The sequence below is a fragment of the Dysidea avara genome, chromosome 2, assembly GCF_963678975.1.
Source record: "Dysidea avara chromosome 2, odDysAvar1.4, whole genome shotgun sequence".
In the NCBI taxonomy this organism is placed as follows: domain Eukaryota; kingdom Metazoa; phylum Porifera; class Demospongiae; order Dictyoceratida; family Dysideidae; genus Dysidea; species Dysidea avara.
In genome coordinates this window covers 47257498-47329586 of record NC_089273.1, presented here as the reverse complement: position 1 = coordinate 47329586, position 72089 = coordinate 47257498, and the positions used below count along the sequence as shown (strand labels likewise).

Here is a 72089-nt window from a genome sequence, read left to right as displayed (position 1 = left end):
ATATAAAAGATACTGTCATCAGCAGTATTATAATCAAATGTACAAGACTTAAAATCCACACTATAATAATTACCCATTGGTCGTCTGTACTGAACATTCTCATCTATGTAAACAGCAGCCGGGCCACGAACAGATGTGTTATTGAAGAAAGTGCAGTTTTGAAATATTATTCCCACTGGGTTAGTCTTAATATACACTGCTCCACCAGTTTCATAGTGATATGCATTTGACACCACATTCAGTTGATACATTGTCATAGAAACAGAATAACATTCTGATGATAATGATAAAATTGAAGTTTGGCTAGTGTATTTACCAGAAACACTGTTGTTAGCAATATGAACATCGGTAAATGTCAACCTACACCCTAAGGGCTGTGGATATATATACACTAACACAATTCCTTCATGATCCTGGTTATCAGCAAATATAGATTTATAGATCACTACAGTTACATCTTGATCGGTCGATAGCGATGATACAAATGCTCTACCTTTGTTACTACTGAAAAGAGAATATAGAATAGACAAAATCAAATCACCTTTGGTTGACGTAAGGTCCATGCTAAACAAATTATTAGCTTCCCTGAACTGATACTGATTGTTGTAAACAAAAACTTCAGTTATTGTTAACATGACATCATAATATCCTAGAGCGACAATGGAACTTGCTAGAGAGTTGTAAGAAAAGCTTGTGTTTGAAATAGTTATATTCCAATCTTTTGCATTATTGACAGTATCTATTCTGAGACCAGTTGAATCTATATCATACGCTTCCGCAAATTGGCCATTATCATAGAAAGTGCTACTATGAATTAGCAGATTTATGGAAAGATTATATTGATTGCTAACATAAAGGCCACCAACATTATTGTATTGTACAATAGCCTTTCTTTTGTTTGATAAGAAATTGCAACCATCGACTACCACCTTTTCACATGCTCCACATAGGGCAATAGCTATTACTTGACAATGTTGGAATGTACAATTGATGATAGATATATTACTAACACTGCTAAACATTACTCCTGCAGGACCTGGTGGGTATTGTGCTTGGTTAACAATGTTAATAATATGACCACACTTATCCCATGTGATCCCATTAATGACGACATTGCTACACCAGTCACATTCCACTCTACCACTATTGTTACACATGATAGTAGCATCATTACCAGTTACTGTAATGTTTGTAAGGTGGCCTGATCCCATTGTCACTTTACCATGTAGTATAACTGACTCTGATGTGATGTTGATTACAGTGTTACTGGTCATACTGTGTAAAGCAGTGGATAGTGAAGAACATGGACATTCTCCCTTCACACAACATTTATTACTATCACTTCCATCAGTAATGCTGATAGTGATCAATTTACTATGGACATGTTGACTGGTGAGGATTGTCAGGCATATCAATACAGAAACTGCTAACATTATGCTATGTTAATGTTGTGCTGTTCCCAGGCACCTACAGTTGTTTTATAAATTTTATAGTAAATTGACTTTTACATAAACATTTACCATATGTTTTACATAAACAGTTATCATAATTATGTTTTAAACAAAGTTTACATAAAACTATAAAGTCAAAACAGCTGCAGATATACTAATGGACATTTAATCCCTATACTTCAGTCGTGTTGGACTAAAGTATTGCGACTGATTTTAAAAATGTCCCTAGTATATCTGCATGTACATGTAGGTGCTTGTTTCTATGTCTATATAGAATAACAACACTAAATACAAGCGGTGTTAGGATAATCTGGATAACGTTTGCTGGCTCGATAAATGTAGTGGTGGTTTGGTGGCCCATCAATTTGATTATACCTTTAACTTTGATGCAATCTACAAAAATACTCTACTAGGGATGCAACAATACGGGTAAATACCCTATTGCATATTGCCTTAAAAAATATTGCAATAATTATATTGTTGTATTGCAATATTTGGATTAGGGCCTTAAAGTGCTATACTTGTGTAAATAACTCATGGATTTAAGTTTCAGATACAACAGATAGCATTAGTGTCATGTGGTATACACCCACCAGTCAAAAGATGCTTATAATGGCCAACAGTTATTAAATAGGTATAACAGTACAAGTAGGCTGAATTACTACAACCAGCTCTGTTTGTTTAGGATATGTGGCTTCTAAAACATCAACAATTAATTCTGGTGGCTTTGATGCCCGCCCTCTAGGAGGGTGGCAGCTGAATAGGCTAATTATCCACAAGCCACAGCCCATTACAACCCTGCAATATTATGCAATATATTGTAACACAGCAATATATTGATATGTTTCATCACACTATTGTATTGTATCATGATAGAAAATATTGCAATAATAATTATATTGATATATTGTTGCATCCCTATACTCTACTACTAATGTATAGGTTTTGTCAATCGGTTCTGAGTAATATCAACTTATGATTATCAGCCATAGAAAGCATTGTTCAGCAAAATCTTAACTTTTGTAGCTCCATAACATGTTCATCCTTTACCCTATTCACAGTGGACAGCCACGAAACAAAAGAACTATCACTTTAGTTTTGTTATACGTACAGAGAATTGGAACAGCAATTTAATATTATTATTGATTTTTCTTAATTGGCTTCAACACATTATTATGGGCATCCAGAACATCCACTTTTATGTAATACACAATGTGATCGGACGTTACACAATGTGACCGGATTTGCAAATAGGGGACTTCAACACACAACCAATATAATCAACTTTGATGACTTATAACTTCAAATTGGAAAATGCTATTGACTTGGAATTTGGTCAGTAGTAAGTGCCAACAGAGTTGGATGCATAGGCGGATGTGATAGGGGGCCAAGGAGGGCTGTCCCCCCCCCCCCCCTCCTTCTCTTGCCCCCATTGGAATTACAGACCTATATTGGCACCAGAGACAGCAATCATGCATTCACACTGTATTCAGAAGTGCAGAAAACCAACAGGCAAATAGAAGACAACAATTATAAAAGTACTTTACGGTTATAAACTGTACACTGTGGAGAATACGATACAAAATTAATAAGGTTGAATTTTTGTGCTAAAAATCGAGATACTCTAATAGAGCAGTCACTACTCTAATAGAACAGTCACAATCAAATGTCAATTATAAAAACACTGCTGCCTTATTTTGTTTATCATCAAACAGGTTTATCTAACCAATTTAAATGCTTTGCAAACTATGCATTTTGTTAGTTAAATAGCTATCAAAAATGCTCCTAAATTCAAACCTAGGAGGTCTAATTTCAAAAAATTTCTCAGAAGATATCCAACTAGAGTCTTAGAAATTGCATTCTTTGCATTCATCCAACAAATGCATACATATATCTTGTGTACTAGAATTCCATTCTTCTCCTCTTGTTATCCTGTAACTTCCTGCCCCCCTCAGCAGTGCATCCTAGATCTGCCTATAGCTGGGTGGATGGAGCAAATTATATTTTTATCACTAAAATATGGTTTTCCAAGTTCATAGAATTGGACGTGTGTGGAAGACCCCTTTTTGCAAATCTGGTCACAAGTAGCATTTTCGGTTATATAAATGAGCTGGTCTATTGATAACCCTGTGTCTCATTTAAAAGTTGTATCACTATGAAATATTAAGCAGTTATTTACGTTATTATAAAGGCAGCAAGGTTTATGTACATCCAGAAACTAACCCCACTACGTACATGTACCATGAACTGACCCAATACTTATGGAATCGAGACAATCTGTTCCAAGTTAGGTATATGCAACCGGCTGAGCAAAAACTGGCCATTTTCGTACACTCCTTGAATACCATTTTATTGCATCTCTGTAATCTATAGTAACAAAAGAGAGGACAGCCAAAGTTTCAGTCTTTTATGATGAATGATCTTGGGGTTATAGCGCTTGACAGTTGGAACAGTGATCGAACTCTCCATAAACAGGCAAATACATTGGTGTATAAGTTCTATTTATTTGAGCTTAATTTCAGTGCGTACAAACACAATTAAAGTGTGAATAATTTTTTCATGTAGCACACGTATTTTTACCTAGTGTATTATAGAATTTTGCAACAACAGCCAGTTCTTAGCGGGTCACATATGTCTGGTATTGCTATGTAGATATATTGCTTCTCCTAATATTCGATATGTGACCAGATCTGCAAGAACCCCACATGTTCACCCATTTTTCAAATACCAGTTTATTAATGGTCATCCAATGTTTCAACCCTTAGCTTAAAAACCGAGAGCTTTCAAAGATATATGACTACAAAGTGGTATCAATAGGAGGATCAATTTGTACAATTACAATAAGGAACAGACACTTAATTAAACAATCACACTTAATTTATAAATGCAGTTCTTTACAAATATGAAATGTATACCATCGCATTCTCCATGAGAATAAGGATTTCACTCACTGGGTTTTATCCATTCTAAAGTTGGGCTTGCACGAGCATGTGGAATCCTTGTAGATCTGGTCACAGAAGTAAATTAATGACTGACCTAGCTATAATAAATACAACCAAAATGTCTGAGAATCAAATTCAACACTGCAAAGCTCTATCTTGTACGCAGTAGCTTCCAAACAGAGTGAAAGATTTTACAATGAGCACAATGCAGGCACAGTGATAGATTTTTGCATGAAAAGTCATGATTGAAACTTGTTAAGTTTAGTTAGAATCATTTTCATTGTCACAGTTGGTCTGACTAGACGGTTATGCAAGACATAATTGGTCTGTCCGGATCATTAGGCCAACATTTATTAATTCCTTGTTTTCCATCACCCACCTGCATGCTACTTTTCCTACCACATTGGTAATTATTACTGTAATCAAGATATAGAAATATGAATAAATTTTGTTTTAAAGATCGAAATACTCTAATAGAGCAGTCAGCAACTCTAATATAACAATCAGTTGATTGATCTTTTTAGCAGATTTTGTGCTAGCAATGTTTGTGGATGTTCTGCTTTACAAAATAGTCTGTGATACTACATGAAAAATTCTGAATTCTAGTTAATTATTCCTGAAAAGCATTCTATTATTCTGGAATTATTGATTATTCCGTCATAATTACGCAAGTATTTGCACTTCTAATTTTCGTGCATGTATGCTACTGCTGTGGATGCTGCAAAGCCCCTTCTCCCCTGCCCTTGGGTGAAATACAAATTACCAAATCAAAAGCAATTCAATTAGATAGTGTACATAACTGCATGTTACGTCAGATGATTACCCTTCAATTTGAACAATTGCCACAGTGATTTGTGTGAATGTCATTGGCACGCATTAATTGGCTACTGCTGAATCTGAGCGGTAGAAATGATTTAGTATCGGTAATTTCACCAAACCCTTACTTTTGTGAAAGGGTAGGCAGTGTAGTCTACTGATTGTTCTCAAGATGACAGGAAAACAAAGAATCTTGTTAGGCCACTCCAAATAAATTCTCTGTTTTCCGTCCACCGCCCGCATCTAGCTACTGTCAGTTCTAAATATTCCGTTATTCCGTATTCTTCCATTATTTTCTGGTTATTGTTGCACACTGAGAGGCTCAGTAAAAGCCATCTTGAAACCATGTCAGCTCATGTCAGCAGTGCTATCAAGTCGGCACAAACTTCACGTTTCTGCTATTTTTGCAACTTAAAAAGGAAGGAACAAGCTTAAGCATGCGTTTATGCAGTTTTTTAATGGTTGTGCCAGGCAAATAATGGCTTGAAAAACTGCCAATCCGAGCCAATCTTATAATGAAGTAATGGAAATGGACCGCCCGCCCGCATACAAATATGCTTGAGTCCAGGACGGGAAACATAGAATTTATTTGGAGTGGCCTTATGTTGGCCTTACTGCAAACACCTTTACGCGCCTGCACCATAGCTAAGTGTTTTAAGCGCGTCATACAGACTACATTTTCAATCAGAACAGTAATAGTACGTCACGTGATAAAACATGATTCACTCGACTCCGTACCGGATCTCTGTGACACTCTTACACGGAACCAGGACATACTATAGGTGTAGTTTTATACAAACTTACTTGTGTTTTGCAGTCCTTTTCACTTTCTTTATCTTGAGCGGAAGAACTGGTTTCCGCGCAGACTTGACAGTTCGAAGCGTATGCAAAACAGGAAGTAACCCTCGAGTCACGTTACTGGGTGACCTTTCAGAGTTGTGGTGACGTACAGAGGGTAAGTTATAATTACCGGAATAGAAACCGGAAACTAAACGGAACGAAACCTGTCTATAACATCTACCCCACTGAAGTTGCACTTGTAGTAAATATTATGTCTCTGTAAGGGGAGAACGATTGCAGGCTTTGCCTTTGGTGTAACCTTGTGTTTTGACAAAACTAAGGCTAGACAAACTTGATTACTTGTTTTTCATCCATGCACAATTCAAAAAATTGACCTGAATTCCATGCAGGCGGGAGGGAGGTCACTTTTCATTATTCATTATTAAAGAAAATACCCCAATTCAAGCTGTCTGTTACTATAAAGGTTAGCTAAAGCCTTTTAAGAACTACTTACATTTCAGTTACCACTGTTTCTGAGGTGCAAGTGAGTGGAGTTGCTGTGAGCTTTGTTCACTGTGACCCATTATTTGACGGATATTCAAATGTGATGTTTATAGTATCAACAATTCTCAATATGGAGGGGCCATGTACTTTGAGAGATACTCTGGTATTAGATTTGTTGGAAACTCTACAGTGACATTAATAGCAATGTTGCCAGCAAATATGGAGGAGCAGTTAACATTAATGACCATTCTAACATTATATTTAATGGAAAATCAACTGTGAAATTTGACGACAATGAGGCAGCTCTATTTGGAGGAGCACTGGTCTCCAAAATTTATTCTGATGTACTGTTTCAGGGAAGCTCAAATGTGATATTTGAGGACAATAATGTATCGTGAAGCTACAGATGATGAACAACAGAGCTATTTCTGGAGGTGCGGTTCATTTTAGTCATAGTTCTAGTGCATTATCCAATGGAAATGCCTCAGTGACATTTATAGGCAATTATGCTACAGAAAATGGAGGAGCCCTAAATCTGGTTGACTACTTTCAATGCTAGATTTACCAATTATTCAAATGTCAATAACAGGGCTAGAGATGGAAGTGCTGTGCACTGTGAAATGTAATGTGTGAATATTCATGGAAACTCAAACTTAATGTGACATTTAGTAACAACAGAGCTCAGGATACAGGGACTGTGTACACTCACCTTCATTCAAGTATATCATTTGATGGGAAGTGTAAAGTGACATTTACAGCCAACACAGCCTCATTGGCAGTTGCCATAATAGCCAATGCACATTGTGGTGTGATCTTTTATGGTAACACACTTGTGATGTTCAATAACAACAGTGCCACACATGGGGGAGTTTTGTGGTGTGAAGATAACTCTAATATATTATTTTGTGGAAATGCAAAATGTTACATTTAAAGGAAACCATGCTAGTAGCCAAGGAGCAGTTGTTAACTCTTGTCACAGTAGCAGTGTCAAATTTGATGGAAACACATCAGTGACATATGAAGGCAACAGAGCTGGTGGAAGAGGAGGAACTGTTGTTTCTGGAGATAATTGTAGCTTAATATATATTTCATAGAAACTCAAATGTAACTTTCAGAAGCAATGATGCTAAATTTGGTGGAGTGATATCTTCTTTGGGTGACTCTCATATGAGATTTGCTGGCAACACAATGGTGTTATTTGAAGCCAATAATTATAGCCAAAGAAACAGGTGGAAGTGTTGAGTGTGAAACAATTGCAACATGACATTTGATAGAAACTCAACAGTGATGTTTGACAACAATACAGCATCTAATGGAGGTGCCATGTTTATCAATACACACTCACATTTGCTTTTACAGATTCGATGGCACAAACATTCAATTTATAAACAATAAAGCCATTGAAGGTGGAGCCATCAACAGTCAACAATCCAACATGGAATTTGCTAAGAATTCATTGGCAAGATTTTCTTATAATTCAGCAACTAGAAATGACAGAGGAATTTAGCTGAATAATAAATTTGCTATCACATTTGAAAACAAATCTGAAATAACATTTTATCACAACAATGCTAGTCGTTTTGGTGGAGCCATTATGGTGAATTGAAGCAAACTAACCAGAGCAAAATTTATCAAACTCCACAAGTGTTGGTTTTAGTGAAAACACTGCCATTGTAGGGGATGATGTTTATGTGCAACTTGAATCGTCATGCAATGAAACTTATCTGATTAGCATTATAGGTTTAAATGTGACACACAATCATCCTCCTCGTCATAACCCAGCAACCTGCATTAATACTACCAACACAACAGGTAATTGTCAGGATTATATTTTTATATCTAATATAATGCTTGGTCAAAACATTAAAATCAATGCTTGCATGCTAAGTTTGTACTGTACGATCAACCTGCTGGAGGTGTGAACTTTGTGGTAACTGGTGAAAGTCAAAATCACAAACTTGATAGTACAAGATTAGCTTACACCTTATTTGAAGGCACCAGTGTAACAGGCAAGAAGATCTCTAATTTCTCTATGGCCATCACATCAATATTATACAAATAGTGAGGTAGAAATTTCTGTTAAGCTAATAGCAGAACTATCACCATGTCACCCTAGTTTCCACTATGATAATTCTACTAAAAAATGTGTATGCTATGATGACAGTCACATTGTATCTTGTTCTGGTAGTATATAAACTATCAAAAGAGGTTACTGGTTTGGTATTGCTAATGGTAAAACAATAGTAGCAGTTTGTCCTAACAATCACTGCAACTTCACTTGTTGTGAAACAACTAATGGATTTTATTTACCAACTGTTATGCACCAGTGAGACTTGCTCAGTGTAGCTCACACAGATCTGGTACTACTTGCGGTAGTTGTGAGAAAGGTTACGCTCTCTCATTTGATTCTTCAAAATGTGTAAACAACACCAAATGTTCAGCTGGGCAGACAGCACTGGTGATCATTTTGTCAATTATTTATTTGATAGTCTTGGTTGTAGTAGTGTTTGTGGTGACATACCATCATGTTGGGATTGGTTATTTCCATGTTATTACATACTATTAGGCAATGCAAAGTTAATTCTATGTTTCTGGTCCTACTAATTCCTCAAATTGACCAGGTGACCAGGATTTAAAAATAAATTGGCATCTTTTTAATGTAGTTATACTATATTTGATGTAGCTGTACATGGAATTATAGGGGAAAACAAGGTTAACATATAAAGTTAGTGCATCTTTATAAGAAAAAGAGTGTTTACAAGACACGAACATTTCAAATTATAATGTATAGTGATTGTGCAATTCATTCTGCATAAAAATGACCAGCTGGAAAGAACCAGAAACATATAATTAACTTTTCATGGCCTTGCAGTATGTTGAACATTTTACTGGATCAAAATTTGAATATTTCACATGGACTATTTAATACCATTGTTAATATTATGCCTAATGCAACTAAAGTCACCTCACAATTTCTAGGACAATTTTGCTTTGTGAAGAACATGAGTGGAATTGATCAATAAGCTATTCATTATGTACATCCACTAGCTGTCACCATCATTGTTGGAACGATATGTCTATCAGCAAGAATATCATATAGATTCTCTGAGTTTGTAAGTTGGGGAATTATTCATATGATTTGTTTTCTACTACTACTATCGTACACATCTGTGGCCACAACTTCATTACTGCTACTGAGATCACTGAAATTTGACAATTTGGATAAGGTTTACGCTTTTCTGTCACCTGAAATAGAGTATTTGCATGGTCGTCATCTTCCTTATGGCATCATAGCAATAATATTATGTACACTAGTGACTGTGATTGGTCTACCGCTACTACTTCTACTTGAACCATTCCTGAATCGCAAGATCAACTTGTATAGGATAAAGCCATTGCTCGATCACTTTCAAGGATGTTACAAAGACAAGTATCGTTCATTTGCTGCTTGTTATATGATTTGTTGACTGGTGATAATTTCAATCATCATCATCAACTCAACCAACAATACCACTACCCAAGTGTTAATAGCTGTCACCAGTACTCTCATAGTCTTGATACAGCTATTCATCAAACCATACAAACGTAGGATTCTTAATAGTCTTGATGGGTTGATTTCACAAGTAACAATTATTGTTACAGTCACATCATTTATTGACAGTTTTAGTACAGGATTGCTGCTATCCATTATAATTCTTCTGGTGATACTACCCTTGATAGCATTTGTCACAATGGAGCTGATTGTATACAATGAGAACATCAAGAATATTATCACATACTTCAAACCCAAACCTGATACTACAAACCCAAACCTGATACTACAAATGACGACAATGAGTTACCCCCCCCCCCCCCCCCCCCCCATAAGTCATATTGGTCTTGTTATGGATAATAATATTAGAATGCTACCATATATAGTTGATATGTAAATATGTATAAAACTAAAGTTTATGTATAAAATTATATGTACTTGCAAATAATTGCTGTATGGGTGCACACATACAACTGCAAAGGTGATTTCTGTGATTGTACACATTCATACTGTAACATATTTATGTACAACTACCATACCTTATTGCTGAGTGTATAATCAATACTGTAACAACTTAGACGTTCACAACTAATACATAGTGATCCTATAGATCACATCAGTGTTTATTCTAGGGCTGTTAGGGGGGGAACTTTCTCCCCCTAAAATCTCAGACTCACCCCCTAAAATTGTGAGTCACTATTACACCATGTTTAGGTTATAATAAGCTTGGTATTAAATGGCACACAAAACTTATCAAAAATGTTCTCAGATTCAATCTCAGAGTGGTAAATATGTAAAAATTTCCCTGGTTCAACACTGCAAATGCAACCTTAAAATTAATGCTTTCAGATTCAGTTTAATTTTTAAACATCTCCTGTATAAGGTACATATATATATATATACTATTAACAAAAATTCCTACATAATTATAGAAATGGCTTCAAAATCTGAAAGCCCAACATTTATAAATAGCATGCTCAATTAACACTCAAAAAATATTGTATTTAAATTCAACCTCACAAAGTGTAATTTTGTAACAATTCTACGCCAGCTGCAGTTTACTTTCAAAATGGGATGCTATGCACAGCCAGTGAAGCCAGATTTAATCTCAGAAAGCCTAATGATAAAAAAAATTAATGGTCATGAAAATACTCTAGTATTCTGATTAATATTCAATTTCAAGTTTCTTGGAATACATCCACCCATGCAGTTTGCCATTAGTGATTTGTGGTATACAGTGATGCTCGATATAGCTATTACGCTATATTTCACACAGATTGTTTATTCTGGCAACAGATTCAACATACACAGTGTACTGGCTGTATACTAATAGAATATTTGTGTACATGAGGTGCACATGGCTGTCCTAGATATCACATCATTATAATGTCATCACTACTACCAATCACAAAAATCAAAATCATCAACACTCATCACAGCCTTAAATGACTACCTAACCAGTTTCACAACTGTTTCAACTGTTGTGAACTCAAACAGCTATATGTAGACTTACATCTGGTCACCCCTCAAATTCCTGATTCCCCCCAAAGGAGAAATCCTAGAATGAACACTGGATCATATACCTGGTGTGCTCATCATACCAGATATGTATTATACCTCAAAAGCTTGAATGTATTCAGAGTGCTTTTGTAAATCACATCCCATGCATTTAAATGGCTCCTTGCAAAGAATTCCAAAATCAAAATTATGTTTTACATGCTAACACAACAGTCACCTTGTTTTTGCTTGCAATTAACACAATTGTTGCACTCACTTTTGTACATTTTATTTCTATAAATTAATTTTGAGTTGAGGGTTAAACCAAAATGTTTACTTTTTAAACTAAATTAAATGCAGTGAAAATTGCATACTGCAGTTAATGTAGCTACAATGTATCACATTTATTTTTCCCCAAAATAATTCAGTATAAAGTAAAGCTTTGAATTTGCTGTATAAGTTACTAATTCCATGCAAAATAACTTGGCTATATAAAGTGCATCCATAAACTTACATAATTTATAGTGCTGTTAAAATGAGCATGACTAACAATAACATCACAACTAATTAATTTTGTATTTTACTCACACACAGTCTTGCTGTGTGTGAATTAAAAAGATTGAACTATTATTAATAGTTAAATAATTATGGCTGTTTGAGTCTATTGTCGTTGTAAAAATTAAAAGAACTTGAAGCAAAGTTAAATGGCAACTGCCTGCAGGGTAGGCCAAATAAACAAAGTGTTAGTATTGAGTTGGGTCACATTCTACATGTTGTAGATCCTTTCATTGTGTAATGACAGTCAGACATTAAAAAGTTTGGACTTTATTTGTTAATTCATGCTGAAATTTGTTGTCCTTTTAAAGTGTAGCAGTATTTTAGTGTATGATATTAGGCTAAGAGATTGCCTGTAATTAAGTATTGTGTTGCTGGTTTGTCCAAGCTCCAGGTTACTCAGGTGTGGAGGGCAAGAATTTCTATGTGGAAGGAGTAGGGATCAGAAGTACACCCATATGTATGGGCTCAAAACTGGCTGAAATAAAAGAAAACCTATTATTTTCAACACCACAGAAATGGATAGCCACACACAGCCTTCCTCAGGTTTGCCAGAGCTCCACTGAGTTCATAGATTACTTCTACAGATTGCCACTGGGCTTGGGAAGGGAAAGCAGAGAACACTGAAGCCTGGGTGATATTGACAGTGAAATTCGATAGTGTAGTCATACAGTTTTATGTTTGTAGTGAAACATCAAATCTGTAGGTTTTAAAGCTAGTATTGATGATGAGGTTTGCTACCTTGATGTTGAATTGTGATTTCCTTCAGGGGCAGGCTCTTGTTAGACTGTTCGTCCATTAAAAACGTTTCGGGATGTAAAGATGGTTCATTAGCTGAATGCATAAAACTAAAAGTATAGGTTGTTAGTCACAACAGCTTTTATTTTAAAGCAACGTATCTATGAGTAAGTACTGTAGAATTCCAACAGAAAATGCTATAGACAAAAGTTATTCCATACATGTTCAAGGGTGGTCTTTGTAAAGAATGTGATGACAAAGAATAAAGTGAGAATGATTAGTTGTTTTTAAAAGCAATTCAAGTGAGTGAGCGATTCAACACAACAAGTACACCAATTCCCCTAAATTTCCTTTAGTAGATACCCATTAGGCAAATGTCATACTCCAAGGTGGAATCTTTCAGTGATGTTCAAGTGTAAAATATGCTCAAAAAATGCTTTCAGGAATTTCTCAAAATTTTCACCCATTATACTCTTACAGTATTTCTATTATGCATGCATCCTGCTCCTAAGTTAGCAACCATTGTTACAATTATCACGGAACATTTTAATCAATGAAAGCTCCATTATAATGTGACTGTTCTATTAGAGAGTATTGGTCTAAGGAGCTATATACAATGTATCTGAGTGTTCTGTTGCAGTTTCCACTGACTGCTCTATTATTATTATTATTATTTATTATTATTATTATCAAATTGTTTAAAGGGATACACAAAAGGCATGTGCCTGTACAAGGTGATACCCTTACATACAATCTTTACAGTTACAAAATGCAATTACAAAAACAGAACAACATACTCAATACAAGTATAGAATTAACCAATCACATTAAAATAAACTGTTTCAATCTAGATCTGAAATGTTTAACCTGGCTTCAGGCCAAAATTTCCTCAGGAATAGTGTTCCACAAGAATGCCACGGATACAAAAAAACAATAACAGAAAGCATTGATAGTAGAAGAAAACACTTTTAAAGTTAGGGAGTGTGACCTTGTACATAGTGTATTGAACTCAAAGTAATCACTAAAGTTTATTTCAGTACGCCCCTTCCAAATATCATACAAAATTGACAGTGACAAGAATTGCTGTCTAGACTGCAGGGATAGCAGTTGCAATTCACTAATACAGTCATCCAATGATTTGGACCACTGATGTGATTGTGGATTCCAGGTGCTACAGATCCAGTGTGCTGCTCTGCGCTGCACTGATTCAATCAATTTAATGTTAGAAGAAGTAAAGGGAGACCAAACAGGACAGGCATATTCAAGATGGGTCTCACAAGGCACTTGTACGCAATGTTCTTAGCCGAAAATGAATCACCAAACATAATACGACGAAGATGATTGAGACAAACCGTAGCTTTATGCGCACAATATTTGCAATGGTTGGACCAGTTCAATTTTGAAGTTACAAAACACCAAGATACTTCACCTTCTGAACCCAGCTTATCAAATGAGATCCAATATAGTAATTAAAATGTAAAGGACAGCGCTTGTTGGTAATGTTTAAGGCTTCACACTTGAGTGGATTTAGTCGTAACAACCAAGTCAAGGTCCACTCATATATCCTCCTAAGGTCCCATTGCAACAACTCACAATCACTCACACTGGCAATGTTCCGATACAAAGTAAGATCATCAGCGAACATCCTCCCAGTGTGAGATCACAGATTTTATATCAGTAACATATAAAATAAACAACAGTGGGCCCAAGATAGAGCCTTGGAGCACTCCTGAAATAATAGGCAACCAACTAGAATGAGATCCATTGACAACAAATCGCTGAGCTTGAGTAATTAAAAAATCCTTGGTCCAGTTCAACAAATCACCAGTTATTCCAAGACTCTCCAACTTTAATAATAAACATGAATGAGGGAGTATCGATGTATTTTCATGGAAATAAGCTCCATATTTTAAAATATCTACCTAATATGCCAGCATTATGCTGGCATAGCACTCCAGCCTATTATGCTTTTATTATGCTGGCATATTTAACGCAGACCTATGTTCAAGTTTCATAACATTGCATCATTTTTCTATAAACTACAAAGCCATTCCATCATGTAAAAGACACAATCAAACAATCAAAGTGGTCGCATTTTTGTTTGTAGTGTGCACTTTGTGCCTCCTTTGCCTTGTAATTCACTACAGTGGAACCTCAAACCCTTTGGGACCAGGAGTGGTACATAAGTCTGAAAAGTCTATATCTCTGAAACTGCATATAAATTATAACTATAAAGAACACTTTGAAAAGTTTCAGTATTATTAACTACCCTAATACAGCAGTCACTACTCTAATAGAGCAATCATTTTCATAATTCAGTTAACCAGGGATCCAGATAACTGAAGTTCCACTGTATTATGAATCTTCATATGCAAGCATGCATGCTAGCTAGTACTGTTAGAGCTTCTTTTAAAATTTTGTACACAGTGCATTTACACAAAATAATGTGACCGCATTTAGCAAAATCAATCATATGGGTGCAAAATCCAAAAGTGAGATAACACCAACATGAAGTTGCTGTACTATTAGGCTAACAATTTCCATATCAAAGTCACCTTCAACTTTTTGGGTCTGCTTTTGGTGGACTGTTCTCTGGCAGTCTGTATAACCACACTAGACATCTGTACAGGTCTGTGAACAACAAGGAAGTGGTTTGGGGGGGGGGGGGGGTTCATATACTCTGGACAGACAAGCAGGGAGCTAAATGCATGATATATGTCTGTTTTGTGAGATTTCAATCTATTTTCTGCCTCTGACGCGCTGTTTTGTGGTCTGGTGCCTTCAATTACCAGTCCAGTCCATTTTGTAGTCTATCTCTTGCCCACCCCACCACCCCCCACACTACATCCCTTTTTGAGGACTCGTGATCTATCTAAAATGGTGGGAAACTCTACAGAGTTTACCTTGGCCGCGGGATTTGCTCCATCTTTGCTGAAAAATCCATACATGTAGCTGCCAAGACTGAAATTCATGTGTGTAGCTGCCAAGACTGGTGAGTAACAAAGCTTTAAATTATTAAAATATGGTTTATATTAGAGTTTTTGACTGTTTTATTGCATTATCTCAATCTTTAGCACAAATAGGAACCAGCCTATTACGCTAATTTTTTATTTTAACCCATTGTGCTATGCATCACTTCTCAAAAAAATCCACTATTATGCTCTATTTATAATGCTCACTTTATTTCATTGTGCTGATGCATGTTATACAGTAACTTATGAAAGGTTGTCATTATACTTAATAATTGGCTTTAAAACCTGGTAATGGCAGTTACAGTTGCTAGTAGGTTGCAGAATTTCAAAATTGGTTTATGCACTTAAATGACATAAGTCTGTGGAAGGTGCTTGGTAACTTTATTAGGATGAATATTGCAATGGAGTATATTGGGCAATTTATACAATGAAATGCATGAATGTCTGGTCCATAGATTAAGTTTGCTGGAAATTGAGATTATTCAGCCTATTATGCTAGCATTATGCTTGATGCTTTCTGGCACTCATTATATGCTCTACATTATGCTGGAATAATAGTCTGCTTCCTAAACACAAATTATTCATACTTCTCATTAACTTGTCGATGTTAATTACAATAATAATAATTATTATTACCAATGCAGTAAGCAAAGTGGCATGCGGGGGAGCGATGGGAAACAAGGAAGTAATAATAAGTCATAAAATAATATGATTGGATTGTTGAAACTTGTCAATATTGTTTGGGAGATTAATGGTTTTAAGCCATTATACCTTGAAAAATGAAGTAAGCAAGCATATGAAATGTGTACAAGAGATGCATAAAGTTATGGTAAACACTCTAGGCTACAAATGGATACAAGGTGGATACACAAGGTAATAGGTGGATATTACACACATGTAACCCTGTGTGACCCTGTGTATCTACATGTCACATGTGGTCCTATGTATCTACATGCAATCCACATGTGGCCCTGTGTATCTACATGTATCCATGTGTATCTACATGTAACCATGTGTATCCAAATGTAACCCTGGACATGTGGATACACAGAGTTACATGTGGATATACAGGCAGTGGAAGAAGAAGTAGTTGATATGAGGGGGGCTGACTAGAGTATAGAGTCTCTGGCAGCAGGGGGTCTGGGGGCGCGCCCTCTCAGAAGCTCTAGCCATTCTAGCTTTCACAATGTCTCAAAGTTCACCAAAATTAATTTATAACAATATTATAGGTACAATTTAAAGCATTTTAACAAAAACACCAACTTTTAATCAAAACTATTTAAGACAGGCTACTTGCCAGTTAAAAAACTTTTTTTGGCAAAACTTTAGCTGTTGATTACAGGGTTAATGAACATATAGCATCTATAAGCAGTACAAAACAGCCTATAGCCACCTGGAAACGCTTGATAAGACACCAACTCTTAAAGTAAGAGGTACCTGGTTCGATTCCTGCTGTAGGCAACATTTTTTTTTATTTTAAAGGAACACGTTTTATGAAGGCCTTGACTGCTCTATTAGGGTATTTGAGCATTCTATTATAGTACATCGATCTTTATCAGCCCCACTCCAAGAAGGATAATTTTGGCGTGATATCATACTGAGGGGGAGCTAAGCCCCCCTCAGAAGACCAAGGGAGCTTCAGCCTCCTAGCCCCCTCTTTCTGCCATCTATGGACACAGGGTTACATGTAGATACACAAGGTTACTGTACATGTAGATACACAGGGCCACATGTGACATGTGGATAACCTGGACCACATAGGGAACCATGTGGATACACAGGTAAATGCACAGGCCACATGTGGATACACAGTGCCACATGTGGATACACAGTGCCACATGCGGATACACAGGGTTACATGTAGATACACAGAGCTGCAAGTGGATACAAGAATAGGGATTAGGAGACTTTTTAAATAAAGCTCTAGGCACATGCTTCTGTTTTAAAATACCCAGCACCAGATCCAATCCACAGTACAATTTGGATCAGCAGGTCTAGCAGGTCAGCAAGTACAACCCACTTACAACGCTGGCACATAGATATTCCACCAGAACGATTTATGTCAGAACTGTTTGTGGATTAACAGGCCGTAACACTACAATAATAGTTTTCTTTGTTTCTACCAAATCTGGTGCTGACGTAGCTAATTAATTCATGACCAGGTAATCACTTATGTGAATGAGAGCTATACTAGCTGACTTTGTGCTATCACAATAAGTATGTTTTAAAAAAAACCTACTGTTAATGTACAACCTATTCAAACACTGTAAAAATTTAGTAGTGAAATGCTCTGCCACAATACTCACTACTTTTAAGTAGTGACGTTCACTACTTTTTGTAGTGAACGTCACTACTTTTTGCAGTGAACGTCACTACTTGGTGGTCAATGTAGTGACGTTCACTACAAAATTAGTAGTGAACATCACTACACAAAAATAGTGAGTATTGTGGCAGACATTAGTAGTGACGTTCACTACATTTAATAGTGACGTTCACTAGTTTGTTTTTACTGTGAATGAGTGATTAATGTTTATATAAAATTAAATTTTAAATGAAAACAACTGAAGGTGTCTGGGAGCAGCACAGCATTAATGTAATTATGACATTTGCAGTTTCTCCATTGATATGCCTGACAATCCTCACCAGTCAACATGTCCATAAAAAATTGATCACTATCAACATTACTGATGGAAGTGATGGTGATAAAATGTTGCATGGAGGGAGAATGTCCATGTTCTTCACTATCCACTGCTTTACACAGTATGACCAGTAATACTGTAATCATCATTACATCACAATCAGTTATGCTATACAGTAAAGTCACAATGGAGTCAGGTCATCTTACAAACATAACAGTTACTGGTAATGGTGCTACCGTCATGTGTAATAATAGTGGTATAGTGGAATTTGACTGTTGTAGTAATGCAATCGTTGAGGGGATCACATGGGATCAGTGTGGTCATTAACATTATTTACCAAACACAATACCCACCAGGTCCTGTAGGAGTATTGTTTAGCAATGTTAGTAATCTATCACCAATAATATTGTACACTATAATAGTAAAGATCAAAATCAAGACACTCCAATAGAACAGTCACTCTAATATAGCAGTCAGGAAAGATGACTACAAAACTAGCTTCACACTAATATTTAAAATACTCCTAGGTGGTATGTAGTAAAAGACCTATATAGAGATACCCTAATAGAGCTGTCACCCTAATACAACAGTCATCGTGTTAATCAAGACACACGATGGTGTGTCGTGCGGCCCAAGAAGCCGGCGCGCTATGCCGTGGGTATATTGACAGAAAGAAAACATCATTTTTTACACTTTTGTATCTCGGTGATCCCTTATTCAATTGGAACCAAATTTGCTACAGAGTTGCCCGCCAGCCAGGGGAGTCTACATACTAAATTTGAAGGAAATCGCTTCAGCCATTTCCGAGATACGAGCTGCCAAAGTTTCAATTTTTTTTCTTCGTTTTCTTTCTTCTTCGTAAAATTGCTATAAAACGCAAACGCGTACTCCGATCGCCTTGATATTTGGCACACAGAAAGGGAGTACAAAGGCAAAATCCTAGCGTCAAATGTGGTGCAAATCCGATGAATTGTTCGAGAGTTATGACCGATTACTCGCTTAAAACAAGATCGATTTGTTGTCAGGCCTACAAGGTAAACCGCTTCATGGAATGAGTTTAAAATTACTGGCTGTTGCTGATGAGCGCTTACGCTATGATAAACACCTAGACACACTATCTGTCCAATGTAAGCTGAAGGACTCAGTGTCTCTTGAATCTTGTTGTGGTACCTGGAACAGATTGTTACTGGGATGCAATCCAGGCCAGCTTTCCTTTATTCTTCGGGCTGCCTCCGACACTCTCCCCACACCGGTCAATCTGCAATGATGGAACATCCAATGCAGCGCAAAGTGCATACTGTGTGGCGGTACTCAACCAACCACTGCGCATATTTTGGGCGGCTGCCCCAGTGCATTGACACAGGGTCGCTATACATATAGACATAACCAAGTTCTGGACCGTTGTTCACTGAGCTTTCTAAAGTTTTGACTGATCAGTGCATCGTTTATGCTGACCTACCTGGAAGGCGAGCAAGTGATTCCCCTCAGGCAACAATACCTCCCGCTCTTCTCATTATGCCGTATCGCCCTGATATTGTGATTCACAATAAAGAAAGTAATTCAGTAGCCTTATTGGAGCTTACTTGTCCCCTGGACTCTGTCCGTCACCTTGAACTTGCAAGAGACCGTAAACTTAAAAAGGAAGAATATCAACTACTTTTGTCTGAGCTAGATCGCCTTGGCATTGTTAACTTTTATGACACAATTGAGATGAGTGTATTGGGTCACTATCTGCCAAGTTCATTATCTTCTTTTCGGAACTGTGTGAACTTCATTCAAAATAATTTCACTATGTTAAAATCTCAATGTAAGAGAATCTTTGATTTAGCAGCAGCAATTTCAATATCCTCTTCTAGGAGAATATTTATGGCGAAGAGCTGCCAAGAATGGTGTGTGGACTTTTGAACATTATGTTGGCAAGACATTTTTCATTATTAATTGTGTGTGTGTTTTGTTTTTTTTGTTAATTGTACTCCTTGCCATGCCCACCTGTGGGGCTTTTTATGCCCTATTTTTGTGGTAGCATGTGTCCGAGGACATTTGATTGTAATTGTTTGTGTCATCAATAATACTGATGGTTCTTCTTTCTATGTAGATGGAGTAACCATCGTAGGAGTGCCTTTTGGTAGTATGAAAGGAATTGAAGTAAAGACCACGGAGATATGATGTTAAGCGCAATGTGTGAATTTGCGCAGTTTATAAATTACGCTGCACATTTTGTGAATTTATAAAATGCGCAACAATTTATAAATTTTGCAGGTGTCGTACTGACATATGGCAAGGCGAGATGCGACACAGTACAGTTATATCGTGACCCGTTCTGTCGTTCCAAGTGTTTGATCATGAGATTTCCTCGTGGCAGGGTATGCAAGGTGTGAGTTTTACTATGAGTTTAGCGAGGAGTTTAGACTCCGGCGGAGATACGCCAAAAGAGGGTCACAGAGAGCTATTTGAAAGGTTCTGTAGAGGAAGATATCTTGATCCCAATCACACCTCCAAAAGTAAAACAACAGTATTAACGGAGGAGAAGGTGCAGAAGATAACAGACGTTTTGAATAGAGTGGAAAGAAGTGATATTTCTAACCCTTTCATTGCTGAAACAAAGAAGTTTGTTTTGTTAAACTACCCAGAGCTGAAGTTTGAAGATGTTCTATATTTGCCTGCTAAACAAAGGGTAAGAAACTAAACTGGTTTTGTTCGTGCTTGCCATTTACAAAATTCTGTAATTTCACTGAGAATGAGAATTACAAATTGTTTAGTTGCAACAGTTGAGAAATTTTATGACATAGTAGAGCGTGTGCTGAGGGGTCCTTAACTTCCAGAAACATCGTCGATGGTGGCTGGAAATGTAGAAATATATTTCCAAAATGTGAAATTTATTTCAGAAATGTAGAACTAATTTAATCAGAAATTTTGATGGAAATGTAGAAATTTTAACTTGAATTTTCCAACTTCAAACAACAGTTCTACCTATGTAAAGCTGAGCCGTGAATCACTCAAACTAGCTAGGTACGTAATTGTACTCTACTAAATCCTTTGAATTAGTTCAGTTTGTGCGCCATCAGGCTTGTTACAGTATGACACAGTTTGAAACCACACACCCGTTACGACCTGCCGTGCACACTGGATACTATTTGTGGAGTTATCAAAACTATATGAAGCATATCTGCTGGCAAACCATTCAACTCTAGTTCCCTAACCAACAAAACTGCTTTGTTCACCACTTTGACAGGAGTCAAAATGTCAGAAATGCAAGCAGAAATGTACGGAAATGTGGAAATATATTTCAAAATGTGTAGAAATGTGGAAATTTGCATGCTCAGTTGAATTTCAAAATTTTGTTGATGAGATTTAGAGTGAAGGACCCCTCGGCGTGTGCATTCAACTGAAAATAAACATGTAGACTAAAAGAAAATACTTACAGAGGTATGGAAGTATAGCGAATTGTGTATGCTATAATATTCTCAATCATCACAAAAATTTATAGCCACTAGTCATAAGACCTGGACATTGTGGAGATGGTGGTTAATTATATACCAATATTCTATACTGAACAACTAGTCTGGTTCCCAAGTTTGTAATCATGCCAAGCTGTTGTGAAGTACAAGTCAGGCTGGATTTTAGCTGATATTTTTGCAAGAGACCAAACCTTTGTGGTCCCTATAGGCACAGCAACCACCTATCAATTTATGGAGCTCATGCACCTACACTGAATTTTCTGATATATTAGTTAAGACAAAGATTGAGACCCTCTAATAGACAGTCATTTGTTCTAATGGAGCAATCAGTAAGCGATCTCAGAAGAAATCTGGAGGGGCATACCTCCAGACCCCCTAGTAAAACCATGTGTGTATTCTTCACACGGTACTTAGTTTACAATTACCTGGAACAGACCCCCTGCTACAGGCTTGATTTCTTCAACATTGCTTGGTACCTTAATTTGGCATACCGCAGTACTTATAATGTGAACATCATGGACCTACTTGAGTCTTCCTTTATGTATCTTTGCTGACAGCGTAAGGTGTTGATTTGTGGTAGCTAGCACCACACAATGGCTTCCCTACATGTGTAACAGAAGTTATCTGTATTTTCTGTTACTGCATGTAGTGACTGGAATGGTCGCAGAGGAGCTTCCCATGCAATGCTGTGTAACTGGCTTAACATGGCTGAAAGCAAAGTGTAATAGCTTAATATTATTGTTGGGGGCACGTTCAAATGAATACATCACCTGTTTCAGTTAACTATTTGACTTTTCTCTGTTTGTGCAGACTACCCACTGAGAGAAACTCAACTATATAGCTTACATAATCCTTTGTTTAAAACGAAATCTATTGAAATACATTAGACTATGTCACAAAAATTGTTATAATTAAATTGCTTCAGCAATTAGTTCAATATACATCATCACATTATGTGTACTCATTTGTACCATTAAGTAAACATGTACGTAAATAACCTTCTTGGTGAATAGTTGGATTTCTTGGTAAATCAGTGAATTTCTTTTCATAGTCTGTTGTATATACCGATGAGTTATGATATATCACATGCATTAACCGATAATGTTTGTTTATTTAGAATTTAGAATCATTACTGCCATTCTTGTGGAATGATTAGTTTGGATGATGATAAGACTGACATGGTGAGGTCAACAAATTGTGTATTCATGTTTGTGGATTCCATAGGTCAGGTGCAATAGTTGCTCATCAGGGGGTACCATGAACCATGTTTAAGAAGACATGTGGTTACAGCCAGACAAGATGAAAATGGATATAACTTTTCTAGGTCTTAATTGCTGTTCATCAAATGGAGCTGTGCCTTTATAACTCACTCATGTATTGGAGTATACTTAGCTATATGTAACACAGCATACCTGATTATATGTTTGCACTAATAACTGTATCACACAGAGGTGGCATTATGTAACTACGTGTTGTGTTACATCTACATGCATGGGATAATGTGGAAGTGAAAGTATAAGTACGCGTACCATTTAAGCTGGATGTTAAAGATACCATGTTGTACACGAGTTACAGTGCACCAAACCTTTTCAGTGTGCTGATATACATTTCATTACTGGTGCAGTGTTTGTATGTGCTGGACAACTGCTTGAAAAAGTATAACATGCAGGCTTGACTGTGCCCATCAATATCAAATGTTGCACAAAATTATTCATAGCAGCGTGGATGTCTCACTACCTAGCTATATAACACATAGAACAAGGCATACCAGGGGCAGTGACCTTAAATTTATACAGCCAGACACAGCTATTGACGCATACAAGTACAGCTTCTTTCCTACATCAATCTGATTATGGAACAATCTATCTATAGACACTATAAATTGTAACAATTTAGATATTTTTAAGGGACATTTAAATAACACTAGATTGTAAATTATTACACCTATTGTAACATACTCACTCATGTGAGTTCTACAATTATTACCTATAATAATAATAATGTCAGCTGATCGAAACGAGATGATCCTGCTAGCTACCACAAATGCTGCAGTATGCAGAAGGCAACACAGAGAGAAGGACAGTATGCACCTTATCCAGAGTACGCAAAGGAACCTTGGAGGGAGAGATAGTCTGCTATAGCTAGAATGCGTCTTTATCCATGTCCCTTCAGCTAGCAAACATATTAAGGTGGTAAAAGAAGCCTGTTATCCTCCCTGAAAGCAGCTATGATACGCACTTGAATCGGTCAAGAACGTGACGGAGATACGCTGAATGGACAAGCCAGAATCCAGTTCATAAAATGCGCAGCTCTTACGGTAGTTCACAAACTGCTCAGCGCAATTTATAAACTGCGCAAATTCACAGATTGCGCCTAACAATAACACAAAACCCAACCAGTGTCACAATTACGCGATCAACTTTTATGAATAATAAAAGTATTAGTTTTTACGCCTATTAGGCAAACCACTTAGAACAATGAGCTGAAAATCGGTTCCTTGCAGTAGTGCAGAAGAATTGTATTACAAACCACTGAGTTTTGAAAGCCAACTCCGTGTAGTAAATTCAAGATGGAGATACTCTAATAGAACAGTCACCCTTAATAGAGCGTTCAGCTAATTTATTTACTCCATTATAGAATTCTATTACATTTATTCTGTAGGGAGTTCAGCTGCAAACAGTTAATCTTGTAGACAGTTCAGCAAGAAGCAAGTCACCCTATAGAGAGTTCAGCTACAAAAATATTGCTGTAGTGATTCAGAACATTGAAAGTCACACTGAAGAGAATTAAGGTCATGTACCCTGTAGAAAGTTCAGCTACAAGCAATTCATTCTGTAGAAATTCTGCTACAAACAAGTCTTCATGTAGAGAGTTTAACAACCAAAATCCACCATGTAAAGACTTCAGTTTTACTAACAAGTTACTCTGTAGAGAGATCGGCTAGAAATAAGAGAGCTCAGCTAGAAAACGTCACCTTGTAGAGAGTTCAGCTACAAACAAATCACACTGTAGAGAGATCAGATAAAAGAAGCCACCTTGTAGAGGGTCATCACCCTAGAGAGAGTTTAGCTAGAAAAAATCACCCTGTAGAGAGTTCAACTACAAAGAAACCATCCTGTAGAGAGATCAGCTAGAAACAAGTCACCTGTAGCGACATCACCTACAAAGAAACCATCCTGTACAGAGTTTAGTTCCAAACAAATCACCCTGCACAGAGTTTTGCTACAAAACATCACCATAAGAGTATTAAGCTACAAACAAATGACTTTTTAGAGTGTACAACTGGACACAAGTCACCCAGTAAAGAGATCAGCTAGAAGAAGTTACCTTGCAGATAGTTCAGCTACAAAGAAACCATCCTGTAGAGAGGTCAGCTATAAACAAATCATCCTGTAGAGAGTTCAGCTACAACCACATCAGAGTTTGGCTACAAAGGAACCATCATGTAGAGAGTTCAGCTGCAAACAAATCACCCTGTAAGGAATTAAGCTACAAACAAATCGCCCTGTAGAGAGATCAGCTAGAAGAAGTCACCTTGTAGAGAGTTCATCTACAAAAAACCACCCTGTAGATAGTTTAGCTGCAAACATATCACCTTGTAGAGAGTTCAGCTATAAACAAATCACCCTGTAGAGAGATCAGCTACAAAGAAACAATCCTGTAGAGAGTTCACCTACAAACAAGTTACCCTATAGAGAGATCAACTAGAAACAAATCATCTTGTAGAGAGTTCAGCTACAAACAAATCACCCTGTAGAGAGTTCAGCTACAAAAAGATCACTGTGTAGATAGTTCAGCTATAAGAAGTCACCTTGTAGAGAGTTCAGCTACAAAGAAACCATCAAGTTGAAAGTTCAGCTACAAACAAGTTACCCTGTAGAGAGATCAGCTAGAAGAAGTTACCTTGTAGAGAGTTCAGCTACAAAGAAACCATCATGTAGAGAGTTCAGCTACAAACAAATCACCCTGTAGAGAGATCAGCTACAAACAAGTCACCCTGTAGAGATATCAGCTAGATACAAGTTACCTTATAAGGATGAGCTACTAACAAATTATCCTGTAAAAGTATGTGTTGGAAACAAATCACCATGTAGAGGGTTCAGCTAGAAACAAGCCACTCTGAAAAGAGTTCAGCTACAGACAATGAGTGTTTCATACAGTTCAGTTATGTATATAAGAAGTCACCATATTACCTGCAGTATGATTATCTTTCTTTGTTAAAATTTCAATATACAAATATTTTTAATCAGACAAAAACTGTACACAACATTTCTTCCATTGTTCCACAATTCCTGCAGAAAAGAAAGAAAGAAAAAAAAAGTTAGAAGGAAGCACCAAACCCAGTTAATCGCTGGCTTTGTGGCTTGCAATACAAAAAGAAGTGATATCTAAACCAAAACAGCCAAGCTGTAAAAAAAGGGTGCGGCCCCCAAAATGTCCAGAGATGTGAAATCCAAGTATGAGGTGGCGGGCAAGAAATGGCTGTGATGGTAGGCAAAAATTTTAATTACGACAATTCAGGTGGATTTTGGTTGTCTTGTCCACTAAGATTCATCACCAAATTCACCAGAATTGTCATAATTAAAATTTTTGCGATTAACCTACCATCACAGCCATTTCTTGGCCGCCACCTTGGATTTCACTTTTTTTTCATCCTGGCCTTTTTGGGGGCCGCACTCTTTTTTTTACAGCATGGCTGTTTTGGTTTAGATAAATATATAGCTAGGCCATGGCATCACCAAAAACCTGACTACATCCCTAAACATTATTGGTGTAGGCAGTGTTGGGGATAATGTGTTACTTATGTAACATGTTATGTAATAATTATTACTTTTGTGGTAACTAAGTAATATTATGAAATAAGCTATAAAAACAGGTAATATAACTCAAGTTACTTTACTTACAAATGTAATGTATTACCTAAGTAATATAGTTACTGTAATGAGTCTAATACTATGTAATATTATTACTACAAATAACGAAGTCACTAATCTCCTCTGAGTAATGCCTAGCCCCAACGAAGTAATGAAGCCTACTGAATGAAGCTTTTTCACCAGCTTCTTACTTATAACCAAGATTTGCACATTGTCTATAAACACAATCATGTCACATGATAAGGTGGTAGTTACACACGTGACAGCTTACGGCTGTGGACACAAAGTAACATAATATGTAATATTTTTATAATCAGTGTTGGGCAAGTTACTTTAAAAGTAACTAGTTACATAATATTATATACTATTTGCAACTGAACTATTTAGTTACTGTTACATATTACCCATAAAAAGTACCTATAATAATATTACATATTATAATTATTACTTTGTGTCCACAGCCTTAAGCTGTCACATGTGAAACTACCACCTTATCATGTGACATGATTGTGTTTATAGACAATGTGCAAATCTTGGTTATACGCAAGAAGCTGGTGAATAAGCTTCATTCAGTGGGCTCCATTACTTCGTTGAGGCTAGGCGTGACTCAGTGGATTACTAATAAGATTAGTAACTTCATTACTTGCAGTAATAATATACGTAATATTAGATTTGTTACAGTAACTATATTACTTAGGTAACGCGTTACATTTGTAAGTAATGTAACTCGAATTATATTACCTGTTTTTATAGCGTATTTTGTTATATTACTTAGTTACCACAAAAGTAATAATGTATGTAATGCGTTACTCCCAACACCGATTATAGTTACTTTATTTATGGGCAATATGTAACTGTAACTAAATAGTTCAATTGGAAGTAATAAGTAATATGTAACTAGTTGCTTTAAAAAGCAACTTGTCTAACACCACAGGCATATTTAGGATTTCTGGTGACAAACCAAATCCTAATTCAAAATAGACCTGTTAGATCAGTAAGTCAGATAAAGCATTTACAGCTATTTCACGGTCTGCAAATATGACAATTTAAGGAACTGTGTCTATAGATAATGTTACCTTTCAACATCAAAATTTTATGTACTGGCTATTCTATTAGAGTATCTTGATCGCATACTTTCTGTAACAACTTTAAACAGGCTGTAGGACCAGGTGTCCTACAGACCTTCAGCACTTGTGCTGTAAAGCCTTAATAAATATATAATAAATAAATTTTGCACCAAATGCAAAATTCAAGGTGTCATATTATTTTGTCTTCTTTAAAATCTGTGCAAAATTGGGTTGGTGGGCTCGAGCAATAACTTTCAATAGGCATGACATAATTATTGGTTGATAGGCATGCGTACATTATGCTAGAATAATTTTTGGAATAATCGATGGTAAAAAGAATCTGGAATAATAGGGTGATGTTCCGGAATTATTAATTTGAATTCACACATTTTTCGTGTAGTATAGCAGAAAATTTTGTAAAGGAGCATCTACAATCATTGCTAGCACAAAATCGGGCAAAAGATCGAGATACTCTAATAGAGCAGTCATTTACCTTAATAGAACAGCTAGACAAGTTTAGTTGTGACTGTTCTATTAGAGTATCTTGATCTTTGGGTATAGTTTTATGCTTGCAAGTGGTTATATTTTCAGCTGCAGAAGAATATCCATTTGACTTTTACAATTCCAGGAATTACTCCAGGAACATTTGGGAATACTTTTGAGAATAATAGGGGAATAAAAAAAGAATTACCAGAAAGAATAATAGGTAATTTAAGAAGCATAATGTGTTCAAGCCTATTGGTTGACAAGGGTAACAGAAAAACTTAATACTACCAGGAGGGTTGGTGAATGGTGAGCTCATCATAATTATTACTCTTCTTCTGAAATACTTGCACATTCGGTGGTGGATCTAGGATTTTTAAAAGGGGGTTTGTGAAAGTTAGTATGGCTTAATAGCTGAGGCATCTCAGGATATTTCTCTAGACAAGTTTGAGATTTTAGAAGCTCTGAGATAGGTTCTACTTTTAGTTAGCAATTACAATAAATTCAACGCTTTACACTGTAAATACTATAGCTAACTATAAGTCAAAGATAGCTGTAGCTTTGATTGCTCTATTAGAGTAGTAACATGACTGCTCTATTAGAGCATCTCAGTCGTTTTTTAATGCAGTGGGAGATGAAAAGTGAAGTGTTGCTGAGGGTTTAATAGCTATAAATGGTCTCAGTTAAGTGCAGCTGCATGCATGCTACTGAAACACAGTAGTATATAGTTGTTTGATATATCAAATTGTCAGTACAGCAATGTTTATGTATTTAGACACTGAGCTAAATTTAAAGGGGGGTTTCTACAGAAACCCCAGAAACCCATCTAGATCTGCTACATGTTCCCAGTTTTGAAAGCATTCACATCAATTACAGCCAGAGTGTTCATCTACTAATTTAGGCCACACCAAGTCAAACCTTAGTTTCTGGTCACCCGCCCGCATGGTAAACCTGAAACCTTAGTTTATGCGAGTTTATGAGGACTATTATTAATATTACAGGTGCTTAAGTGCACGTGACCCAGCAAGACACTTATTTTTTATTGCAAAAGATCGATATACTCTAATAGAGCAGTCAGGGATTCCAATAGAGCAGTCACACTACTCTTAACTCTAATATTAGGTATATATGCCAAACTAATAAAATGTTTCTAACTATAGCTAGTTTTGTCCTTGATTATATAGCTGTTCAGATTATAACTGTTACTAATGCTTCTGTAACCAAAGTAATTTCAGTAGCATTAACTACTAGTCCATGCAGATGGGCCATAGCTTTAACTTTATAATTCAAATGTAGTCCTCTAATGATTAGTCTAGTAACTTCAAATTCCTTATCACTGAACACTACAGGGGTATGGAAAGCTGGCAACATTCGGTGAGCTTAAACTTAAACTTTTCCGTAACTAAAATTAGATTGGCAAGTAGAAACCCTTATAGTTTAAAATTCCCAGATGATCACTAAAAAACACTAGTCTGGAGCATTCAATGACTCAAAACTTTTACAGTTACTTTTCTCAAGGTTACTGAATTGAAGGCTGGAAACACATAGCTAGTGGGCTAAGACTTCACATTTGAATGAAGAATTTCTGATGTGAAAATAGAAGTTAAATTTCATTTTGGATCATGATCATTTGAACAACTTAGCTATAAGTCATAGTAATACTTTCCTGACATAGCTAATGAGACATTTATTTCACTTGGAAAGCATAACTAGCTACATGAGCAAAACATTTCCTATAGTATATTCTAAATAAATAAATAAATATACTTAAATGCTATACATCAGTGTATAGCTAGCCATGATCCATCAACAACTTTCCTAGTGCATTTTTTGCCGAAGCACAACTACTTATGTTGTTGGTTAAGTTTGACTAAAAACAAAATCAACATGAATTTGCTAAATTGAGCAAATAATAATACCATACAGTATATTGTCACAGTAGAGTCTATAGTCCTGAAGTCCTGATCATCCGCCCGCCCGCATCCATTTGTAGGCTTGGGAGTGACCAGAAACTAAGGTATGACTTGGAGTAGCCTTATTGCACGAAACACATAGAATATGGTACTCACCTTCATCTTTTCCTTTGTTGTCTTAGTTAGTAGGGAATCGCGCTCCGATATTGAGTATCTTAGTCTGCATTACTCACAAGGTTGAATTGATGGTCCACCTTCACGCCATGTACGTGGTCGCTTGTAGAATCCCACGAAAGAGACTTCGCTCTCGAAAAGTATACAGTGCTAAGGTGTATCAGCCGAAGGGAAATTGAGGGGGAAGCAATACAAAATAACAAAATTGTTCAGGATCTTGGTAGCCAAGTCACGTGAGTTTTTAAATTATTTTTATTATACACTGGATTTCAAGTCCGTTGTCCTATTTAAACTCGCGCATGCGTACGGCGCGAGCATTTGAATGACTGTGACGGACAGCCATCTTACACATAAATGAAACGCATGCGCGAGTTTAAATAGGACAACGGACTTGAAATCCAGTGTATAAACAGTATGCAAAACCTAGTTATAAAGATTGCGCAGGCGCAACACAGAGAATATGAGGTGAGTACAATAAACAAAATTGCAGCGTGTGCTACTAAAATACAATCGGTACAATTGATTGCTTGCAAAATTGATAGCTAGCTAGATACTCTTAATGGGTATGTAGCTACAATTATAAAAATTGTAATTATATTAGTGCATGCTCCAGAAAATCTACTGTAAGTTTAATCGTTTGTAATTATAGCTATTGCAATTGTACAAGCTACAAAAATAATAATCATAATGAATACCAATAGTCCAGTTAATATCAAGCAATTGCTCTGTCTTTTAGCGATTTTCTGTGCCTTGCTGTATGGAACATTGTCAAAAACTATCATGCTATATAGTGGTTTATAGCACTTGGGGAAAAAGCAATGCAAATAAGAATCAGCTTGCTTTTTGTACTTCAGTAGGGGATTTTTTACACCAGAACGCATCTCAATGTAATTTTCCTCCGATAAATCAGCAATGGCATCCGTATCTTTGTATCGAAATTGTGAGTAGGTTTCTGCAGCCTTGCAAAAGTCGTTTCCGTGATTGTCCAGTTCCTTAGAAAATAGCATGCAATCTTCAAATCCTGCATTCAATCCCTGGCCATAAAAAGGCAGTATGGCATGTGCTGCATCCCCTAAAAGTACAATTCCATCGCTATCATAATGCTTACGACATCGTACCGTCCGTAATTTCCCAGGCTCGTTGTCAAGGAATTGCTTGTGCAGTGGCTTGCCAGAAGTAACTAAAGCAACAACATCAGGAAAGTAGGTATTGAAAAATCGTTCAGCCTCATTTTTTTCTGGTAACATACTCTCTGGCATAAATAAAGTTAGAGTAAACGATTTGTTTGTATTCGGCAGTGCTAGTAGCATGAACTCTCCTTGTGGCCATATGTGCAGGTGTTCTCCGTCTAAGGGCCACCCTCCATCACTGTTGGCGGGCAACAAAAGCTCTATGTAGCGATGAGCAATGGGGTCTTCACGACAGCCTACTTCAGTCATATTTTTTCTGACCACAGAATTGATACCATCGCAACCGCACACATAATCAACTATGGTATCATATTCACCTTCTTCCATAGCAAAGGACAGAGCGAACCTTTTGCTTCCACTTTCATAGATTTTCTTGATATTCTTGAGCTTTTGAGAAAAGAAAATTTCCACTTTTGCTTTGTTTGCTCCCTGGCTTTCATCTTTTATGATGGTTCTAACTTTTTGAAGTAGAATGCTGTGCAATTTAGACCGTTTGATAGAATAAATAAACTGTTCACCATTTCCATACAGCATTTCTTCTGGGAGAGAATTGGCCTTGTGGATTAACCTTCCTTTAACGGGAACTACGCAGTTCATAGCTTCATTTTCCAGACCATGACGTTTTAGCGCATCTACTCCTCTTCTGGATATGGTCAAGTTTATGCTGCGGCTGCTTTCATCTTTGGATTGCAATTCTGGATCCTTACGACTTTCAAATATCAGTACTCTAAAGTTGTGCTCCAAAAGCACGAGCACTTGCATTAATCCTACTAGCCCAGCTCCAATCACAGCAACGGTTCTCTTCGACTCGTTTTCCATTATTTGTAGGTAGCTATATGGCTAACTATTTGAAATTATGAAACTCCCTATCGGCTAAATGAAACTGAAAGCCTTTTGGCTACTTAAAAATTTCTCAGAAAGGAATTCTCAAATATACAGAAACGTTCGTTATGACATTTACCAACGAATGTAGCTATCGATTTTATACTATCGTGGACTTTGCTAGCTAACTAGCTAGACTACTAACTAGGGGGATTTCGTGGGGAATTAGTAAATATGAGGTTGGTTACATCATCATTACATATTTGATCATCACGCTTAATTGCATCATCAAAATATCAACAAAATGTGCAAAGGACCACCTAAAAAAACTAAGCATCAACATAGCTTTATTAGGCCTTCATATTCATGCCAGTGTATGAGTGGTCACATCACAATTATGTGCAACAATGTGAGTCTATATAAACACTAGTCACTGCAATCTAAGTAAGTTTCACAGTATTACCAAGACAAATACTTACCTCACCATTGTAAGGTCACTATTAGAATATGTAGCCAGTGCTAGGATCCATTATTATTAAAAAGTGAATTGAAATATCATGATGCAAAATGAGCTTTTTCAGACTATATACATAATAATAATGACCAGATATGACAGAATGCAGGTTTCCACACATCCAGATTACTTTGTGACTTTGAAGGACCATATCGTAATGTAGGAGTATACTATCACTTTCAAAATTTTGACCTTTTATTGCATAATGCTGTGAAAGACGTGTGTGAAAATTGTAGGTCAATAGCATACTAAGTGATCAAATTACGAGCAGTTAAAGTCAAAGAATTGGAATTGTGTGGAAGCCTGGTTTTGTCAAATCTGGTCACATAATTTTATAGCTATAACAGCAGTGTTATGTGCAGCTGAAATGCTCATAACCAACTCTTACAAAAGAGAAGTAGTAGTGGTAGAGTTTAAGTTTGCTTTTTTGTGCATTACCAATGAGGTAGACTTACAAGAGAGAACATGTTATTAGCAGACTGAATAAATTGTAGAAACGTGTACACTATCACAGAAAAACTGATCCAGTTTTTACCAACACAGTATCCTGGCAATCAGGCAATTACACCAGCAACATTAATTTCATTTCTACTTTAGTGTATAGCTACCAGAATAATATTATATACACATGAAAGAATGAAAATTAATAATAATTCACGAGCAGCCTATAGTCTATATAGAGTGGAGTCTCTTGAATTAGTTGTAATCTATTGCCAATAGTGAAGTTTGGTTCAAATTGAATCACAGAAAAGGAAGCTAAAGGTTGTTGTGGTTTAGAAAAACAGTAGTGAATTTCACTACTTAAATTTCTGCGACAACACTCAGATATGATGATGATGACATTCAAAGTGACCTTCAGTACATTTAATAAGTAGTGATCTTCACCTGTGTGCTTTTACTGTGTGTTTACTTGTTGGGTGGGCTGTTTATTCTTCTAATAATAACCATCACTTGGTTGCTAGGTGATAACACATTCTGTACCACCCAGGGGTGTTACCATGAAATTACATATTGAGTGTTGCAGTTTGCATGTATGTAATGACAAAACGAACGTGAAATTTGCTGTCATTCTCGCTGTACCAACATTAGTGAATTAGCATATATTTCTTACATATAACATATGGACAGCATAGTGGTAGTATGTATACCATAATTTAATATATTTCCTGCATCTACCGTAGCTATCTAGTAATGTATAACTGTCCCTAACTGAGATATAAACTGTATGTATGTACCCAGCTGGGTCACATATTAGCCTAGAGTCTAAACCAATACTTAATGCAGTCAGCAAATTTACGTAGCATTGGGGATGTTTGCGGTGGAATTTCATGATCACCTACACAATATAATAACTACATAATTGTGGCACATGAATGTGATGTGCACGTGTGGCTATGTACCTTCACTCTCTTCGCATGTGCAATCTATTTGGTAACAGTTTGATAAAGCGTTTAGACCATATGTTCCCGCCACTGTAATCCATGCAGACATAAGGCCTGGCCACTCCAAATAAATTCTCTATTTCCCGTCCTGGACTCAGGCATATTTGCATGCGGGCGTGTGGTCCATTTCCATTATTCATTATAAGATTGGAACTTTTCAAGCCATTTTTTGTCAGGCACAACCATAAAATGCTGCATAAAAGAATCATTCCTTCCCTAAGTTTGTGCCGACTTGATAGCATTGCTGACACTTGAGCTTACACTGATTCAAGATAAGAGAGAAAACCCTCAGTTTTATTGATGAAAAGCACAGTAACAGTAAAGATATGAGCCTGTCAGTATGCAAGAATAACCGGAAAATAATGGAAGAATACGGAATAATGGAATATTTAGAGCTAACAGTAACCAGATGTAGGTGGTGGACGGGAAACAGAGAATTTATTTGGCCTGAGTGGCGTAATGAATGTATGTACATAGCACAGGATCCTCCAGGGGTATAAGCTTAGTGCTGATGTACAATTACAAATTAATGCGCAATGAATTAATGATTGCTGATTTCTATTTAAATACATACTTCTACACTGTCTGACTCGATTATCATATCTGTCTAGCATTCCATTATGTAACGACGGATCCAACTTGGACGGATCTGTATAGCTAATCCAATTGCACATACCCATCTACATCAAGAGTTCATAATATTTGTACAGGTGTTTAACTGGAGTACATTAAGCAAACACACTGCTGCAAGTAACACTTCAAGCGTCTCTTAGAAGAAAGGCTTGACCTTATCAACACCAATTATCACAGTTCTTCGTTATCAGTATAATCAAGCTAGAAGTGTAGCTACATATGATCAAAAGTGAACTTGCAGCAGTGTGTTTGTGTGGCAGTTAGACACTCTCCCCATACTATTACTAATACATTAGTAGTAAAACTGAAGAGGGTATTCATTAAATCACTTCCTACCATTACCGTTTATATAAATAATGCACACTATCATTGCTCTATTAATGACAAAGTGTCTACTTTAACTAGCTACAATATAGTTTGTATAATGAATTATCGTCACTTCTGATCAACATGTTTACTACCTTTTCCAGAACTTTTAGTGCCTAAAGGGATGCGTGTGACTACATATTCTTGACCATTAACTAAGCTAGCAAGTTGCCACTTAAAGGTGCCAGGAATATTTAATAAGGACTAAATATTATGCTTGAATATATGTGACCAGATTTAGCAAAATCAACCATATGGGTGCAAAAGGAAAAGTGAGATAACACAAGCATGAAGTTGCTGCATTATCAGGCTAACAATTTCCATATCAAATTTGCCTTCAACTTGTCGGGTCTGTTTTTGGTGGACCATTCTCTGGCGGTGCTTTGGGGGGCCCATGCACTCTGGACAGATGGGCAGGGAGCTGAAGGTGTGATGTATGTCTGTTTTGTGAGAGTTCAGTCTATTCCCTGCCTCTGACGGGCTGTTTTGTGGTCTAGTGCGTTCATTTACCATTCTCGTCCATTTTGTAATCTATCTCTTGCCCTCCCCCCCCCCCCATTTTGAGGACTCATGATACAGCAACACTAGTGAAAAAACCTATCTAAAATGGCAGGAAACTCTACAGGGATTACCTTGGCCACTAGCTGCTCTTAAGGTTACGGGTTACCCATTAAATAATTTTGTAGGCGCTTTGCTTATAGTTCTGTTTTAACCGTTTTGAACGGAATAACACACTAAAATAACATGGTATATTAACGTACAAGAAATACCAAAAGCGACGATACACTCAACAAGGGATGCGCTTGTACAGAAATGCAGGCACTAAACAGCGAAACTGTTGAGTTGCTATTCATCAAAAACCAGGTTTCATGGGAAGCCAGACCATGATAATCAGCATTAATAAGCTATTACTTAGTGATTTCTAGGTCCTCACAAACGAATTGAGTTGTTATCCGATTGTAACAGCACTGTAGTGCACTCGCGGTATTTCCGTAGCAGAACTAATCGCCATTATCCTTGAAAGATACGATAATTAACCAGCTTCTAGTCAGTTTTCCCACAAAGTCTCTACGACAGGACCTAGATAATATAACCACCCATTGACACTGCCATAAAAAATTAGTGCTAATTGGCTGACAGCTGCTATTTTTGATGAATAATAACCACATTAAGCAGTAACGCTAAACGCTGGTTCAACCAAATTGCGGGGACTTAATTTTACGCTTGACTACCTTCCGCAGTAAATTATTAACACTCACTTTGTATGATTCCTTCGCTATTATCACGTGGCTATACAATGCTTTAAAGTTAACAACCTTCTCACTAACACCTGCTCGAGTTTCGTGCCAGTATTGCACCAACCATTATCGCGCATCGAAAAATAATAACCTATTATTAAGCGCCTAACCCGTAACCTTAAAGGTTGTGAATTTATTATTATTATTTATTACAGGTAATTTATAAGGCTAAACAGCCTGTTACACCTGATCAACAGGTAAAAAAAGTACAAGTAGACTAATTACGTACATTTATACATAGTGTTAGATGAATATTGGTCAATCAATTTCTTAAAATCATCAACTGATGCTGCACATGCTACTTCTTGGGGTAAATTATTCCATGGTTCAACAACTCTTCTTGTAAAAAAATATTTCCTGGCATCTGTTCTTGAAAAATATTTAAATAGCTTAAATGTATGACCCCTGGTATGGGTAATGGGTGAAAAAGTAAAAAAATCAGAATGGTCTATGTCATACTTATCATGTAGCATATTGTAGACAGCAATCATGTCACCTCTATAACGTCTATAATGTAATGATGGCAAGTTAAGTACTTTCAATCGTTCCTCGTAGTCAAGATTTCTTATAGATTTGATCATTCTAGTTGCTTTCCGCAGAATTTTTTCTAATTTTTGGATGTCAGTTTTATAGTAAGGTCCCCAAACCAAGTTACCATATACTAAAATAGGACATACTATTGATTTGTATAAACATGTAAATGAATCTACAGAAATATCCGAAAAGGTCTGTTTAATAAAGCCAAGAAGTCTATTAGCCTTATTAACCACTGCCGAACACTGACTATGAAACTTGAGATTGCAATCAATCAACACCCCCAAATCCTTTTCCTCATTTACCTTAACAATGTCCATCCCATCCATCTTATAACAATATCTTGGATTAAACTGACCTATATGTAGTATTTTACATTTAGAAATGTTGAAAGGCAACTGCCACATTACTGACCATTCAATGCAAGCATTAATATCATCTTGCAGGGAGGATATTGGGTTAGCACGACTAATGCTGGAATATATTTTTGTGTCATCTGCAAATAAAAGAACTTTATTCCTTAATAATGATGGCAGATCATTGATGAAAATTGCAAAGAAGAGAGGACCCAAGACTGAATTGCTCCATCTTTGCTGAAAAATTCAAACGTGTGGCTGCCAAGGCTGGTGAGTAACAAAGCTTTAAATTATTAAAATATGTTTTTCTCAGAATCAACAATGCACCCACCATAGATATTAGAGAGAACTCTAATATCTATGCACCCATAAGGGTGATTTTCCAAAATCCAGTCACATATAGTAAATCTTGCACACAATTTGTGCCCACATGTAAACTTTTCATGGTACCCAACTACAAATACACTTGTACATAATTGGCTATGAAACCTACGCTCAAAGCTTTAAAACAATCAAAACTTAGTATATGTTCCAGTTAGCCCACCATAAAAATTTAATGGTACTTGCCAGCTGCTCAAGTCATTGGCTATCTTATCATTATAAAATGGCTTCAGCTTTTTTTGTATGCACTTGTAAATCTTCTGTGTATTTGCTAACACTTCCAAGAAAAACCATTAATTGCTCTAGTAATCCTGAAATTAAATATTACCCAATAAAATAGAGTATCTCTTTATGTTACATTTTATTTCATCAGACAGTCTTGTTCTAGCATTCTTTACATAAATGTATGTAGCTTACAAGCTGTTATGATGAAAGTATGGTGTGTGTGTGTGTGTGTGTGTGTGTGTGTGTGTGTGTGTGTGTGTGTGTGTGTGCGTGTGTGTGTTTGTATATGATAGATGGATGTGGTGTGAGCATTGTATATTTGTAAACATGAAGGAGTAAAATATTGTGAGGCGAACCCAAGCACTATTTCCTTCCTGTTACAATGTGAGAACTATTAATCCTGAATACCATGGCCATTTGTCCTATTGCAAATTAATCTGACAACTTTAGCAACTGTTACTAGGCAACAGAAATTCAAAAATAACCAATGCAAAAGACCAATTATCACATTTAGTAAATGTTGCCTAGCAACCGTTGCTATGGTCAAATCTATGATAATAATGTCTGAAACTTTCCACACAAATTTTACCTAACGACATTTATTTTATATTAGATTTGACCTTTGGTGATTTTTACAGCCATCTTTGCATTAAAAATTCTTTCTTTTTACCTTTCTCCCTGAGGCATTATTTTACTTGGTTAAAATATGCATGGTTTCAAATTAATGGTCTTGTCCTTAAAGTAACAACTCTTTTACTTAAAATCAGTTGGTGATTTTGTTTCAAAGCTATGACTATTTGTATTAGCCACAAAGGTACCTACTCATTGGTAATTCCCCATGCAAGCGTAAATAACTTCCAAGAATTTGTCACCCATAAAAATGGTCATAACTTTGAAGCAGAATGAGCTGTTCACTTCAAACAAAATCAAATTGTTTCTTAGGTGGACATTTTTAATTTGAGTAAAATAATGCCTTAGAGAAATAAATACAGAAATGGTAAATTTTCAATGCACAAATGGCTGTAAAAGTCACCAAAGGTCACATTTGCAGCTATTTGGGGCTGTACAGCCACATATAGCCATCCCCAGGCTGACCAGAGAGCTCCATTAAGGCCCTATATCTAACATGCGGATTGCCACTGAGCTTGGGAAAAGCAGCCAGGCAAAGCAGATCACTCTGATTTTGATTGTGAAAATTGATAGTTTATTCATGTATCTTTTGAAAAATAAAATCTGCTGACATGGGCAATACGTGGACCAGTTTTCCCAGACCCATGTCGCATTTATGCTTAGTGTCAACTACACCCCTTGTTTTCTACCCCCACTCTTTAGAGGTGATTGTATCATAGATATTAGAGCCTACAGAAAAATCTATGGTTGTACATGGTATTTTAGCCACTGTATATACACAGTTAAAATGAAGAGTAACCACAACCCTTAAAGAGTTCCCACAATAGGCAGAATTTAACACCCTTGAAGAGTGACCATTACTCTGAAGGAGTAACACATGCTCTGCAGGTAGTCATTACTCTTCAGAGTAATGGTTATTCTCTTCAGTGTGTTGGTTACTCTCCAGGGGTGTAGTTAAATCCTTCCTACATTTGGGAACTCTTTGGAGTGGTAGTTACTCTTCGTTTTTAACAGTGTAGTAAGCAGCGGCGGAGGAAGTAGTTGATATGAGGGGGGCTGGGCTGACCCAGACTTATTTCTATAGTTTGGTAAGGTGAGACCATAAAAAAAATTAAAAAAAAAAGGTCGCAACCAATTGACAAGAGTTTTCCACCTTACCAGCTACCATTTCTAGCTGATAAACTACATAAAAATCCTTTCATAGCTCGCTACACACTGACTACTTTATTAGCGTGACTGCTCTATTAGAGTATCTCGATTTTTATCACGGTTTTCAGCCCCACTCCAAGAAAGATAATTTCGGTGTGATATCACCTCAGCAGACCGAGGTGGGGGGGGGGGGGGGGGGGCTTTAGCCCCCTAGCCCCCCCCCCCTTTCCGCCGCCTATGGTAGTAAGTATGCAGAGAAAATAATTAATTTGATCGTACATACCCCAATAATTGAGTGGTAGGCCTATGTACATAATTTTTTATATCATTGTTTATTATTATTATTAACACTTTACAGTGACCAGCACTGATGAAATGCATTACAAAATCAATTGAAGTAGCTAAGGTGCATTAACTAATTAATAACACAGCTAGCTAGGCCGGGCTGCAAAGTAGAATTGAGTGTGAGAGAAAAGAATAGTAATATGAATTAATTATAGCAGGTAAACTGATGAATCTTTTAGGTAGCCCCTGAAATGCTGGTTGGAGATCGACATGTGAAAAGTCAATAGAGATCAGAATTGTGAAAATAAATTAGCTACAGGCACTTAACTACTAAAACGGTAACAAACACACAGAGTTGAGACTTGCACCATCGTGTTTACCATGAATAGGGGAAATCTATTGTTGGGTATACGTTTTACTTCTTAGCACTGACGAAATCAGAGAAGAACGATCGATAGTGCACTACTCAGTATATACCGCTTCTACGGACGCCAGGATGTGCTGGGTTGTGCTTCCGTTTCTTCACAAATACTAAGCTACCTAGCTAACAATACGTTAATAGCTAAAAAATCCAGTACTGAATGTTTGGAAAGTGTTTTACCAGTAGCTATAGCTGCTGCTGTTGTTGTAATGAATGCTTTAAACTACCCTGTAAACGCCTACGTCAAAAGCTCCTGGGTATACTCGGGTGGCAATATGTCAAATCCCTAGCTAGTGGTAACATTCGATTTGATACTGAGGTGCATAAAGAATGCAAAAAATGTGTGATACGGTTGCAGCAGGCTTTCCCTGTCACGAATTAATTATGTATAGCTTGCTACTACTAGCTATAAGGGGATTTTATTGGGGAACACATAATGATGAATGCGGTTAGCTGGTTGCATCATTAATCTAGTTACGCGTGTTATGTTGCACGAGTAAACAAAATTTCGTCAGAAACAATGACAAGGTATCTATGTTGGTCAGCATTTTTTACCACATAGTAAATTTTCCTCGAAATTTTCACTTAAGGGTTGTTTGTGAATGCATTTAAAACGTCATGATTAGCTACCTCATCGTGGCAAATTGAGTATACGTGAATGTGCATGTGTCCATCATATGAAGAAGTGCTGCAGCGAGTTGCTTTGTACAGTGGCAAAAATGCCAGCTGGAACAGGCAAGTCAAATGTATTTCTATTGAACTATTAAAAATGAAATAAATTATTGTGTCTTGCCTACCTCGTGTCCGTTTAGCAACTTTCCGAGTGTGTGACGCGAGGTACGACGTGTAGAGCCGGCAACCAGTGTTCGAATTTTTTTTGTTTTGATTTTTTAAAATTTTTTCTAACCCGGGCTTAATGGACTGCCCTTGCCTACCACCCCCAGCACAAAGGCACGTGCTGGACAACTTTAAAAGACAAAAGAAAAAACAGAGTAACACAGCCAGCATGTTACTCTGACAAGTGGGACTTCACTTGCACTAAATCCATTGGTGGTGGAGCCCTAGTGTAACCACCAATGGATGAACGCGCACCTCGAATGTACTGAATAGCCGAGTGGAGCAGAGAAAAGCCAAGACAACACCGAAGCCAACCCAGGACTATATCACCCCACTTAGCCGATAGGAGGGAATCCAGACGCTTATAGAAAACTGTGGCTTCGTGAGCCAATCCCCCTTTTTCCGACATGATGATAAGTTTAAAAGAAGCATGCTGGTGTTCGATCTGATCATTCTAGGGCTGTTAGGGGAACTAAAACTTATCAAAAGTGCTCTCAGATTTAATCTCAAAGCGTTTAATATGTAAAAATTTTAATATGTAAAAATTTCCCTGGTTAAACATTGCGAATGCAAAATTAATGCTTCAGTTTAACTTTTTAAGTCTCCTGTATAAGGTACGTATTAATATTATATCAAGACAGCGGCCCAAGAAGCCGGCGCGCCACACCGTGAGTATATTTACAGGAAGAAAGTAAACACGATTTTACACCTTTGTAGCTCCGTGATTCCTTATCCGATTGAAACCAACGTTCCTGCAGAAGTGCCGGCTAGATAGGAGAGTCCACTTCCAAATTTGAAGAAAATCGCTCAAGCCATTTCCGAGATACGAGCGGCCAAAGTTTGGGGTTTTTTCTTCGTTTTTTCCCTTCTACTTTTTTTTGCACACTTTGCAAAATCCGCCATAAAACACGAATACGTACTCCAATCGGACTGAAATTTGGCTCAAGTAAAGGGCTCATTAAGGCGAATCTCATTACCAAGTTTGGTAGGAATCTGATGAACAGTCACGCCGTTATGACCGATTATTTGCGTAAAATAAGGTCGAAGGTCTGTCACGCCCATAGGGTAAACCGCTTGGAGGAATGAGCTGAAAATTGCTATGTAGATGGAGTAACCAACGTAGGAGTGCCTTTTAGTGGTTTGAAAGGATCCAGTTAAAGGCAACCGAGATATGACACAAAACCCAACCTGTGTCACAATCACGCGATTGATTTTTATGAATAAAAAACTATTAGTTTTCACGCCTACCAGGAAAACTGCTTAGAGCAGTGAGCTGAAAATCGGTGTGTAGCTGGAATAATTATCATAGAAAGTCCTTGCTGTAGAACAGAAGAATCGGAGTACAAACCACTGAGTTCTGATTCCAAAGCCAACTACGTGTAGCACATGCGAGATCGAGATACTCTAATAGAACAGTCACCCTAATAGAGCATTCAGCTACGTTTATAACTTACTACATTTAACAGTGTTGGGAGTAACGCGTTATATTAAGTAGCGCGTTACGTAATATTATTACTTTTGTGGTAAATAAAATAATAATATAAGGCCACTCCAAATAAATTCTCTGTTTCCCGTCCACCGCCCGCATCTAGTTACTGTCAGCTCTAAATATTCCATTATTCCGTATTCTTCCATTATTTTCCGGTTATTGTTGCATACTGACAGGCTCACTTGAACCATGTCAGCTCACGTGTCAGCAGTGCTATCAAGTCGGCACAAACTTCACGTTTGTGTTATTTTGCAACTTAAAAAGGAAGGAACAAGCTTAAGGTGAAGTTATAAGCATGCAGTCATGCAGTTTTTTATGGTTGTGCCAGGTAAATAATGGTTTGAAAAGCTGCCAATCTTATAATGAATAATGGAAATGAACCGCCCGCTCGCATGCAAATATGCTTGAACCCAGGACGGGAAACAGAGAATTTATTTGGAGTGGCCTAACGGAATACGCTATGAAACGGGTAATATAACTCAAGTTGCTTTACTTACAAAGGTAACGGGTTACCTAAGTAATATAGTTACTGTAACGAGTCTAATATTACGTAATACTATTGTTCTATACCTACCATATGCGTATTTTGTACCGTACGCGTACGGTACGATTTTCCGTACCATACGCGTACGGTATAGACATACGCTTATGGTACGTACCATATGCGTATTATGCCTTTTCTCAGTATCTTCTAGCCTTGCTATCACCTAGCTACAATGGGCTGTCTTTACAAGCATTTCAAGCTGAGCAAACTTAGAACACAACACAATAATCTACTTACTACTGAGCTGTAACTATAAATTTATTCATCAGCACACTGCATGCATTTTATCCTTGCCATGCATGCCCATGCATTTCCCACTATAGTCCTATACTAATGTACCTAAATCTTATGTACATGATCTCACTTTGTCTGCAGAACTTTACATAAATGGTACTGTGCATGTATGCTACTTTATACAGTAGCTATCAGAAGCATGCAGATGGTCTTATATATATATACTCAATTATAAGAGTGGATAACTGAACAGAATTGGGTAAATAAGCAAGGAGAGCAATTACAACATGCATGGTAGCTAGTAAGTTCTAACTGAATTATACATAATTATACTGCTTGTGCAAAGCTAATAGCTGGAAAAATGAACTTCGTAAGTGTCATCAGTTGTGCAACATGGCTCCTCACTGTATTTGCATTTTTATATACTATATGTACACTCTTCTTCTTTTGAGGATCCAATTTCTTGTTTACTTACTTTTCTTGTTTATACATACTGTAAATAGTATATTCATCACACTGGACCTACAGCACAAATTAATGTGGATGTTGTTAACTTTAAAGAGTACATTCAGATAAGAGTAGCTAAACACATTGTCTTCCCATCCACAAGCATGACAGTAAGTAGCGAGTAGCTATACAACGCACTTAACAATAATAAAACAATGCTACTTAATATACATTCATTACTGAACTATACATTAGAACTCATAAACTCACCATAAAATCTCTGCCATGTTATGTTTTCCTACTTCATCTCAGCAGGCAATGTACATGCCTCATTCAATAGCAAAGATTCAGCAAACTACAGTTTAAAAAAATTTATTGCACAATTAATTACTATGCACATCAGTCTTAGAGTATAGTATTGCTATATTAAGCAGATTACAGCCATGCAGATTTACATTAATTTGCAAACTAAAAACATTACTTTCTCTACAGTTATATCTCTTTGCTACCTCCCTCAATGTTATTGTATCAGCATTCTCCAGGTCTTCCTCTGTTTGAGCAATCATTATACATTGTACTTCTCGAGCTCATCTGATTAAAATTGTCTGTTCAACACACCTTTAGTGCCGCCAGGCATAAATATCCATTTTTAAGTGGAAGCTAGTGTACTAACAAATTAAAGGTAAACGATAGATATGTAGCAACAATAGAATAAAATATTTAATGAAATAATATATATATATATATGCCTGAAAAAATTGGCTCCATTTGCCAATGGATGCAAATTATTTAATATGGTTGCTATGTTGTAACCAATCAGAATGCAGTATATGGATAATTATATCAAAATCTTATGTTTATATTTAGCTACAATGCTACCTCTACTGGCTTAGCGTTTATATCACTATGCATTCCAGTTATATTCATTGAAAAATCATGAATATCAATATGCTGGCACAATTCTACAGCCTAAAAGAAATGAATGTCTTTTGTCCTAAATAATGCTTTAGAAGATTAAACTTCAAATTTCAGTTTCTGAGTAAGACAAGGAGCATACTGCTCTTGTTTTATGTTGAAGGGATAATTGGGCACCTTTAAACCCAAACACATTTTTACAAAGTTCATATATACAAGTATAGAGAAACCCCTAGTAGAGTTTTGGGTAATATCGCTCTATATAGCTTTTAATTATTGTACTATAATCTTTGAGTATCTTCAGGAGTATTTGTAAACACATAAATATTATGTGTGGGTATTGTTCTAATTGTAGGGAAGTGTAGGCAGACCATTTATAGGCAAAACAGACTACTGTATATAATATTATTAATCAATAACTGAAAGTACACAATAACAACTAACTGTTACAACTACAGTACACAATATTAATGTTACAGGTATGCATAAATTACATTATATTACATCATGTCACATCATTACAATACATCATTAACTCTATTATAGATATGAAGGAGGAGTAGCATTTGTAATAATGGCCTAGTTTTTGAATTTTCATTGTATCAACAATGGATCATGAATCCAATAAGAAGCAATATAATATGTGTAGCAGTTGCAGCCACAATGTACTGTGTGGAAGAAGAAACAAAAATTAAAATTTACCACACGTTGTCAGTGTGTGCAGTTGCTATGCAACAGCTAAATAATTTGTGACTGGATTTGCAAAAAGGTACCTTTTTCACAGACAAAATTTGACCCATGCATATTTTGAAATTAGGGGTTTCATAAGTTTTTGAACATATACCTTATAATTGCGCATGCCTGCATGCAATTATCTATGAGTGTACAGTAGCTACTAGTATCTATCTGCATTTTGATACTAAGAGCAAGTTTGTCAGTGTAAGGAGTCAAGTGTTACATCATTTTGTTTGCTGGTATGTAAAATGTGTGGAAAAGGTACCTTTTCGCAAATCTGGTCATTTTAACTCAACTATTCTAAAGAACGCATACAGTATACCAGCTTGTGTACTTTCAAATCAATTACACTGTGGATAAATGAAGTCATTTATTATAAAAATGCAAGATGGAAATCCATGACAAATAAGGCAGTAGACAGCAGGACGAGGCAATAAATCAATATGTACAAAAGTCAGAAGACATCAAGAAAATAATCCACAGGTGCTTACATAAACCATCATAATTATATGGGTGATGGCTCTATTGCATGTATTTTGTGGAACTGTCAGATACTTTGATGAAATGTCAGATATACTTTGATGAAATGAAATGAACAGAAAGACTAGCTCCTCCCCTCCCTCTTCCCCGAACAGAAATGAAAGCAGCTGAGTGCCATCAGGCATAGTCAATAGGTATACGGCAGTGCAAAACCTTCTGCTTGATATTATACGCATACCAGGTTAGCTATACTCAGATGGTACGATTTTCCGTACCATACGCGTATGGTTGTACCGTACGCGTATACGCATATGGTATGTACCATACGCATATGGAATGTACCATACGCGTATGGTACAAAATACGCATATGGTATAGAACATTATTACTACAAGTAACTAAGTTACTATGTCATTAGTTATCCTCTGAGTAACTCCTAGCCACAACCAAGTAACGAAGCTTACTGAATGAAGCTTATTCACCAGCTTCTTACTTATTATTATTATTATTATTATTATTATTAAATACAGAGAAAAAGGCATTATGCCTGTGAGTCCTGCTCATTACAATAAACAATTACATTAAGAATAAAAGTTATCAATCAAAATTTTAAAATTGTCAGTAGAATTAGACGACACTACATAATTGGGTAAATTATTCCATGAATTGATGGTTCTTACTGAAAATAATTTACTTCGAACATTCTTTTGGGCATGAGGTTTAAAAAGTTTGAAATCATGTCCCCTTGTGGCACAAGATTTGCACAATGTCCAACAACGCAATCATGTCACGTGATAAAGTGGTATTTTCACACGTGACAGCTTAAGGCTGTGGACACAAAGTAATATAATATGTAATATCATTATAGTTACTTTATTTTATGGGTAATATGTAACTGTAACTAAATTCAGTTGCAAGTAATATTTAATATGTAACTAGTTACTTTTACAAAGTAACTTGCCCAACACTGCTCCACTATAGAATTATGTAAGTTATTCTATAGGGAGTTCAGCTACAAACAGTTAATCTTATAGACAATTCAGCTACAAGCAAGTCACCCTGTAGAGAGTTCAGCTACAAATATGTTGCTGTAGAGATTCAGAACATTATAAGTCACACTGAAGAGAATTCAGCTATAAACAAGTCACCTTGTAGAGACAACAAGTCACTCTGTAGAGAATTCAGCTACAAACAAGTCACTGCAAAAAGGGTTCATCTACAAAAAAGCTACCCAGTAGAGGGTTCATCTAGATCAGCTACAAGCAAGTTACTTTATGCAATGTTCAGCTACAAGTAAGTCACTCTGTAGAGAGTTCACCTACAAACAAGTCACTGTGTAGCTGGAGAGTTCGGCAACCAATCAAAAAGCCACCCTGTAAAGAGTTCAGCTATACAAACATGTTATAACTCTATAGAGAAAGTTATAACTCTATAGAGAGATCAGCTAGAAACAATTAGTCATCCAGTAGAAAGATTAGCTACAAGACATCACCTTATAGAGAGTTTAGTTACAAAGAAACCACCATGTAGAGAGTTCAGCTGCAAACATATCACCCTGTAGAGAGTGCAGCTATGAACAGATCATTCTCTACAGAGTTCAGCTAGAAAAAGTCATCCTGTAGAGAGATCGGCTAGAAGGATCACATTGTAGAGAGTTCAACTGTAAACAAATCATCCTGCAGATAGTTCAGCAACAAACAAGTCACCCTATAGAGAGATCAGTTAGAAGAAGTTACCTTGTACAGAGCTCAGCTACAAAGAAACCATCATATAAAGAATTCAGCTGCAAACAAATCATCTGTAAAGAGTTCAGCCAGAAACCTGTAGAGAGATCAGCTAGAAACAAGTCACCCCATAGAGAGAGCAGCTACAAAGAAACCATCCTGCAGAGAGTTCAATTGCAAACAGAAAACCCTATAGAGAGTTCAGCTAGAAACAAGTCACCGTGTAGAGAGATCAGCTAGAAACAAATCATCCAGAGATCAGCTAGAAACAAGTCACCGTGTAGAGATATCAGCTAGAAACAAGTCACCCGTAGAGAGATCAGCTACAAAGAAACCATCCTGTAGAGAGTTCAGCTATAATCAAGTTACAATATAGAGAGATCAGCTAGAAGCAAATCATCTTGTAGAGAGTTCAGTTGCAAACAAATCACCCTGTAGAGAATTCAGCCACCCTGTAGAGAGTTCAGATTGAACAAGTCACATTGCAGCGATTTCAGCTACAAAGAAATTATCGTGTAGAGAGTTCAGATAGAAACAAATCATCCTGTAGAGAGTTCAGCTAGAAACAAATCACCCTGAAAAGAGTTCAGCTACAAACAATGAGAGTTTCAGCTACAGTTCAGTTATGTAAGAAGTCACCTTATTAACTACAGTATGTGATAATCATCATTCAGTGTTAAATATACAAATATTTCATCAGACAAAAGCTATCTATACACACAATTACTTCCTTTCTTCCACAATTCCTTATAAGTTAAAAGGAAGCAGCATCAAAGTCATATGGCCAGCTTTGTGACTTATGATACAAAAAGAAGTGATATCTAAACCTTTGCCAGAACTTTTAGTGCCTAAAGGGATGCGTGTGACTACATATTCTTGACCATTAGCTAAGCTAGCAAGTTGCCACCCTTAAACGCGCAAAGGCCATTATAATGGCCCTATTATTTATTACACCGAAAACGCACGAAAGTTTATGCTTACTTTCGCGAAAATAATCGCGCGTCTTTACAAGGCTGTATCTCTGAAAATCCTCGACGTATCAACTTGAAACTTGGTACACAGATGGTGGATACCCTGGGGTTTACCCATCGTGACTATCAATTGTTTATCATTAATGCTTTTCTATTTATCCGAAGTAATATGCGCATTACTTGGAAATAACCGTCATGGTAGGTGGCTCCGTTGGCGATTCGCCTCAATACTTGGTGTCGAGAAAGAGTTGTACCCTTGATACAAGGTGGTGAAATTCCATTGACATAGCTGCAACTCTCAGGTATTTATGAATTTTAGAAAAAAACTTGTGGTATTCACACAATTGTGCGAAGTAACCGCACGTCTTTACACGACTGTAACTGTGAAAATCCTTGATGTATCAGCTTGTAACTTGGTACACAGACGGTGGATAACCTGGGGTTTATCCAATATTATTATTATGTTTTTATCAATCATACTTCTCCATTTATCCACAGCAATACGCGCATCATTTGGAAATAATCATCATGGTAGGCAGCTCCTCTGTCCATTCGCCTCAACACTTGGTGTTTAGAAAGGGTGGTACCCTTGATACAAGGTGGTGAAATTCCAGTGACATAGCTACAACTCTCAGGTAGTTGTGAATTGAAAAAAAATTGTCGTATTCTCATAATTATTTTTACCCTGTAGGCATGTAACAAAGAACTCCAACACAATCACTGTGGCGTTTCAACATGCTGCCAAGACGTATTCTGGTGACCGGTCAATCAAATACCAACAGCAATCCATTTTATCATGCACTGTTCATCAAACAAAGTATTATTATTAGCATTAGAATTTGAAAAACTTTTCAAACATAAAATGTACATGAACTATATACACTAAAGAGCTGGGATCTTTACTCAGTAAAGGGTTTGCCTCATTTAGAAACCACCGATCCAAGTGATTTCAGAGAAAAAACCACAATAGTAGAAAAACCTGAATTACAAACAGCTGTGTACATAACTAAACAGATAATACTGTCAACGCATCTAAACTATATACATCAGCTGAACCTGTAAAAAGTCTAAGACACAGTAAATAGCATACACCCCTTATTTATTTATAGTTTTCCTTGGTGTGGTATATCTTAAAACAATTTTCAAGGCACAAATGAACCATTCCACAATTTACGCAGCCATACTTAGTACGTTTTCTATGTGTCTTCCGGTCAGAACACACTGCACAGTCACCGTCAGTCCCAAGGTTCTCTATGAAATGGCGTTCCTCAAGCCTCGCAGGCCATTGAGGTGGAAGAGCCTGTGATTGACGTCCTCCATGCTGGCGTGAGCCATGTTGGCATAAAAGTTTAGTAGCCAGTTGCTCCCTAAAGCTTTTGATGGTCTACGATCATTGACAGGTGTGAAACAGCACTCTAGAGTATAAGCATTATCGATAGCCAAATCCCTACCCCTACCGGTACCTCTACCCCTACCAGTACCTTTCCTCCTACCTCGACTAGGCACAAGATCCATTGGAGACACAGTTCCCCTTCCTCTACCTCTCCCTCTATTTCTACCAGACAAAGGATCAGATGGAAATGGTGAGTAGTCCCTGCCTCTATCACTAGGTGAAAATGGGGCATGTGGAGAAGAACGAGAGCGCAGGAAAGAACTAACAGGAGAGCCATGGTAAGCCACAGGAGAACCACTACAGGGGTATTCAGTTTCCAGGCTACCCATCCCACCATCACTCACTCCACTATGTAGCCCAGATGGTCCAGGATGGCTTGACTCATCATGACCTTCAGAATATCTCACATCAGCTATTAGAAGAAGCAGGACTCAAGTTATAAAACATGTGAAAAGCATTATACCTTCATAATCATTGTTTGTTTCTTCCTCGATGTCTTCTTCGTCCTTGCTGAACTCTTCCTCACGATCATTTTCTTCCACATCGCCATAATCATCTATAATGGCAGGCGAAGTGCGAGGCGAAGTGATAGGACCGATTCATCTGTCCGCCATTTTACCGTCTTGTTCCCTGGTAAGCCTATCAAGGACAAAAGAGTCTTCTCCATGGACAAAAGAGTCCTCTTTGTCCGAGTTGTTCCAGTCATCGTCGGCGTTGCTATAGAAAAGTTGATCAACAACAGTATTTTCATCCATATCTCGCTTATCTTTAATCACAGCACAAAGTTCTTGAGCTCGAATTAAAGCCCAGAAACGTGGCTTTCCGTTGCACTAAACCGTTTCATGATCACGTAATCCTAGCGCGCGCACCTCTGTGCCAAATATGGAGGACCACTTAAATGGCCCTTGCGATTTCAGTGCAATATTTCGTAAATTCGCGTGCGCGTTTAAGGGTTAAAGGTGCCAGGAATATTTAATATGGACTAAATATTATGCTTGAATATATGTGACCAGATTTAGCAAAATCAACCATATGGGTGCAAAAGGCAAAGTGAGATAATACAAGCATGAAGTTGCTGCACTATCAGGCTAACAATTTCTATATCAATTTCGCCTTCAACTTGTCTGGTCTGTTTTTGGTGGACCATTCTCTGACGGCCTGTATAACCACCCCAAACGTCTGTACAGGTCTGTCAACAACAGGGAAGTGCTTTGGGGGTCCATGCACTCTGGACAGACGAGCAGGGACCTGAATGTGTGATGTATATCTGTTTTGTGAGAATTCAGTCTATTCTCTGCCTCTGACAGGCTGTTTTGTGGTCTAGTGCCTTAATTTACCATTCTCGTCCATTTTGTAATCTATCTTAGGGTCCGCAATGCGAAAAATCGATATCCTCCAATCAACTACCTAACTATTGTCATGTGCTAGGCTAAGTGTAACTTGAATAACACCAGCGTGGCAGCCAAGTTTGTTACTTTCTTCTGGTAGAAAACGATACAAATGTCTTAAAATCACGTGATTTTTAGCTGCAGAGGTTCGTAGGGTTCTTCGTATGCCACGATATTCACTCTCAACATTGTCCAAGTAGTCTATCATCAACTCAAAGTATTGGTGATTTGATTTTATTGGTCAGTTTCTGGTGGCAGCACGATCTGTGCAGCTTTTTGACGACAAACAAAATGTTTCTTCCTCTGGAGCACAGGACAAGCAGAGCAGCAACTGCGCCGTGGGTCAGCAATGACCAGTACTAGGTAAAGTACCTGCATGCGGAGTATGGTTATAATTGAAGCTTGTTAGCCATCTGGCTGAGCCATCTATATGCTGAAATTCGGTCAAAATGACGCGATTTTTGCGAACAAATACCAGAATGGTTGATACATCAGTGAGACAGTCTCCAACAGCAAGGATACGAAGCTTATAAACACCTAACAATACGGCTATCTCGCCCAGTAAACGCATAGAGCAGTCCAATGCATGAAATAGGCACTCACGTGATTGATATTCAAATCTCCGAAAATACAACTATAATCTATTCCAATGACCTTAAAATCACTTGGAATCAAGTGACAATCAGTTTGTGTGCGTTAGGTTCAGCATCTCGACTAGCCCAGCAGTCTAAGACTTTTCCTACTTTGTTGAAACCATCATAATAAATGAGACATGTATATACATTTACAAATTCAGTAACCCTCGGTCACATGCGACCACAAGGCTGGTGATCAAGTGATACCAACGTGGGCATGGCAAGGGAGAAAAGTAATTACAATTACAAACAAAAACAACAATTACAAAACAAAACAAAAATATTAAATTACAAGTACATTATCACAACCACTCTCGGCAATCCCTTGCCATAAAAATCCTCTGGGATGCAGTCATACAAACCTTCGAGGCATCATCCAGCATCCGTCCAACCAGTGACCTTGTGATATTGATGTCCTTATCAATAAAATGTAGTACGATACCATCATAGTACAAAACACACCTGCACTGGCCCAGACCACGTCTGAGTGAACAATTAACACAAATATTTACAAAAGGAGCACATTGCATGGTTCCTATTCAGAAATGAAAGCGATTTCATGGGTATTTCCGTAATTTGAATTTCAATCACGTGAGTGCCTATTTCATGCACTGGATTGCTCTATGCGTTTACTGGGCGAGATAGCCGTATTGTTAGGTGTTTATAAGCTTCGTATCCTTGCTGTTGGAGACTGTCTCACTGATGTATCAACCATTCTGGTATTTGTTTGCAAAAATCGCGTCATTTTGGCCGAATTTCAGCATATAGATGGCTCAGCCAGATGGCTAACAAGCTTCAATTATAACCATACTCCGCATGCAGGTACTTTACCTAGTACTGGTCATTGCTGACCCACGGCGCAGTTGCTGCTCTGCTTGTCCTGTGCTCCAGAGGAAGAAACATTTTGTCTGTCGTCAAAAAGCTGCATAGATCGTGCTGCCACCAGAAACTGACCTATAAAATCAAACCACCAATACTTTGAGTTGATGATAGACTACTTGAACAATGTTGAGAGTGAATATCGTGGCATACGAAGAACCCTACGAACCTCTGCAGCTAAAAATCACGTGATTTTAAGACATTTGTATCGTTTTCTACCAGAAGAAAGTGACAAACTTGGCTGCCACGCTGGTGTTATTCAAGTTACACTTAGCCTAACACATGACAATAGTTGGGTAGTTGAATGGAGGATATCGATTTTTCGCGTTGCGGACCCTATCTATCTCTTGCCCGCCCCGCCACCCCTTTTTGAGGACTCGTGATACAGCAACACTGCTGAAAAAACCTATCTAAAATGGCGGGAAACTCTACAGGGATTACCTTGGTCACTAGCTGCTCTTAAAGGTTGTGCATCTTTGCTGAAAATCCAAACTTGTGGCTGCCAAGGCTGGTGAGTAACAAAGCTTTAAATTATTAAAATATGTTTTTCTCTGAATCAATAATGCACCCATAAGGGTGATTTTCCAAAATCCAGTCACATATAGTCAATCTTGCACACAATTTGTGCCCACATGTAAACTTTTCATGGTACCCAACTACAAATACACTTGTACATAATTGGCTATGAAACCTACACTCAAAGCTTTAAAACAATCAAAACTTGGTATATGTTCCAGTTAGCCCACCATAAAATTTAATGGTACTTGCCAGCTGCTCAAGTCATTGGCTATGTTATTATTGTAAAATGGCTTCAGCTTTTTTGTATGCACTTGTAAATCTTCTGTGTATTTGCTAACACTTCTAAGAAAAACCATTAATTGCTCTAGTAATCCTGAAATTAAATATTATCAAATAAAATAGAGTATCTCTTTATGTTACATTTTATTTCATCAGACAGTCTTGATCTAGCATTCTTTACATAAATGTATGTGGTTTACAAGCTGTTATGATGAAAGTATGGTGTATATGTGTGTGTGTGTATGTGTGTGTGTGTGTGTGTGTGTGTGTGTGTGTGTGTGTGTGTGTGTGTGTGTGTATGTTTGTATATGACAGATGGATGTGAAGGAGTAAAATATTGTGAGGCGAAGCCAAGCACTATTTCCTTCCTGTTACAATGTGAGAACTATTAATCCTGAATTCCATGGCCATTTGTCCTATTGCAAATTAATCTGACAACTTTAGCAACTTTTACTACGCAACAGAAATTCAAAAAATAACCAATGCAAAAGACCAATTACCACATTTAATAAATGTTGCCTAGCAACCGTTGCTATGGTTAAATCTATGATAATAATGTCTGAAACTTTCCACACAAATTTTACCTAATGACATTTATTTTATATTAGATTTGACCTTTGGTGACTTGGCCTTAAAAATTCTTTCTTTTTACCTTTCTCCCTGAGGCATTATTTTACTTGGTTAAAATATCTAATTAATGGTCTTGTCCTTGAAGTAACAACTCGGTTGGTGATTTTGTTTCAAAGCTATGACTATTTGTATTAGCCACAAAGGTACCTACTCATTGGTAATTCCCCATGCAAGCGTAAATAAATTCCAAGAATTTTGTCACTAATAAAAATGGTCATAACTTTGAAGCAGAATGAGCTGTTCACTTCAAATAAAAGTCAAGTTATTTCTTTGGTGGACATTTTTAATTTGAAACCAGTGTAAAATAATGCCTTAGAGAAATACATACAGAAATGGTAAATTTTCAATGCAAAAATGGCTGTAAAGGTCACCAAAAGTCACATTTGCAGCTAGTTGTATCATAGATGCTAGAGCCTACGGAAACGTATATATCTATGGTTGTACATGGTATTTTAGCCACTGTATATACACAGTTAAAATGAAGAGTAACCACAACCCTTAAAGAGTTCCCATAATAGGGAGGATTTAACACCCTTGGAGAGTGACCATTACTCTGAAGGAGTAACACATGTTCTGCAGGTAGTCACTTACTCTTCAGAGTAATGGTTATTCTCTTCAGTGTGTTGGTTACTCTCCAGGGGTGTAGTTAAATCCTTCCTACATTTGGGAACTTTTTGGAGTGGTGGTTACTCTTCGTTTTTAACAGTGTAGTAAGTATGCAGAGAAAATAATTAATTTGAATAATGTACATACCTCAATAATTGAGTGGTAGGCCTATGCACGTATATGAAATGCGTTACAAAAACTATTGAAGTAGCTAAGGTGCATTAACTAATTAATAACACAGCTAGCTAGGCCGGGCTACAAAGTAGAATTGAGTGTGAGAGAAAAGAATAGTAATATAAGTTAATTATAGCAGGTAAACTGATGAATCTTTTAGGTAGCCCCTGAAATGCTGGTTGGAGATCGACATGTGAAAATTCAATAGAGATCAGAGTTGTGAAAATAAATTAGCTGCAGACACTTAACTACTAAAACGGTAACAAACATGCACACAGAGTTGAGACTTGCACCATCGTGTTTACCATGAATAGGAGAAATCTATTGTTGGGTATACGTTTGCCTCTTAGCACTGACGAAATCAGAGAAGAACGATCGATAGCACTACTCAGTGTATACCGCTTCTACGGACGCCAGGATGTGCTGGGTTGTGCTTCGTTTCTTCACAAATACTAAGCTAGCTAGCTAGCTAACAATACGTTAATAGCTATACTGAATGTTTGGAAAGTGTTTTGCCCGTAGCTATAGCTGCTGCTGTTGTTGTAATGAATGCTTTAAACGACCCTGTATTAAACGGGGAATTGGTAAAACCGGGAGCGGGAGCGGGAGCGGGAGATTGCTTGGTAAAATCAGGAACCGGGAATCGGGAGATCACGTGCGACTTCTCCTAAATATCTCACTTGTAATCACGTGCAAACTAAATCTCTCACTTGCTACGAACGGCAGGCGTGATTTTGCAAGTATAGCGTTGCAAGTATAGAGTTGCACGTAGCTATAGTGCGGCCGCGCATGCACAATGGAGGAAGATGTGCTATGTGTTCCTGCAGTAGAAGACGCTGTCAATAACTTGACATCTGCGGAGGCGAATAATTACTTCTCGAAAGCTATCAGTAGAAAGCTACAGATTAGTGTAGATCCTCCTGTTCAGCCAAAAGGCGGCAGCTTGTATATCTACAACCTCGGGCCTGATTCGGACAAATGGGAACAAGAGAAGAAAAAGCTAAGGTTAGGTCTAGATATTAAAGAGTATAGTTACAATATAGCTAGCTAGCTTGTCTCAGTTTAACAAAACAAGTTTACATAACTATATTTCTAGAGTCATACAGTAATTAAATAAATTGTACATTGCAATTATTATAGGTGCGATCAATACAGATGGGTACATGTAGGATCTTACAGTGTCAAACATGGAGGATGTGAATTCAAGAAAAAAAGTAGTACCATTGATCTTGATTCTGTGGATAAAAAGGGTGATAACCGATTCAGAAGATTTGAGTTCTGGGGTATCGGGCAACATTTTATGCTACACTACGTTGGGGATGACACCTTATATCAAGGATTTAGCCATCGGAACAGTAAGAATAATTCCAAGTCTTTTGTGAGATCAGCACCACATTTGAAGGATAAGGTGAGCAAAAAAAGTCTTGTGAATCAACTCACATTTATAAGCTATAGTAGTTTGCATTGTAAAGACCGTCTGAGTGTAATGTGCATAGTATAATTGATAAGGTATATAGCTATACCTATCAATAGCTATATACCTTATAGGTTTGGTATATGTATATGTTACCAAACCTATAAAGGAGGCAACATGGACATATAAAATTTGCCTACCTTTTATGACACATAAATTTTCTGCAAGAAGGTTATGTCATGAAATTCCAGTACTTTTACAAATTTGAATGGCCTATATTATAGAATGCAAATGTTATTTGAGTGGTGAGATTTGATTTAAAGACAAAACGTGCGTATGATCATATGCAATATGTGACCTGATCTTGGAAAACCTACCTTTTTGGCACATTGGTCAATTTTCTGTTTTATAGCTTAAATAAGGTACTGGGTACTCATCTATCTTGTGTCAAAATTTCAGCTTAATATCTTTAAGCATTCCTGAGATATGGCCAATTTTCTCTCCTGTACATTACAAACTAACTTTTATAGCAATGTATTGAGTTCTGTGAGTGATCAAGGGTGACAAATGGTGACAAATCACTTTGTTTACCAATAATTCCATTTTTACCATCTAGAATACTTTAAAATACATTTCTGATAGTTTAATGAAGTATTTTTGGTACATTTCTGCAATTAAATCCCATGTATTATTGTCTAAGACTAAGTTTTAGCCATTCCAGCACCTGAACAAATCACCCAATTTGTAAGTTAATTGTTGTCCCACGCATGTGAAATTACTACATGGTCTGATATAATCATCCATATCTCCTAAGAAAAAGAAGCTATGGGTGTGAAACTTCACAGCAAGAAGGTTTAATAGTTGCTTTATCCAAATGTGCAAAAAAAATTAATATTGAAAAAATTGTTGAAATTTTCAATTGAGTTTTCCCAAAAAGTTTGCTTGTGCCCAAAAGGTAGGTTTTCCAAGATCCGGTCACATATGCTTTTTAGATATTACAGAAAGATTCAATGAAGCCACATCGAACTGTTTATCAAGAATTAGTCAATGAAAGCAGCGGTGGACCTCGACATGCAGTGCTCACACCTAGAGATCAAAATCAAGTTAGAAATTTTTGTAAGGAAGTGGATAGACATACCAGACTATCCCATGATGCAATGTTTAACACGTACCACTTGTGTCATCAACTAAAGTTTAACAATCGAAAAGGTGAACCCCTTGATTTCATACGAAAATTCTCTGTGCACCCTAATGTAATTGTCCAAATGATTGGACAGCCAATAATCGAAGAGCCAGAAACTGCTTTGAAATTATCCACAGAACCTGTGACGCTTCATTATGACACTGTGTTTAATATGGGTGATTTCTACTTGTCGACCCTTACCTTCAAACACACAATGTTTAAAAACTCTCCTGTTCTGCCATTCAGATTTCTAGTCCATACCAGACGCTACCAAGTAGACCATATGCAGTTCATGGAAGCAATTCGTCAGTTGTCTCCAATTTTAGCTTCAAAAAGGATAATAATTGTATCAGACAGAGAATTCAATTTCTCATCAGTGTTCCCACTAGCCCAACAAGTTTATTACTGGAACCACCTAGAACAAGATCTTCACTATTACCTCAAACAAAAAGCCAATTGTAATGCTGGTGAAATAAGCTACTTTGCTAATGTACTGAAGGAATTGATGCAACAAACCACATAAACAGAATTTGATAATTGTTGGGATGAATTTAAAATGGAAGGTCCTTTTCAATCCAAAGCATTAGTTCGTAACTATTTTGAGAAAAATCTGCTGCCCATTTTCAAAGAGACTTCGTCAATATGGGTACTAAAATCTGCTGGTGTAGTGAACCCACACAATGGAATTACCAATAATGCATCAGAATCCATGAATGCTGTGCTGCACAGACTTCAGAACTGGAAGCAAGTGCCACTTGATATTATTTGTTACTCAATATTTCAAATGTGCTGTTATTATCACCGGGAAATTGTGCGAGGTTCACATCAATGTGGTTCGTGGCAACTGAAAGACGAGTTTTTGTTTTGTCAACGAGATCCCTCGTTGATGCCTATTTTACCAAAAGTGGTTAACCCAGATGAGATTGTAGCTAGAGCTAAGGGTGACATTTATTGTCAATTGAATAATGGCAATGAAACCAGTTCTACAGAGACCGGATATGAGAATAGAAATGCTGCTGATGTGACAACTAACAGACCACCAAATAGCCAACTTGGACTAGCTTATCAAGCTATACAGATTAAGCAAGTTTCATTAGTAAATTCTGGCTGTTGGATGGTTATGGGCACAGATGGTACTACACCATATGCAGTCAGACTTTATCCAAAAGAGAGTTGCTCTTGTCCAGCTTCAGGTGTCTGCTATCATATTCTTGCTTGCAAAATAATGATTGGGCAGAATGTTGATGCTTTCTCAAACCCAAACATGACCTTGCTACAGCAAAAAATCAGAAGAAAAAACAAAGAGCGACCATCTGGAAGGAAACCACCCAGAGTAAAGGACTGTTGTCCAACAGAGGAAATAAAACAAGGTAAAGCTATAGAAACATATTAATTTAATAATGTAGCAATTGGAACTTTAATGTGCTTATTTGCTATGAATTCAATTTTTAAGTATCTGTGATTTTACAGAAGAACCAGAAGACTTAGAAGAAAAAGCTGTTGAAGGAGTTGCTGATGACCAAGATTTTGTTAGCATCAAGGAAGAACGTACGTATATAGTTGATACTATTTTATGTTGCTATATTTAGTGACTTTTCTATTTATAGGCACAGAAAACAAATCTCATTCTCGTTCCCAGAAATGGAAGCATCCTAACAGTAAGTGTACTTGTTTATGTGCACAAAACAGTACTTAACAACTACACATGTTATTTATTAATGTTTATACATGCAGGCCAGCTGGATACAGACAATAGTTGTTGCAATGGAGAACAGATGTCATGTGCTCCTAAAAAGAAATTGAAGGGTGAGACATGCTAAAAATTTTGTAGCACTTTTACGTTAAATTTTGTACATGCAAATTTTATTAGGTGCCACAACCCTTGTACATCAGACAGATTCAAGTCCACCTCAAGAGGCCTGTGTACCAAATCATCCACTAACTCAGTTTCTGCTAGAATTAAAGGAAAAGGCCAGCAGTAGTGCTAAAATAAGGAGATGTGAAAGAAGAGTCAAGTTTTTAAATGAAGAATTTTGTTGGGACCGATTCTTATCTGAGTTAAATGTTGTCTGTCAAGATATTCTCCTGTACAATTATGTTTTGCAACCAAGCATTGACAAGGTAGGTAATTATATCTTCATTCATATAATATGTAGCCTCTGTTAAAATTTATCATTCCTTTAGGAAGTTACTGATCTTGACATTGGAAAGATTGCAGTACTTCAGACGAAAAGGAGTAATCAAATAGCCTTTTTGAGACGTTTAAACGATAAGGAAGATAAAACACCAAGAGTAGAGGTATTATATAACAATATCCATGCATAGATAGCGTTTACTGCAATATATTTTTGTAGGTTGTATCAAGTTACAGTGACCCTGATTATGCAGAACTAAACTATCATGCAGGAACTGCCACTCGTTCAAACATTGGAGTTGTGAATACCATTCATGTTGGAGTGCAAAGCAGTAAACAGAATGCAAAAGCCGAGATTATAACTGCAGTTTTGCTCCTGCACATTTGCAAACAACCGGATACGGATTTGGGAAAACTGCGCATTGATTTGGTTAAAGGTTTGCCACAGTTATTTTCAGTATTGCAACAAGATGATACTGGAACAGTCAATGGCATTTCACAAGTTAAAAAGGACTATCGCGGGAAAGCAGAAGAGATGGTTCAGCTGTTTTACTACTGCCAAACACCATGGGTTGATGGATCAACATCTGCCGCGCTATATGGCAATTCACAACGAGACTTCAACATGTACAACTGTTCAAAGTGTGACAACTGGTTCCATAAGTATTGTTTGAGTGCATGTGACATTACCATACCCAAACGGAATGCCGATTTTGTTTGCAGTGCATGTATATACTGTACCAGAATCTCTTCCATGGATGCACAATGAATACACCAACACTTGCACTTCTGATAACTTCCTGACAATATTGTCACTCCACTGCAAACAGTACAAATCTTTCTTGGATACCTTTGGTGACAGTGAAGCTGAGAACTCTCTCAAAGCAGCAATTGTATTGATGAATAAAGGAAAGCTGGATGAAGGAAAAACACTATTTTTGCATTTGCTTCAATCAAGATTAAATCTTACAATTTCTCAGGAGAATAATTTGAAATATGATTGTTTTGGTGGTGAGAATAATAGGTGTCTTTGCTTGTTCACACATATCTGGAAACTGGTAATTAAACTTAAATGTACCTCTGAGCATTGCCCTAATCATAACACGGAGGTAACAAAATACCCTTCTACATTTTCCTTCAGCTCTGGATTAGATAACGTTAATGAAATTTTTCCTATAGCTGGAGATATGGTTGGTTACTGTGGTGCAGAATTTCATTGCCAACCACCAAATGAATCTCTCCATGCAGTTACTGACCGATTAAATTTAACTGGCAGAAACAGAGAAACATTTTATGAGTGCCGTGGTGTACCACAGGTAATGGCATCGTCATTTCTTAATCGAGTGCCTTGGATGATCCCGATTGATATCCAGTCCTTGACTGGTAGATCAATATTGACAATTCCAAAAGTTTTAACTATATAATTATGGTCATGGATATCAACTAGCTGGCTGCAGTGTTTGTAGTGACAATCATTTTACTGCAGTTTGCTTCTGGTATGGCCAAACATTATATCATGATGGCATGAGAAGCCACAGGATTCAACCTTTTAAACTTAATGATTTCCAGAACAAAACTGGGTCATATGCATATTACTTTAGGCAGCTTTGATTTTACATACTGTATGTTGTAGCTAATTAACACTTTATGATTTATTAATGTGTTTTGTATACTCAGAGAATAATTATGCTTGGTGTACTGTACTTCAGTCTATCCATTGAAAGTCTGCTGGCAATGATGGGAAGTCTAATCACGTTTAGTTGAATGGATTTTAGATTGGTAGGGTGCATGAACTTTAGTATAGACTGGGGCAGAACCATGTAGCTAGGACTGGAGGCCTGTTGCTCATCATTCATTATTGTAAGACAATCCAATATGCCAAATAACTGCTGCATGTATTCACTGAAATTACCTTTCAGAAATATTATGTCCACTAAAATAGCCACTTTGTGAATTACTGTGCTAAAAACCCACACAATACAATTTTATGCATTCACTGCTAATAACTATAAAGCTCTAATGAAAGCCTTTAATATACGGCCATCATGCAAACTTTATCTAGCTATAGCTATTTTTCCCCTCAAGCTCATAATTTACTAGTTTATATTAGTTTCTTCGTCACAGCACAGCAGGCGCTCTAGCTACGTATGTGTGTTACTTGTGACAGCAAAGATTGACACGTGATCTCCCGATTCCCGGTTCCTGATTTTACCAAGCAATCTCCCGCTCCCGCTCCCGCTCCCCTCCCGGTTTTACCAATACCGATTAAACGTCGACTTCAAAAGCTCCTGGGTATGCTCGGGCGGCAATACGTCAAATCCCTACTACGGAGCTAGTGGGGATGGGATAATTGACATTCGATTTGATACTGAGGTGCATAAAGAATGAGAAAAAATGTGTGATGCGGTTGCATATAATCCCAGCAGGCATTCCCTGTCACAAAAGGAATTACGTATTCACTAGTTAACTACTACTAGCTATAAGGGGATTTTATTGGGGAACACATATAGTGATGAATTCGGTTAGCTAGTTGCATCATTAATCTAGTTGCGCGTGTTATGCTGCACGAGTAAGCAAAATTTCGTCAGAAACGATGACAAGGTATGTTGGTCAGCATTTTGTACCACATAGTAAATTTTCCTCGAAATTTTCACTTAGGGTTTTTTTGTGATAATGCAGTTAAAACGTCATGATTAGCTACCTCATCGTGGCAAATAAAGTATACGTGAATGTGCACGTGTCCATCATATGAAGAAGTACTGCAGCGAGTTGCTTTGTTCAGTGGCAAAAATTCCATCTTGAACAGGCAACTCCAATGTATTTCTATTGAACTATTAAAAATGAAATTATCATTATTGTGCATTGCCTACCTCGTGTCCGTTTAGCAATTTTCCGGGTGTACCACCCTGAAACACTGAAAGGGTGGTACACACTTGGGTGGTAGGGTGGTAATCAGGGTGGTACCCACTTGTCATGTGTACCACCCTGATTTTCAGCATGGTTGTCCAGCATATTTTGATGTGTCCGTTTGTAGCACTACCCAGCCTTCTCACATTTCTTTTTCTTCTTGTACTGGGGTAGCTGCTGCAATTGGTAAGTTAGCCAAGGACCAGAGACATCAAGATGCTGTAGAGGAGGTGGGATGTGACTTTGTCCTACTTGTTGTAGAAACTTTTGGTGTTTGGTCACCATTTGCACTTCAAACCCTTCGTACCATCACTGAACGCACCACAGCCAGAAGTGGTGCGTCAACCAAACAGGCTTGTAAACATTTGTTACAACAACTTTCAGTTTCTTTATGGACGAACAATGCCCGTATGATTTTACGGTACTGGGCTTTGCAGTGTGAGGACTCTAATTTTCCTTTCCCCAAACCGCTGTTGTAATTAATTGTGTTTATAGTTTAGTTGTAGAGTAGTTTGTATTGTGGTTGTATTTTGTGCTTTTTCCCTTTATATAGCACTCACTCCCCACCAAAAAATAACACATTTTCCCTGGTGTGTAATGCGAGGTACGACTTGTAGAGCAACCAGTGTTCATTCTAGGGCTGTTAGGGGGAAACTAAATCTTATCAAAAGTGCTCTCAGATTTAATCTCAAAGTGTTTAATATGTAAAAATTTTCCTGATTAAACATTGCGAATGCAACCTTAGAATTAATGCTTTACAAGGGCGGTGGAGCAGGCCAAAGAGTGAGGGGGCCAGGCTAGCTGTAAGCTGAAGACCAAAAAAAGAAGGTCACAGCCTGCTGACAATAGCTGCTCTCCACCAATCATATCTCCTTATTTATAACTACACATACGTAGCACTAAGTAACTTGCTACACTGCTTCTCTGAATACTATGACTGCCCTATTAGAGTATCCAGATCCTGACTGTTCTATTAGAGTATTTCGATCTTTTCTTGCAAACAGTGTCCCATAAAAGTGGGGGGGACATGACCCCCTGCCCCCCCCCCCCCCCCCCCCCCGTCTCCACCGCCTATGAACTGCTTCAGTTAAATTTTTAAAAGTCTCCTGTATAAGGTACATATTAAAAAATTCCTACTGATAGCTTCAATATCTGAGAACCCAATTTTACCCAGCGTTTCTAAATGGCATGCTCAGTTAACACTCAAAAAATAATGTCTTTAAATTCAGTCTCAGAAAGCATAATTTTGTAAAAAAATACTAAGCCAGCTGCAGTTTGCTTTCAAAATGGCATGCTGTGTACAGTTAAACCAGATTTAAGTAATCTCAGAAAGTCTAATGATAAAAAAAATTCATAGTCATGAAAATAGCCTAAAATGTGACTGGACCTGCAAAATTAGGGCATGTGGGCACATAATTTTTGTTTACTTTTTCAAACTTTCAAAATCGTGCCAGCATAATAGGCTGGTGCCTATATATTTATATATAATATATATAATATGTGACTGGGTCTGGAAAACCGGTCTTATCGCCCATGTCAGCACATTTGATTTTTCACCAAGGACACAAAGCTACATGAATAAAGTATCTAATTTCACAATCAATAGACTTGAGTGGTCTGCTTTTGCTGGCTGCTTTTCCCAAGCCTAGTGGCAATCTGTATGTGGGGTGTGGGGCATTAATGGAGCTATAGTCAGCCTGGGGGTGACTGTATGTGGCTGTACAGCTCCTTGGTGTTGAGTAGACACGTTCTGTGAATTTCCCTTCATTTAAGCCCATTTTTAGGCCCGAATGGTCCATAAATCTTGGCCTACACTGCAATTCATCTCTACGCCTTCCTTTCAATTTTTTAAACAGCCTCTTTCCCTCCTTCCGGGCCCCTACCTCCCTCCCTTTTTGGAGCTCACCTTATAAAGTCAACCTTGTTTAAAAACTATCTAAAACAGTGGGAAACTTAGCTGTTGGCTACTTGCACAGTGGATGCTCTGGAAGGTAAGAAGTTGGTGTGAAAACTTACTTAAAATACTTTTTAGTATTTTAGTATTAATTTCAGGAAAAAACATAGCCTGTGAATCCTGCTCAATTACATGCATAAAAATCAATCATTATAAAAATAATGATAATCAGTCCAATGTTAATTTAAGAGATTCTTGAATGAAGTTAATGAATCAGCATTAACAATGTAATCAAGTAAACTATTCCAGTCATCAATTACCCTGTTCGAAAATGTGTATGCCCTTTAAAACTCTCCTTATATAATTTGAATTTGTGACCTCTTGTAGGTGTGCAAGTAGTTGGGAGAAGAAAAATGAAGCATCAATATTAAGTAGACCATGAAATATCTGATACACTAAAATCATGTCTCCTCACTTTCTTCTATAGTACAAGCCTAATCACCATAAAGAGGTCAAACAAAATATCTGATACACTAAAATCATGTCTCCTCGCTTCCTTCTATAGCCATTTTGGTACCAATCAGTGGGGAAGAAACTACGATTAAGACCCACTCATGCCAATTGCCGTTATCATAATCACCATTAGGATTGACCACTTGAGCCAATTATGCTTTTGAGCAGTGCTCAAAAATCCAGTCTATTATGCTCAAAATTATGCTCTCAAAATCAAGATTATGCTCGAGAGCTGACTGTTTTATTAGAGTATATTTGCATTTCCTGAATGCTGTAGTAGAGTAAGTGACTGCTCTATTAGAGTATCTCAATCTTATCACCATAAAATGTGGATAATCAGTCAAGAAATAGTAAAACTAATAGCACTGCAAGGTTTTTGATGTGAAATGCAGTAATAATGTGAAATGTGTTAACGTTGTGCAGAATTTTGGCATGCGTATTGCACATTTTAATTAAAATTCTTGAAAATCTTTCTACATAATGCTTGATGTTTTGCCAGCCTATTGTACTCGAAATGATGCCAGCTTAATTGGCGCAAGCCTAATCACCATATTAAGTGCATGCTATGCTATGCTAGCAAAACTTGTGATAACAGACTGGAAATCATATTCTAGCTTTGTTAAAAGTTGAGAAACTGCTTTATTATGGTTTGCAAGAAAAATTGAGATATTTTAATATATACAACAGTCACTGTAAAATAAAAGTCCTAGACAAATAGTAGAATCATGCATACCTACTTGGAAGGAATCTTCATTATAAAACATTATCGCAAACAAATACCGGCACTCTAATGCAACTTTATATAGCTATAATCATGAACAAGCAAGCACAAAATTAATTTTATAGAGCAATATGAGTATTAATTGGTTATTGCATAAATCTTTTGGCTTTGGTATTGGATTGATAGGTATTCTTCTGTATTGGTAAAGCACTGCTTTGTCTTATTATATCTGTATATAACAAATTTGTACAGGGGTGTACTGCAGCTTACCTAAATAGATCAAAGAATGTAAATGTTACTTTGAAATGGATTTCCATACCATTATATATAACTTTTAGCTCAATATATATACTTCATTATTTACTGTCTACTGATTCATTAAGTTTGTGAACATTTTAAGATTTGTGAAGTTCTAATTATGCAATTTTAATCCTCCAATTGAAACACCATGACTAGGTACTCATTAAGTTGTCTCCAGAAATCTGCAGATGTTGAGAGTAAGTTAGTTATGATTTCATTGCGGTTTGATGCAGATATGTATATAGACATGCTTATCTCCAACACAGGCAAAAATTTCCTAGGAAACAGCTATTACAATTATGTGCATAAACAAAATTAATGATGGTCAAAACTTGAAATATATCTGTGTCTAATCAGTTAAAGCTGTTTACATTGTAGAATTAGCTACTATAGGGACATGCATGTGTTTTCTCATACCTACAGTGTAGTTATTTATATACAAGCATTTATCTTGACTCCACTGGCGGTTTTTATATACTAGTTAAAGTACCTCTGCGAGTGCAATATGGAAAAAATAGCACGAAGGCATGGATAAGAGATATACAGCATAAGGCAAAGCCGAGTGCTGCATTAGGTTCGAGACCATGCCCTAGTGCTATTTTTCCATATTGCACGAGCAGTGGTGGTGCTTTAACTGGTTTATTGTACTAAAGTAGTGGCTGCGAAGAGTGGGGGTGACGCCAAGTAGCAGGAGGTAAGTGCCTATCCATGTAAGTTCGAGACTGTGTATATTGCAGTGATTAACTGGCATTATTCATATTCCTTCATACTGTTTACTGTTTCAACAGTGCTGTATTGGGATCAAAGAGAAAATACAGCACAGTTGAAACAAATACAGCACCCTACCAGCTTTGAAGTGTGCAGCCAGGTGTACAATATGGAAATAAAAGTACACTCTTCACTTTGATCTTTTCACCCAAAATACAATAAACATATTATGTGGTTCATCATCTACTTATCATATCATGCTTTAACTTTAATGCATCAAATAATTGGATTATGAATTTTTCAAAGAAGTAGTTCTATTCCTAATGTAGAGGGGTGTTTTCAAACCATACCACTGTTGCATTCCCTGAAGCTTAAAAAATGTTACTACAGTTTTAGCCAACTTTAAGACATGTGAAAATGTATTGTAATAATATGTCGGACTGTATACACATGAATAAAAGCTTTTCTCTATGAGAAAATGTAATCACTGTATTCCAAAAAACTGCTGAATGTTTACTAAATAAGAGGATGTAGTACATAGAAAAAGAATCTGTATGAAAACATGATATGATTAGACATATAAGTGCATACTTTTCTATTTTGTAGTTGCATTTGTCAAACAATTTTTTAATTGAAACATTATAATGTATGCATATTTTCAATAAGTTTGCAAATTAATTGCAATTGCAATCAAATAGTCTGTTGACATTTACAAAAAACAAATAGAAACTGTTTGATAAAGAATGTATGATTGCTTGTATGTTTGCACTGAAAATCAGTTTTTAACCATATCATTACTAGTGCTTTCCCACAAGGGACCTGTGAGAAAATTAATATAGGGAGTGAGAATCTTAATGAAAAAAATTATTTCAGAAGTGCTACATAGTCCGCTACCAACTAGTCTACATGTATATACTTAAGACGGGATATGTGAAGTTGTATGAGATGCAATACCCAGTAGTAAGCTTTCTGCAATCTGATGTGATATCATGTAGGGAAATGTGTAATCACATCAAAGATGGGGAAGTAATGTGGAAATGGTGGAAAGATGAAGACAACCAAACAATGTTAGAATGCAAAGACAAAGATGGCATGACACCATTGTTAACAGCTAACTGCTTCTGGTAGTGTTGGGGCTGTGAATTCATTTATTGGGAGACCAGATGATGATGATGAGCCAGATTGCATTGACGAACAATTTTAAGCTGATGTGTCAGCTACTGATAGTCGCGAATGTAATGTTATTCACTTGGCTGTTGAAAATGGTGATGTGAATGTGCTTAAGGTTAGATGGGCAACGTTTGTCATTGTGTGCATTTGTAAATTTCTCCATGCTAATTATGCAGTATAGTAGTATTGTATAGAATAGTAGGATTATGAATGTTTACCATTAATAGGAATAGTATGTAGGGTGCCTTGATAGGTCTTCTCCTTCATGGTTGGTAGTATGTTAGTTGGTTAAAATCTAGTCCAAATATGTCTTTTAAATGACACAAAATGCTCTCAATCAGTTTCTTACAAATAGAATTCTTTATAATTATGTTGAAGTCTTGTGCTAACTCACTAGCAGACATGGCAAACAAGCATTCAGATGAATGAACTTTGCTTTGAAACAGTTTGCAAATAAACTTTCACCTATGAATGAGGTAATACTTTCATGATTTTGTCCAACTCATTAAAATGTGAAAGTTTATTACATGCAATTATTTTTGGAATGTCATTGCAAATGCAACTCAATTACGGCTTACGGGTATCTGATTTTTCACAGTTAGACTTTGCTTTGCTGACACGTACTTTTTGATCATGCATCATGGACTTACTTTTTGTCCTCTTTTGTGTCGCATTTCTTTTCAGTAAGGTGTCCATTCACAGTAAGTGCATCAACAGTTTTTGTGTTAGCTATCACTTAAGAATAAAATGAGAATTGTCCATAATTTTCTCAAAGTAAGGGATTGATTGTAGTCATGTTTCACATATTATTCTGAGCCATGTATCAGGGAGAAAATATTATGTAGCTGAACTTAATTGTTCAAACAAATGGATACTTACATTAACAAACAAGTGTAAGGAATAAAATCATGAATGGCTCAGATCACAGAGTGGCTGTCAGTAATTCTGGATTACATTAGGAATGTGATGAACAAGAAGTGATGTCACTATGACTGCCATATAAGTGTTTAGTATAAGTAGGGTCCTGCATTTCCAAGTAGCGCAGGAGTTTGGAAATCCCAAACATGGTACTCAATGCTGCTGCAAATGTTAGTCCCACAGTTAGTGGTGTGGGTAATATTCACAAACAATGTAAAGGCAGCCATGTTTCTCAGACAGCTATAGACTTTGTTCTCTCATCATGGAAGTGTCTGACAAATCCATGTGATCTTACAATCCCTCATTTGGTGAATGTGGGCTTGCTGGTGTTGTTCAATTTTTCCTTGTCTAATTTTGAGAAAATTCCCAAAGCATTTACAACATTTACACAAAATCACTTTTTCATCATGTTGGTTACTGATTTTAGCATTATGAAATGTCTAAATTATTTGCTTACAACAGAAGTCTGCTAATGCTAAAGATGTAATTTATGCACAATCAATGTATTGCATTTTTAGGCTGCTAAAGATTTCAGTAAGGACGCCAAAACGGGCATCAACAAGGACATCAATAACAAATTCCAAGTTCCGCTACATATAGCGTGCAAGAGTGGAAATCATGAGTGAGTCAAAGTAAATGTTACTTGCTGTATATATACATTATGATTGGTTGACTAGATAGTCATCAAAATATGTAGATGGGATGTAATGACTTTATAGAAGCAAAATGCAAAATTATTAACTATAAGTAGCATTTACTTATTTATTTTTACAACATCCTAGATGCACATAGTTTCATTATCAATAGCTAGTAAGAAACATAATGTACACCACATACAGCTAATAATGGTATATATTTGTAGGGTTGCAATAAAGTTACTCAAGGAAGGTGCCAAAGTGACATTAACAGATATAAATGGTATGTCACATTTCATTAGTGCTATTGTACATAATTATGTGACCGAATTTTGGAAAATCACCCATATGGGTGCATTTGACACCTAAAATATTTAATGATCAAATCACAAACCTTATAGTCTAAATCTACTTGTTGATGGTTTTACGTAATTCTCAATGCCTTAAATTACAAGAAAATTCGTGAAATATTTTCAAAACTGTGCCCTGCTCTAGACTTATTAACAACCCACTAAACATGAAAATTCTAATTATTTCACACACACTCATATGGGCGATTTTCTAAATTCGGTCACATATGTATGTGCATGGTTCATAGGGTTAATGGCAATGTTATTACAGGTAGAACACCATTGCATATTGCCACTTTTAATGGACACCTTAAAATTGTCAAGCTGTTGATCAGCCATCATGCTGACATTGATGCAGTGTGAGTGTGATGTAAATGTACTTAGCTAGTTCTGCAACAACCAGTGCAGTCCATGCTAAAACTCACACTTCTGAAACACCGCAAGTTGTTATTTGCATAGCTACAGTGTACTATATCTGCAGAAGAGGCTAGATAGGAATGTCACACATGTTTTTAGGGCTTTTGTGTTGTAATTGCAAACTGCTAGCTTCATAAAAGACAATTGTGTGCCACTTAGGATGAAGCCATAAAACATACTGAACCATATACTATGTTTTTAGTTGTATTTGTATGGTTGCTTGCAGCTCCATCATCATGGGAAATACATAATGGAAAGATATTTTGTTTCTGAATGGATTACGTGTTGTATGTACAGACTTACACCTTATGTACATATCATTGTCGTGTTATTGTTTTGTTTAAGTAATGAAAAAAATGGCCGTACTCCCCTAACTTATGCTGCTCAATATGGCCATGAAGAAATTGTTGACTACTTACTTGAGGTGGGAGCTAATGTGAATGGGAAATTTGAAGGAGCTCAAAAAAATCTCAAAAAGATTTCTTGGAATGTAAGTATAAATGCATTTCATGCAGTATGGTAGTATGCAGCATATACAAGTAATTTTAAACTAGAATGGGGACAATGTAGCACCCCAATGAATAAACAGTAGGGATATTTGCTTCTTATTGTTTTACAGCAATTGGACATTATGCACTATTGCAATCCAGCTTGTTTCAGTACATTTTATTGGGGTGCTACATTGTCCCTACCCAGTTTATAATTCCTAATACTTATTCTTGTTAGTGAAATTCATGACCACTATAATGGGTACCCTCAAATGTATGTATCACAATTCTAGTTTTAATTGCACAATGTATCCATGATTGAGGTGTGATCTGCAGCAATCCTGAATGCAGCTATATTCATAGAAATACAAAGGCTGCCCACTTACATTCCAGCTGCACCTCTATTGATGCAGATCAGATCTGGCTGCTATGCCAGACTAATTCCTTCATGGGTACGAGAGGTTGTAACATCCTAGTTGACAGTAGTCTACTTCGTACACACTTTGCACATACCATTCTACAAGCAGTGCATTTCCTGGTGGCAGGTGGCATCTTGTCTATAAGTTACACTGTAGCTGGCTATGCTACAACAAAAAATTAAGCAAACTAGTATTTTTAAAAATTGCTAATTTAAAATGAAGTAGGGATCTACAGTCATTATGAAACAAGAGATGAATGATGGTATCACAGCATAGCTCAGTGGGAAAGTCCCTACTTTGGCACATTATAGCTATAACAATATATTTTGTTCAATGTCAAAGTAGGGACTTTCCACCGAGCTATGCTGTAATACCATCATTCATCTCTTGTTTCACCA

The 72089-nt window shown here is 36.9% G+C and overlaps 4 protein-coding genes and 2 long non-coding RNA genes across 6 annotated transcripts in view; 3 read left to right on the top strand and 3 right to left on the bottom strand.

Moving 5' to 3' along the window:
- Positions 1-30847: 30847 nt before the first annotated feature.
- LOC136246041 (kynurenine 3-monooxygenase-like) lies at positions 30848-32567 on the bottom strand. Its single transcript, XM_066037493.1, has one exon. The coding sequence runs from the start codon at positions 32402-32404 to the stop codon at positions 31025-31027; it is 1380 nt and encodes a 459-aa protein (XP_065893565.1). The 5' UTR covers positions 32405-32567; the 3' UTR covers positions 30848-31024.
- An 11442-nt stretch (positions 32568-44009) lies between these two features.
- On the bottom strand, positions 44010-44812 carry LOC136246033 (uncharacterized). Its single transcript, XR_010696217.1, has 3 exons — positions 44702-44812; positions 44463-44547; positions 44010-44267 (listed from the first exon to the last, which is right to left on the bottom strand). It is a non-coding gene; the product is annotated as an uncharacterized lncRNA (long non-coding RNA).
- A 4146-nt stretch (positions 44813-48958) lies between these two features.
- On the top strand, positions 48959-49934 carry LOC136247491 (uncharacterized). Its single transcript, XR_010697594.1, has 3 exons — positions 48959-49319; positions 49516-49652; positions 49709-49934. It is a non-coding gene; the product is annotated as an uncharacterized lncRNA (long non-coding RNA).
- Positions 49826-51250, bottom strand: LOC136247490 (uncharacterized). The gene is made up of 3 exons (XM_066039218.1): positions 51030-51250; positions 50874-50966; positions 49826-50822 (listed from the first exon to the last, which is right to left on the bottom strand). Exons 1-3 carry the CDS (start codon positions 51163-51165, stop codon positions 50269-50271), a joined length of 783 nt encoding a protein of 260 aa, XP_065895290.1. The 5' UTR covers positions 51166-51250; the 3' UTR covers positions 49826-50268.
- Positions 51251-58673: 7423 nt separating this feature from the next.
- On the top strand, positions 58674-62015 carry LOC136248168 (uncharacterized). The gene is made up of 9 exons (XM_066039982.1): positions 58674-59487; positions 59588-59665; positions 59725-59775; positions 59852-59923; positions 59988-60238; positions 60302-60415; positions 60472-60979; positions 61431-61567; positions 61929-62015. Exons 1-9 carry the CDS (start codon positions 58674-58676, stop codon positions 62013-62015), a joined length of 2112 nt encoding a protein of 703 aa, XP_065896054.1.
- Positions 62016-70000: 7985 nt separating this feature from the next.
- LOC136248167 (transient receptor potential cation channel subfamily A member 1 homolog) overlaps positions 70001-72089 on the top strand; it is a 27119-nt gene continuing 25030 nt past the window's right edge. Inside the window, exons 1-4 of the mRNA XM_066039981.1 lie at positions 70001-70014; positions 70245-70300; positions 70639-70726; positions 71130-71274. Of these exons, the coding sequence (XP_065896053.1) occupies positions 70001-70014; positions 70245-70300; positions 70639-70726; positions 71130-71274 (303 nt within the window). The remainder of the gene's footprint in view (positions 70015-70244; positions 70301-70638; positions 70727-71129; positions 71275-72089) is intronic.

What these genes read in the sequence shown, in the direction of transcription:
- LOC136246041 (XM_066037493.1), bottom strand. Translation starts at nt 32,404, where the DNA reads ATGGAAAACGAGTCGAAGAGAACCGTTGCTGTGATTGGAGCTGGGCTA.
- LOC136247490 (XM_066039218.1), bottom strand. Translation starts at nt 51,165, where the DNA reads ATGGATGAAAATACTGTTGTTGATCAACTTTTCTATAGCAACGCCGAC. An exon ending in GCTTACCAGGGAACAAGACG is followed by an intron (nt 50,967 to 51,029) that starts GTAAAATGGCGG and finishes CTGCCATTATAG; the next exon opens with ATGATTATGGCGATGTGGAA. An exon ending in AACAAACAATGATTATGAAG is followed by an intron (nt 50,823 to 50,873) that starts GTATAATGCTTT and finishes TTCTTCTAATAG; the next exon opens with CTGATGTGAGATATTCTGAA.
- LOC136248168 (XM_066039982.1), top strand. Translation starts at nt 58,674, where the DNA reads ATGGAAGGTCCTTTTCAATCCAAAGCATTAGTTCGTAACTATTTTGAG. An exon ending in GAAATGGAAGCATCCTAACA is followed by an intron (nt 59,776 to 59,851) that starts GTAAGTGTACTT and finishes TTATACATGCAG; the next exon opens with GCCAGCTGGATACAGACAAT. An exon ending in AGTGCCGTGGTGTACCACAG is followed by an intron (nt 61,568 to 61,928) that starts GTAATGGCATCG and finishes TTGTATACTCAG; the next exon opens with AGAATAATTATGCTTGGTGT.